This window comes from Tachypleus tridentatus, chromosome 2, assembly GCF_004210375.1.
Source record: "Tachypleus tridentatus isolate NWPU-2018 chromosome 2, ASM421037v1, whole genome shotgun sequence".
In the NCBI taxonomy this organism is placed as follows: domain Eukaryota; kingdom Metazoa; phylum Arthropoda; class Merostomata; order Xiphosura; family Limulidae; genus Tachypleus; species Tachypleus tridentatus.
In genome coordinates this window covers 109,836,456-109,893,894 of record NC_134826.1, presented here as the reverse complement: position 1 = coordinate 109,893,894, position 57,439 = coordinate 109,836,456, and the positions used below count along the sequence as shown (strand labels likewise).

The following is a 57,439-nucleotide window of genomic DNA, read 5'->3' as shown; positions in this document are numbered from 1 at the left end:
TTACATTTATGCAGTTTAAACCTATTTTAACATGTTATAGCATTTTAATACATATTTTTCAATTCATTCTTTTTATATATTGTCTTTTTGTCTATAGACTATAAATAGAATTTCTGATTTCTCTACAATAATTATGCAATTCTTTAATAGTGACTTAATATATCTGTTTTTACTTTCAAACTGTGATATTACTTCATTTAGAATATTATTATAAAATTAAAAATATTTTAAGAATGTTTTAAATTCAGATTTTTCAACTGTTGTTTGATATTTTGATTTTTTTCCCAGTTTTGAATATTTTTATTGAATCTGTTTAATGTTTTTCAAATATGTATTTAACATAGATAATAAATTTTAATTTTGAAAATGTAACTTAGTGTAGTTATACTGTAATAATAATAATATACATCTGATAATATTTTTGTAATCATATTAAACTTTAAAACTGTTGGATAGCTACCTATCCAGTAGGTGACACCATATTGAAGAAACGAATCAATCCTAGCATAATTAATACTTTTATTCTATTCTCAGACGAAAAATAGAAATAGTAAAATCTTAGTTTTGAAATATTTAATTTTCTTCTATTAATTTAATATGTTCTTTCTAATTTAACCTATAATCAATCAGTATCCATACCAGCCGTTTTTAAATATATAATTTTCTATTATGATCGATAAGACTCTAACGTCGCGATTGACTTATAGAAACCTATAATCAGTGGTTGTCAATATTTTATGCATAACAAAAACTGATTTCATTGAAAATTATTCACTTGTATAAAAATACATATGACGTTTTATGAAAAATCTGTACATAGTAAAGAAAAATTAATATCTCTTTCGAATTTAGCATATGGGAATTACTGAAGACTATATAAAAAAATTCCAGACAATAAAACCATCACAGGTTAATGTAATCACTGGAGTTCATATTGAGCCCATTCTAGTGATTTATGTTTTTCTTATGTCATTACATAAGTATGTGTAATAAGTATCTGTATTAATAGTTGGGCTTTCACAATTTTACTGAAGTTTGATGGTAACATTTTCACATAATTATACAAAAAAAAGCAATAGTTAAAATTGCTATTTAGCCTTTTCAGGCACACTTATACTAATCTTTCGTGCGTTAGTCATCCCTAATTTTAAGCCATCTCTTGGATACTCTTATCTGATTGAAAAGTGGGATTTAACCATCACTGTTTATGGTGCACCCACATCTCTATGTCTGCATTAACTGATCGCAAACAGTAAACATTTAAAGCACTTTAACAACAAAAACTATGACTCATCTAACCAAAATGTGTATCCATTTTATAATATTTGCCAACAAGGTTGAAACACACTTTCTTTCTTAATACAAGTATATTTAAATATACAAATAGTAATAAAATTTACAATAATGATTATCACAAATAATAATGTATTGACAAGAGTTTTACAAACTTACAAAAATTATTGAGTCTTCTATCTGGTCTGGAACTTCCTTCACATCATATTGAGGGTTCACGATGAGCGAATTCATTACGAGTCGATGTAGATACAATTAACTTAACACTGAACTAGCTAACTCTGTATTCTTCGTTCTTCGCCGGCCACACGCCGAAGTACCCACTGCTGAATTTATGCAAAGTTTTCTTAAAAATACAAATTTCTAATGTGGATCCACTAAAGTTAAATGATTTCTAATGCTCAAATTTATAAATGTTCTTCGTCAAATATCTAAAGTTTCCGATTAACAAGAGTTATACCAATCATAGTATATATGATATACTATATATAGTATTATACCAATTATAGCTTCTGAGGTTTAAAGTATACCAACTCTAGCAAATCAATAAAATATACTGTCTCTTGGTGCGTTGTGTTGGTTATATTTATAGGCATGACGAGAGCTTATATAAATCTCAGATTGCACAACAATACAGACGATACACTAGTTTTTACGTACACATATACATTGTTGCTTCTTACACTAGAAAATCTTGTACAATTTTAGTGTATAGCAGGAACTTTGCAGTACAGGTTTAAAAGCATAAGTTGCGTACATTTCTAAATTTACCTTAACAAATATCGATATTAAAATAGATATATAATAGTAGATCCGTCACATTCGAAACCGTAGGAAACAGTTCGAATCTAGCCTCTAATTCAGTTGTTTGTAAGTCATATTTCCTCTTTGTTTAGATTTTCAGATAACAAATTAATTAATTAAAATAATCAATGAAATTTAGGTAATAGTGTGTAGATAATGCTAATAATTCACTCTTATGAGAAATAGAATAAGAAACAAAAATGATATAAATGTTATGAATTTTAACTGACATTTCTGGCAGGGACGTAGATCCTGAGGGTAAGGGATACATCGCCCTTCATTTTAGGTGGTCAGTATGGTGCATACAATCATCCCCCCTTACAGTTTGGTCTGTTGAATTGTTTTATTTCATCAAAAACTTACAAACTATGTGTTTGTTCTTGTGATTCTCGTGTTCTTACCAATCGAATCATATAATTAGGCCTAGATGTAGGCTTTCTCAGTAGCCGAACATCTTTAATATAGGCGTGCTTCTAAGCTTTTTGATCTAAGCGACAGTTCGTAAGTATCAGTCAGTAGGCCTAAGTATACATGCAAGGCTTGCAAGCACTATCACAGAATCTGCCTACGTCTTGTACGTAGTGTAAGATTAAGTAAAATTTTCATCACAACAAATTGAACAGAGCATGAAATTCGAAAATATTACTACCAAGCGTAAACTCCTGTGATATAAATCTGGCAAGTCATTTATAGCTTATAGCTGCATCAATCTTATGTGTATATTGTGCGGTTTTCCTACCCCATATGTCTAGCCGGTTTTATTGTCGAACGCCTTACTCTCCTTAGCTGCCGAAGTCGCTGACCATAGTGTACGTTTAGTGTACAGTTAACGACATGTTTGGACCGCTCGGATCCAGACGCGCCCTACATCACCCCCTCCGCTCCCATAGTCTGAGCCTCGATTTTACAACAGGGCTCATTGGACCTGTGTTAGTGGCCCTCATTAATCTATGAAATTTCAGATTATCACCGCCCTCTAATAAAGTGTTGGTGCTTTATGGTAAAAGAACAATATATTCTCCAATCATAAATAGTAAAAATATTGTATTTTCTTGTATAATTAGAACACAAAACGAGCGATTTCAACGACCTGAAGCCTCTACTCGAATTGTATTACTAGTTTTTGTTTAGGTGTTTTTATTTAATAGACGTGCTTATAGACATTATATCACAACGTGTTTGCCTTTTCATGAGGTTTAACAGGAATATATATATTTGTGATTGTTTAAGTATTTTTCGAGAAACTTGCAATTACTTGCGTTGTAACTAGCACACCTTATTGTCCAATATCTATCATAATGTTTACATAATCTAAAACAATGAACCTCTTCAAAAATGGCACCAAATGAGAAAATTCTGCGAGCAATGCTTTGACTTTTGTTCATAAGTCAGATATATGTCAATGGTTTATTTTGAATTTCGTGGAAAGCTACAGGAGAGCTATCTGCGCTAACCCTCCTTAATTTAGCAATGTAAAATTAGAGGGAAGGCAGCTAGTCATCACCACCAACCGCCAGCTTTTGGGCTACTCTTGTACCAAGGATTAGTGGGATTGACCGTCACATTGTAACTTATCCATGGCTGAAAGGGTGAGCAAGTTTGGTGTGAAGGAGATTCGAACCCGCGACCCTCCGATTACGAGTCGACTGCCTTAACCAACCTGGCCGTGCCGGATTTACATGTCAATGACTATTACTTGAAAGGCAATTAGTTGTCCGTCATGTATTGAAAACAAAAACTAATATGTGTCATTTAATATATAACAACACAGAACACTGACTGTGGATCTGGTACAATACAAAGAACAGAGAATGTGTTAAATATTGTTGTATCACACCACTGTATCATTGAAACAATAAGAGCCATGAATATCTCAGAGAACGTTTTCAATACAGTTATATTCTTCTACGTTCTGTGATCTCACAAGAAAAGGTATGGTCCACAAGAAAATTCACATTTGTCTGTTTACATGAAATCATTTCACGCAGAGCATTCATATAAATTCCCATAAAATCCATTCATCAGTATGATTAGATTTATCTGCAGAGACTACTGGTCAAAGATGTACGACCTGTCTAGACCATGCTCATTACAATTAAGTTGGAATTATTCATACCATGTAACGTAATAATATAGTTTTAGCTTTTACATCGTGATCATGAATGAAACTGCAAAAAGGTTTACAAAAGTATGTTTCTTGTAGCAAAATAAATTTGGGAAGTAGGATAGCAACCACACAGTTCTCTTTTAAAATAAATAGTCACAATATATATTAAGTAATAATTGTGTAACACTCAGGTATCGACATAACTTGCATTGTCCATTATATAATAACTATGCAAGTCACAGCCAGCATCCTCATCTATCATGTAACAGTTGTGTAAGATCACATGGTGGCATGCTTTATTCAGCTGAACAACTGTGATAACTATTCACAGCTGAATGAAATCAGTTTTATATGCTTTATGGCAAAGGTTGTGCAAGATATTTCGAATAGATCACACTGAAATATTTTATAAGTGAGTGAAATTTTCAGTTGTAAATCAAATTATGGCAAACAATTTCTTATATATCATAAAAAGAATGTGAACATGATGTATTTAATGTTTTATTTCATTGTAGAAAGTATTTTCATTATGCAAAGTTTGAGTTTTGCTTGTTTGTTGTTAAACTAAGCGCTACATAATGAGCTATTTGTGGTGATGTGACATCTATGTGTATGAAAACTCCCCAATAATTTTAGTTTTATATTTCGTCAGAATTACCATTCAGTCATTGAGATTGAAATAATTTTGAAACCCACACAGTTTTATAAACGTTTTCCTAACATTGATTTTCTGTAAAGTGCAATTAAAATGAAAGAAAATGCAAGCTGTAACCATACTGCTGAATGTGAAAAGTAGCACCTACATGATGAAACTTTGTAAATTACACCTATCTATCACTACACTTGTACGTAGAAGAAAGTCACAAAGGAGAAGCTTTGATGGATTCAAACACTAAAATGTATAGGATGGTATTTATTCACCCAGTTTAGCTCATGTGTGTGAAACCTAATTTTGATCGGTCTCATTCCCTTCCTACTTAACTGGACCTTGTTTAAATGATAACGAAATGATATTGAAAGGAATGTATGTGGGTGAAAGGGAAAGTTTTGTTGGCCATTACCAAGGGAATACCAACAGAAGTAACGCAGCTTCGGGAACTGGCCACACAGATAACGAGTGAAGCTTGTGGATCAAAAAGTTCATAAATGTTAGAGATACGCCTTCTACAGGCATGAATAAAGAATGAAATAGTGATATTCCTTACATCCTAAACATCTGGTTCACAATATGACCAAATATAATTCATACGACCTAATATTTTCATGATTTTGGCTATGTTTTTTTCTTAAACTAGACAACAGACAAAATGGGTGTTAAAAATTTAATTAATATAAAGTACAGAGCAAGATTTAAACGTTCTTAGGTCATTTTCATGTTAGCAAAGAGAGTTTGTAAACTTTCGTTTTTACATTAAGTGGGTTTCTCGTCATTATGGATGAACAACAGTTAAACATTCCACTTGTTTCAGATTTTTTAAAGTATTTGATACTGCAATGGAAATGCATTACGATGAGAGCCAATATACTGATGATGTATCCTTTTGATAAAATCTATCATATATAACTTACTCCAAGACAACCATCTTGAAGATATTGGTATCACAGAAGAGCTAGTGAACACGTTATCACTGCCAGAAACAAATCTGTAAATATATTCGCTGTACTTTCCGTAACTCCAGCGATAAAGGTGTCGAGGTGTTCTTTTAGACGCGAGAGCTGACCCTGAAGCATGGCGTAGATGGGTGCCTAACCACCATGCAAAAGCATCACCAAACGTGCATTCACCTCAGGCAAGACAACAACATCATGAATCCCTGATAAATGTTTCTAGAATTGAAAACTGTTTGTAATCCGATTGGATTCTTGAGGACTATAATTATCGGGAGGATGAGACCAACTTATAGATACCATATTAATCATCACTACTGCAAGAAAGATAGCGATCTGAAACAAAATTACTGGCCAGATACCAGTACCAGCCTCAACACCAATATCACTGTTGATAAAAATAAATTGTAGAAGATGGAGGGGACCTTCACCTCAATAGCAAGTTAATTATAACAAATCAAGTTTTGTTACCAATATAGTAGTCAAGAACTGACTAATAAATGATCCCACTTATCATTATAATGAAAATGTAACTTTGCGGTTGATTATAATGTTGAAACATTATTTTTACAACCATGAATGGGACTGTCTGCAGGTAAAAGTGTCGATAAATTAATCGCCTTGTAAAAAACTGACAACTCGATGTGTTTTCTAGAATATTATGATATTTACATTGTAAATAACGATTTTATAAATAGGAACCCACTTTAGGACTAATAAAGTTTCGGGACAGCTTCAATGGGTGTCAAAGAAAAGTTTATTAGAAGTTTAACACGGTCTTAAGTTGGGGCGTTATTTCATACTTTTCGGCTAAAGAATGTAACAATTAGGTCGTTATCTGCTCAAACCGTCTCCAAACTTTAATTTGTGAGCGTAATTATATTTATTGTAGTTTTTTTTTTTTAATAACAGAAACCTAACCTGTCTTTTTCTAATCTTAAACCTGTGTTCTGTTAAATGGTATATGCAAGTTATTAATGTCTAAAATAAAAATTCATGAACACGCTAATATATTTATCACAATTTATAATGTTAAGACTTTAAATGTTTCTGACAATACCTTTAGTTATTTTAATATTTTAGTAATAAAGTTATCTTTCTTTTTTATACAGCAGAGGACGCAGTCGACAACAATGGCTACGTCCACGGTGTGTATGAAAAGTTTGGGTAGAAGGATTTTTCAATTTTCTCGTGATGTTGCAAATAAGAGTGTTTTATTACGAACTTATAATATATCAACTGCTTCTGCTTACAAACCAGACAGACAAAATCAAGACTCACAAGAGTATGTAGAAGCACCTTCCTATCCTGAAATTATTGATCCGTCGAAAGAAGGGAGAAAAAAACATGCAAGAAAACAGTGGTACAAGTATGTACAGGAACTGCCAACAGTTGAACAGAAACTTCTTGAGATCATCAGCCAACAGAAATACCCAGCTGTCATACTTGGACCAGTCTCACGTTCTTACGATTTACTTCCGTTTCAACAATACTGCACTCGCACGAACGTTATTAAAGGTTTACCAGAAAAATACCAAGAAACTAATGTAGATGATGTGTATGCTAGGTTAAAACAGCAGTTGATTCAAGTAGTGAAAGTTCAGTGTTCTCAGTTTTCTCGTAATTACAAAATTACAAAACAGCAGCCCACAGAAGAAACAGTGAGAAGAGGGCAAGGTTGTGGCGTCTTGGATGAAATCACGTCATTAATTTCAACCACATTAGCAGCCAGTGACAAAGGGCAGCATCTAGCCAATGCTGAGGTATAAAATTAGATTAAAGCAGTCGGATATTTACAGAATTGAAGGTACTTTTGAATTATCTGGCCTTTTGGCTGAAAATGTTCATTTCTTATCAGGCACATTGTGCTTTTATATTAAGAATGAAAAACCAAGTGACTGTTTTTACATAATGAAATGTAACATCAGTATTAGAATTTACATATTTCTACTGACTAGTTTTGGTAACAGTCACCATCACCAGTATTAGTTACTACAGTGCAGTTGACCAATATCAAACTTGAGTGTTATCTTGAGTTTAAATTTTTCTTTTCCCAAAATAATGGTTTATTTTTATTCATATATCTTTAAATTTTTTTATCATGGTATCTACTCAGATTCTGAAAGATTGTATATATAAAATTTTATAGAAGATTAAAGCAGGGTTAAGATTGGTGTGTAGTTTAAACAAATTAGGCCAGCATCATAATATTTTAGGATAAAATTATGTCTAATATTTATTATGTTTACTGGCTAATATTTATTATGTTTACTGGCCTGGCATGTAACTTTTTATGCATGGAAAACTAGATTACGGAGATTAACTCAATTAATTTTTACCTATGAGCATCATTTACATTGAATAATGTCATGGAAAATAAAATATCAATTCAAATAATGATTAACTTGAGAAATGCTATGAAAATAATCAACTAATAAAATTACTATTCTAGTTTACGATATGGTATTTGCCTCATTTCACAAAATTAGTTATTGTTTAGTGCTGCCCTCTGTATGAAAATCTTTCTTTACGCATGCCACTAGCCTTCCTTTTCTGCTCAATTGGAATATTTCAACATATCTTATGCGAATCATCTGCATCACCTCCTCACAAAAAGGAGCATGACATGTTCATGTGACTCCCTCTACACATCTCTACCAAACTATCACTTCTTGTTTAGCAGTGCTTAAGTTCAGACGCGCTTTATTTTCTTGTTTCCGTACAAAGTGGACATTTTTAAAATTAATTTGCTTTCATTTAGCCAACTACCTCGATTGGTATTTATTAGTTTATTGTAGTCACCTTATTTTATGTAACCAAATTTGGTGAACCTTTCTGTGCAATGATTTCTTAAGTTAGCATTCCCATTTTTGGGGTTACACTAGTTACCAGCATTTATTTTTGGCCTAAGGTGTGGGCAAGTTGATGATGGATTTATCTGCTTTTATATGCAAATTGAATGTTACTTGAGATGATTTTTTTCTCCAAACATTGCCCAGGGTCCTCTGGAAACAAGCTGATGAGAACTTCAACTGTCTTTTTCTACCTCCAGATTTTGCTGTTCCTTCCCATTCCAAACCTGAGGAGTCTGTTAGGCCTACTGCAGTCTTTATAGATTTTGTGTCTCAGATTTGTGACCTTTATCACTTTTCCCTATTTCTTATGCATCTTGTCCTTCCTTATTGTATGGATAATCTTCTAAACCCTCTTTGGCTTTCATTCATCTAATATTTGGGTTCATAGTGATCACTTTGTTTTGTAACTATGCAAGAGGATCAACATGCCATGCTCTCCATGAATCTTAGATCATTTTCCTACTATCATGCTGACTATACATGTTTAGACCAGTCGTTGGTAGATATTTTTATTGCCTAATTCCAAAATTATCTGTCACTCTTACCCATGCCCAATATTTTCACTTGTGTCTTACTCTTACCAATCTATTATGGTATCTTTCATTTATACACCTCATATCTGAGGCTGTCTGCTGAAATCTTGGAATTTCCTGGAGATACCCTTACCCTTTTCTCCACTTTAGCCCACATGTCATCTTTAGCTTTGGCATTACACAAGTAGGTTATTTGTTGTTGGGACCTTGTAGGTTGTGATGCTGCACTGGCTTTGGTCCATTTACTTTTGACATATGTTGAAGATTTACATATGGGCCCTATTTCTGAGGCATTACATTTTTAACACACTCCTGGAAACTCTAAAACCTCTGATGGCATTGGTCCAGCAAGAATCTTAACTTATGAATGTCATACCCTTTTTGCCTCAGTTGAAGCCCTTATTCATCTCTTCTACTTGTAATACTTCTCCACAATGCAATTTTTGTTGCTACTGGTGGATTCGGGTGTCATAGGAAATCAACTATTTGAGTTTGTTCCTTGGGATTTTTATTCCTGACATTTCATTGTCCCCAAGAAAATTGGCTGATTGGTGGCTAATAGTCAATTTCTCTCACCTCAACTTCTTCATTTCACTATCCCAGTTCACCATGGAGTCTTTTTCTCACCTGAGATTGGTATTTTCTCTAGCATGAATGTTCAAAAATGAAATATCAAGTACTTACCTACATAACATCTCCATGCTCTGGGACTGAGATTTTATTATTACTTGGAGAACTGGCTTATTCTGGCTCATTTTGAACAAGAATTGGTCGATTATACATGTCAGCTTTTTTCTTTAGTGGCTCGAGTGGGCTTATTGATTAAGTTGGAAAAGTCCTGCCTCAGAGCAACTGAATATCCTGTCCTTTTGGGGGTCTTTTTCAACATTTGTATCAGTTGGGTCCAACCTTCTTCTGTAATACTTAGTTCAATGGAATTGTTTATTTGCTTTCTGCCTGGAAGATTCTATTGCTTTTGAGGAAATGTGGTCGTAAGTGACGCACTGATTCTACTTGTATGTGCTCATATAAAATTCCTTCAATAGGTGCTTTCTGACGAATGGAACCTTTCTCTGGATCCTCTTTTCACTTCCTTTTCCCAATGAGACAGTCTGTTTTTGTGGTTGGACAAAACTCATGTGTTGGAACGCATGTTTCTTTCTCTCATGTGTTTGGATCTACATTTTTTTTTAAGAGATGCCTTCCTTCAAGGATTGGGAAAATGGAATGGATCAACCATCAGGGAACTTTGAACCATTGGTCTGCAGATGAAAGCACTTTGCATATCAGTGTTACCAAACTTCTAACCGTACATCAGGTATTGCATAGCTTCCTTATTGCTTGGTATTGTTTGGTGTTGGTTCATTCAGACAATTCTTTAGTGGTGGCATGTATCAATCACCAATAAGGCATTAGGCCCAAAAATCTCTTTTTTTTGGACATTGGATCTCATATACTGGACTTATGAGCATTGCATTCATCTTATTGCATGTCATATGCCAGATGCTTTAATTTGATTGAGATGTTTTTTGTGCTGTGACAGAACATATGTCATTCTTGATGACAAGAAACCCAGTTGAAATAAAAATGTATCAGAATGGCTGGTATAGGTATTAACACTTTTATTGATAAGGAGAGAACAATGTTTTGACCTTTCTAGGTTGTCCTCAGGTTAAGAAAGAGAGAGTTTGCAAGTGACTGTTGTCAGACACTTAGAAAACACCCATCTGCTAAGTAGGGAAACAAATATAAACAAATGCAAAACCAAAGAAGCCCTACTTATACAGCAACTAAACCCAAAATTAAACCAATATAAAGGAACACCTTTATACCTATACTAATTAATAACCTAACATCCAACTGGAATGCTCCCCACAATCTCGTATCTGTTTATACTTTCATCCCTAAGATGTGTCTGGCAATGCGGTCACTTGCAAACTCTCTTTCTTAATCTGAAGATGACCTAGGAGGGTTGAAATGTTCTCTCTTTATCAGTAAGTGTTAATGCCCATATCAGCTGTTCTGAGGTGCAGGATATATATCACAAAATGGGCATTAGATCCCTTATATTTTCAGGCATCTTCACCATCAGTGGGATTCCCCCATGTATTATGTTTTTTTACAGGCTTCAACAAATAGTTACCACTCCTTTGTCACATGTACCTCATTCCCAGGCTCTGGTATTGAGTGCCTTCAGCCACGATTGGTCACTCAAATATCTTTGTGTACCCACCCATTAAAATACTTCAGGTGATTTATTTCATCTGCTTCACTCTTTGTTGGTTCCTCCTAATTTCTCCTTATTAACCAGCTCAGTCTTGGTTTCCAAGGTCACAGTAAGTTCTGTCCTTTTTCCATATCTTCTTTGTCATCTTTGATCATGTATCCTACATCCTGTGTTTTCATGCCTGGCTTTTGTCTTGTCTTTCATGATAAATGTTTTACATGTTGCTTTCTTTGTAATTGGTTCCATCAGTCTATCTTCCATGTAAGTGTACCAGTGCAAGTGAGAGGTATTCTGTATTTGGTCTATAACAAGGAAGTTTCCTGCTGACCAGCCTACTGTGGCTTATGTGACAGAGTTTCTCACCTGGCTCTTTAATGATAGGTTTTCAATGTTTGATTTCCAGATATCAGTAGCCATATCTCATATTATTCATTTTCCCTATACTGTAGAGTTTTTAACTTCCCCTATCCTTTACCACCCTCATGCATTGCCTCCCAGATTGGAATGTTAATGTGATCCTCCATTGTTTTACTTTTTGAACCACTATCTTTGTGTTCCATGTTTCATCTTTCTCTTAAAACATATTTCCTTCTTGACATCGACAATTAGATTTGTTTGTCATTGACATTTCATGTAGCTTTTATCACCCTACCTGTGTTTTTTTATCCAGATCATTCCTTTCTCCTGAAGACCTCTGCAGCTTAGGAGGGTGGCTCCTCCTTTTATCCTACTTCCCTACCTTTGTTTCCCATCTTTACCCTTAACCAGATCCGGATAGGCTTCTGTGCTTGTTCAAGACTTTTCATTGTTATATTGCCCACACTGTTTTCTTCCAAGGTACACATTCCTGACTCTTTATCCCCTGGCAATTACTTTCTCTTAATTATCTTTCATCTTCTGTTCTTACCAATTGGTTCTATCTTTTAGTTTGATTGGCTTATTCCTCCATACCTTCTTCTACCTGAAATTTGTTCTACATGCCCTCTTCTCAGATCCAAATCAACACTTTTTTACCTTGCTTCTTGTGTTCATCATCCAGTGGAGGAGATCCTGCAATCTGGCATGTGGACCACACCCAGTATATTCATTTCTGATGATTTCCATGATACTAATTTCTGTTTATGATATGTGGCCATTCTTCAGACTTTGATGTGACTCTTAACTCCTCATCCTGTACTGTACTATCCATGGACAGCAGAATAAAATTGCTCCCCATTCCTGTGATGCCTGGAATTGAATAATTTAGTATAGTCTACTTTTCAAAATAAGGTTTTGTGGTCACCCATTGCACTGTCTCAGGTGGTGATGTTCCTCTGGACTCTCCACTGCACTGTCATCCTCCTTCCCTCAAGTGGAGTATAGGAGTCCTTCCACTTTTCTGTTCCAAGCCACTAAGTGGATGACCATGGAGACACCTTGCTGAACAAATTCCACACAATAACTATTCATGTAAAGAGTAAGGCAGTGGTGTTATCAGAGTATAGATGATGTGATATTCTATTTGCAATAAACAATGACAACAAAGTGAGACATCAAAATGCAGTTCATCCTCTTCAGTTGGGATCCATCATCCTACTCTCACATGGATGTTGATACCCCTTGGGCAGGTTTTGGTTTTGAGTGAATCAATCAATGTAACTCCCACACAGGTTTTGGTTGTCTGTCTTCCTCCATCTGTGTTATGGGTCACAGCTGTAGTACATGAAGTCATTCCAGGTCTAGCCTTGGCTCTCTCTCATTCTCTCTTTTTAAAGGAAGGTTATTGTGATTTGGTTGTTCTCATCTTGTTTCATAGTTATACAGAAGTTGAATGCACAAGATGGATATCCTTTTGACACCAGGTGTCAAGTTCCCAAATTGATAGCTTAGAGTTAATCCTCATGTCACACCTAGAAATTGGAGAGGTTTTCAATCTCCTCGTTCTTGCATTTGAGACAAATACAATATGATCCTCATCCTACCCTTAGGTGAATGTTGGCTTCTCATGAACAGGTTTTGGATGTACTCGAAATAGGAAGTATTGTCTGCTTTGCTTACTCACCTTTCTCATGGTGTGATTGATTTACTGTACACTTCCATACTTCCTGCCATATTCTCTCTCACTCAGATATACTTTCATTTTTCACCCTGATATCTTAAACATTCCATACATGGGCAAAGAGTATACCTGGCTAAAAAAGAGGTGTGGTTTCCTTCTACTGAGATATCCTTTGGGCACTTTTGTGAGTTACATCTGTTCTTCCCCTGCATCATTCCTTCCTCCTTATTAATGTGGGATTTTAGCTAATCTTGAATGAGGAAATAACTTTTGATATGTACTTCCCTCTTCTCACTCTGTTTCTATCCTATGTTCCCACATTTCTATGTTGCTGATATCTTTTATCAACCTTTGAAGTGGTAGTTCCATAGAGGAGTGTAGAGGAAGTTACATCATATGAGTATGTCATTTTCCTACTGGTGAGGATGTCATGCATGATGATTTGCATGTGAGATGTGTTGGAATATAGCAATTCCAATAGGAGGGGGTGGAAGGCTTAGAGCATACATTAAAAAAGAGTTTGCATATAGAGGGGAGCATTGAACTGAACAAAAATAGCTAATATTGAGAACATAGGTAAACACCTATAGAAAACTATTTTTCAGTGTAGAAAAATTATAACATTTAATTGTTTTTCAATTAATTCATGGTTATTCAGATTAATTTATTAACATCGTGACTCATAAAGTAATAAGTTAATTAAAATGAATGTTTCCTTTGCTATTTTGTTTTAATCATGCTATCCAGTATTCAGAATATTGCCATCATGATTGTTTGGTTTATTGTTAAGCACAAAGCTTTGTGCTCTGCCTATGGTGGATATTAAAAAAATGTAACTTTTAGTGCTAAAGGGTTCTTGTTAACCATCTCATATGAAAATAATCAATTAGTTTAATGTGATAAATTAATGAACTGTATACTTAGACCTTTATGAAATTCTACTAACTGTCCAACTCTTATTAACATGATTTATATCACAAATTTTAGGCATTTTGGTCTCTAATCCTTCACAAGCTTTTAGAATTTAAACCTCAATCAAGTTGGCATATTTGAATTTCTTAAGTGAGTAGAACAATCAAAAAGAGATAATAAAAGTTCATTGTTTTTCTCAGTCATGACTTTCATCAAAGTTGTGTCTATTGATTATTATAACTATTTTTGAATAGAAAGCATATTTAATAAGTTAGCATTATTACTGTGGAGAAATGGTAATCTTTATTTTTGAAATGGTACCTGCATTTATAAAATTAACATTGATTGAAAGGGAAAATTAAAATAACAATCATAATAATGGCAATTTCAAGTAAAAGTAAGCTATTTGTGCTAAACTAAAATTCAACCTAACAATTAGTGTAACTTATGAAATATACTTTTCTTATACTTCTGAAAGTAGAATGCATTTATTCATCACTTGTGTATCTCTGCTATTAATAATAGTTTTTGCTATAAACCCAATAATTTCTTATTAGGTTTGGGCAGCTTAGATGGGTTAGGTTAGTCTCAAATATGTATTTTAAATTAACTATGCAGAACAATATATTAAAAGTAAATACTAAAGATGAACTAAGAAGTAACTATAATACAACATCCACTATTATAGAAGAAACTGAAATTTTTATAAACTTTTCCCACTTTATGCTCACATTATTTTGTTTAATACATTTCTTCACAAATGCACAATTAATATTGATTTTTGAATTTAATGATAAGCATGTTTAAGTGAAGTCAAACTATCTGTAAAAGTCAAAAGATGAATGAATTTACTACTACTAATAATAATAATAATAAGGCTTAAAAATGAAAATTGCAACAATCTTAAATATGGCAGTGAAAGTAATAAGCAAAAAGTAATGTTACTTATCCAGTAACACAACATTATATCATAAGCCTAACTGTTATAAAGCTAGTATGACCTATTCATAATCAGAGCTTAAATTAACAGGAATGGTGATTAATACACTAAATCTATTTGCTAACCCAAACTTTAAATTTGCTAATTTAAAGAATCAAAGTATGGATGTGGAGTTTTTGAGAGGTTCTGATATTCTATAACATTTCTAATCAATAATTTTTATAAAGAATATTTTTCACAGAATTGAAAGTTTAATTTTTGCAATGAGAAATGTATAATGGAAAATGTGAGTGGGCTTATGAGTTTCATCCAGAAAATTTTGTGAAATTGTATTTAACATGCTGTGATTAGTGAAAATTGTAACAAAATTGGTTTGGATTATCCATCTTTAGAAAAGGGAAGTTTTAACTTCAAAATTTAAAGTACCCATTTCATGTGACTAATGATACTTAAATCTAGATAGGCCACTTTGTTTATAGTTATAGGACTGATTCTAGAATGGGTACTGGCAATTAATTCTTTAGGCTGTGTCCAAAAAATTATTATTATTTGTATTAGAATATTATTTATACATTTTCAAGCACAACTGATGACCAAAGCTTTATTGTAGTTTGTCCTTGTAAGGTTTGTAAAGTATGAAAGTTCTAGTTCAGGTAAATGCAGATATTTTACTTGTGGGATAAAGTTATTTCCTATTGGAATTTTTTGTATCTATTTGAAAACATTAACGAAATTGTACAAATGTGTTAGCAAATAAATTTGCTAGTTATAAGGTTTAACGTGTGACATTCGATAATTTTTATTAGTGACATTGTTATAGAAAGTTATTGACTGAGAAAAGTAATTTAACAAAATCATTAAATAACCTTAACTTTTAATGAATGACATTAAATTTTAACAATGTGAAAACTAGTGTAATGACTACTGAAATTACAAGTTTCTACTATTACAGCTTCAGAGCTTTTAATTCTTTTTACAATATTTTTTTAGAAATTATCTGTGATTATATGCTTTCTGATGTATTTCAGATCATTATGAACAATATTTGCCAGTTTGGTTTACAATGAAATGTTTTGAAAGGAAATTTGGGAAGCAATATTTTACAACATTGTGCCATATTGATTTATATAAAATTATTATAAACACTGGAAGTAGGCTAACTAAAATTAAAAATTGAGAAACAATGTAGTATCAATTCTTTAAAAAATGCCATAAAGTATCTTTGCTTTCTAGCTCAGTAACATAAAGGTTGGCCAGAATTGTAAGAATATAAGTATTTTCATACAGTTGTGTTTGGTTTACATTATGGAATCTAAAGTGCATGTAACCATGTCAGTGTTGTACCTTCTACCAGCAAATTAACCTGGTCTCTAGGTGGTGATAACTCTTTTTTGGTATTGTTGACATTTACTTGTTAAGATTGATCATTATTTGAGGCAATCTCTCTTCCTGATATTTGGTACAATAAGAGATTTTGTAAAATTTTTTAATTCCTGAATTTGCCACATCTTCCTTCCACATGGGGATTTTGTTTCTTATTATTTTCTTTGATGCAGAGTGTCATACCACCAAGAGTATCAGGAACCACCTTGTGGTTTACAGTCCAGTGGGTGTTCATTTGTCCCAGTTTGTTCGTCTATGATAATATTTCACCAGGAATATATGTTCTTCATATTTTATCAAAGGGACTTGTCATCCATTTCTTCTCCTCTTCTCCATTGCCTCAGATATAATATTTCACGAGGAATATATGTCCTTTATATTTTATCAAAGGGACTTGTCATCCATTTCTTCTCCTCTTCTCCATTGCCTCAGATAACCTTTTCCTCACAAATGTCTGTGTGTATGAATCAGTACAAGATATTTCTCTCAGCATGCTACTGAACCTGTGGTTCTCCCCTCACCAGGGTATTACATCAGGTTATTTTTTTATTCCTGAGAACAACCAGAGACTAGTGGCTTGTGATATATCTGTCATGCTTTAGTTGCTTCTTGGGGCTGACTCATTTTACCATGAAATTGTTTATTCTCAAGTGGTTTTTCTTTTCCCCAAGTTTATAGATGACCAAGTTTGGCATCTCAAATGCTATACCCATCATCCCACATTGAGACAATTGAGATGCTCTCTTTTGTTTGTTTATCATGGATTTGTTTATGAATTTCACACTTTTCCTTTCAGGCTTACAACAGCACTGTATGTTTTTTGTTAGGTGGTCAAGGCTTCTGTTGGTTTGTTTTGACATGGAGACCATCCAATACAGTTGGTTATCTCATTTGCAGGATTCGGCCATACATACCAAACCGTCTTCGATGTTTTTAATGTCAGAGATTCGGCCACTCAAAGACATCCTGTCGTGATTCCCTGACGTGTGCTCATTGTGGAGGCAAGGACCACAATGCCTATGACTGTGACATGAACCCACATTGCGTAAACTGCAATGGTTCTCACCCCTCTTACTTTCATTCTTGCCCAAAATGGTTGGAGGAAAAAGAGATGCAGCATTTGAAAACGACACATAACATTAGTTATCCTGAGGCTCGGAAATTGCTGTCCACAACTCAATCTTGGACATATGCTGCTGCACTTCATTCCACAACTACAGTGGGAGTGCAGACAGTTCTCTCTGTGCCTCCAAAAGAATCGTTTTCAAAACAAATGAAAAGCCTTTTAACCTCCGTGGTTAAAAAGGTTGATGAATCGACTACCACACCTATCTCTGTTTCTCCCATATCTTCCAACAAACCTCAAGATCCACATCCTTCAGTTTCAAATACAGGCATTCCTTCTGATACATCTTTTTCTCCCACCACAAGAGACAAAACAATTATTCGTTCGGCGTCCTCAGTCACTGGATTCCCCTTCCAATAACAAAACCTGCCCACCGACACAGAGCAGGATTCATGGAGGTTGATAGACCTCCTCCAACTAAAGACAGTAAAGAAAAAAAGACGTGGTCGTAAACCGAAGAGTTCTCCAGCCACTTCACCTACCCGTTCTTAAAAATGGCCACCTTGATACAATGGAACTGTTGAGGTTTACGTTCTAATCTGGATGATATCAAAACGCTGATTGCTTCCTACCATCCTGTTTGTCTTTCTTCACAAGAAACATTTCTCAAAACTGCTGATACTGTCTCCATTCGGCAGTTTTCTCTGTACAGAAATGACAGGTTGTGTGATGGTCGAGTACATGGAGGGGTGGCACTGTTGGTTGATCAACACGTGCCCACCCTGTCTTTGTCACTCAACACACCCTTGGAGGCTGTAGCCATCCGTGTTTCCTTGGGTCATACCATCACTGTTTGTTCTCTGTACCTGTCCCCTGGAAAGACATATGATCAATCAGATCTTGATGCTCTCGTTGAACAATTGCCATCTCCATTTCTAATCCTAGGGGATTTAATGGACATCATCCCCTCTGGGGAAGTGCTATTATTGATGGGAGGGGCCGATCTGTAGAGCGGATGCTCTCTGATCACAATCTTTCTCTTTTCAATACTGGTTCTTCCACTTACTTTTATGCACCTAGTCAGTCCTTTACCGCTATTGATTTCTCAGTTTGCTCCCCTTCATTATTCTCCCATTTTTCATGGAGGGTTGACAGTAATCCACTAGGCAGTGATCATTTTCTGATCCTTTTGAGAGAGACTGGTCGTGGTCCATGCCACCCTACCCGCGTGCCCCGGTGGAAGCTGGATCAGGCAGACTGGTCCACTTTCACTGCTCTCGCAGAACTTGATCCTGCCATCGTAAATCAGCCATCAATAGACGACTGTGTAGCAGCGGTAACTGACTGTATTACACATGCAGCTGCTCAGTGTATTCCTAAAACCTCGACACGTTTTCTACGATATCCTCGTCCGTGGTGGAATCCTGCTTGCCACTTAGCACGGAAGGCTCAAAAGCGGCCTTGGGATACTTTTCGTAGATATCCCACACTTTCAAACCGAGTTGCTTTCCAACGGGCCCGTGCACATGCTAGGTGGGTAAGACGTCACAGCCAGAAGGAATCTTGGATTAAGTTCACAACCAGTATATCTTCTACCAGTTCCAAGATCATATGGGACAGGATTCGAAAGGTTAATGGATACTACAATTCTATCCCCCTCTCGATCTTACTCTCTGATGGTGAGGAGGTGACTGATGTTGAACATCGCTAACACTCTAGGTGAAAGCTTTTGCGGGTAACTAGCACTTCTGCTTGTTCCTCCACCTTCCTGGCCATCAAGACTCGGGCAGAGCGATCACCTCTTTCCTTTCGAACTGACTGTTTCTTTGACTATAATTGTCTCTTTACCCTGGTGGAACTAAAAATGGCCCTTCATCGGTCTGCCAGTACGTCTGTTGGACCTGATGATATTCATTATGACATGCTGCACCATCTATCTCCTGCTTCTCTTGATGTCCTTCTGATTGTTTTCAACGGATCTGGCAGGAGAATGTTTTTCCTGATGCCTGGCACCAGGCTATTATTTTACCTTTCTTTAAGCCAGGAAAGATCCCAAGATTCCTTCAAACTACCGTCCAATTGCTTTGTGAGCTGTCTCTGTAAGACATTAGAAAGGATGGTTAATGCTCGTCTTGTTTGGTTCCTTGAATCAAACAACCTCCTCTCGCCCACCCAGTGTGGGTTCCGTCGACAGCACTCCACCACAGACCACCTAATTCGTCTTGAAACATCTATCAGAGAAGCCTTTCTCAACCGCCAACATGGAGGTATGGCGTTTTGCGAGACCTCCATACATATGGGTTACGTGGCCATCTACCCATGTTTATTAAAAAATTTTAATGGACAGGAGATTCCAAGTTCGTGTGGGTTCGACACTTTCCCATTCTTTTGTACAGGAACTTGGAGTCCCTCAAGGCTGTGTATTGAGTGTTACACTTTTCAATATAAAGATAAATGCCATCACTGAACAACTCCCTCTCACTGTTGTGAATGGGCTGTATGTCGACGACTTTCACATCTCATGTCAGTCGTCAAACATGAGATATATTGGCGGCAACTACAAACCGCCCTCAATTGTGTAATGCGGAAGTGGACTATGGCGAACGGCTTTAATTTCTCTCTCTCAAAACTGTATGCATGCACTTTTGCCATCGACGGGGTATTCACCCTGATCCTGAACTTCATATCGGTGAAGTTTTGCTGCCAGTGGTCCCGGAGACCAAGTTCTTGGGGCTTATCTTTGATCGTAAACTGACCTTTATACCACACTTAAAGCAGCTTCAGGTCAAATGCACAAGAGCACTGAACATCCTCCGTGTTCTCTCTTCTACCAGTTGGGGGGCAGATCGCTGTTCAATGGTAAAGGTATATTGTGCTCTTATTAGATCGAAACTCGATTATGGATCAATGGTCTATGGCTCTGCCAGACTCCCCTGGCCTTAAGATGCTGGACCCCATTCATCACCAAGGACTTGACTCTGCACTGGGGCTTTCCGTGCCTCTCCAGTTCAAAGTATATACATTGAATCTCATGAACCTTCTCTACACCTTCGCCGTTTGCAACTATCTTTACGATATACTTCAAAACTTCATTCCTTACCAAAGCATCCCACCTGGAAATGTGTTTTCCTTCCTCGGTGGGCAGTACTTTTTCAGAACAGACAATCTGTCATTGCTCCGTTTGGCCTTCGCATCCGGGAGCAATTGGATGAATTGGGTCTGTCCTTGGATAACATTGCATGTTCCACAGGTCGGCCCATCCCACCATGGCTTATTACAGCCCCCAAATGTGACCTTTCTTTCAGTCACCTAAAAAGGCAGATACTCAGATTGGAAGTACCGTCTTTTATTCAATGAATATCTTTCAAACAATCATTCAGTTCCTATTTATACAGATGGTTCCAAATCAGGTAATTCAGTGGGCTCTGCTATGGTTTGCTTTGGGTCAGTAGTTGCGCGCAGAATCCCTTCTACAGCTTCTGTGTTCACTGCTGAACTGTATGCCATATCTCTTGCCCTGGATCATATTGCAGCTGAGCAGTACTCCAACTGCACTATTTATACTGATTCGCTTAGTTCTATACTTGCCTTGGAATCGCTACGTTAGCTCACATCCTATTCTCGCTGATATTCGAAACCGACTGGCCCATTTCTCATTAGCAGCTACTTCAATCCAGTTTTCTGGATACCAGGCCATGTTGGTATTGGGAACGAGCTTGCAGACATGGCAGCTAAATATGTCTGCTTCAGCACCATCACTCCTATGCCTATTCGTTACATGGACTATGGTGTTGTCTTCAAGGCTCGGCTCCGTGCCAGCTGGCAGTCCACTTGGAATGAGCAACGTGACAACAAACTTTTCAAATCAAACCCAAAATTGGACTATGGCCATCTAGCTTCCGTAAAGTTCGGAAGGAGGAAGTTGTTCTCACTAGGCTACGATTGGTCACAGTTTTTAACTCATCATTTTCTTTTATCTGGAACTGATGCACCAATGTGTAGTTTGTGTAACACTCAAATCACTATCAGCCACGTTTTACTTTCTTGCCATCGTTACAATTCTCAATGATGGCAATATTTTAAACATATTTTTTCCCAGGGTCAATCTGTAACATTGGACAGAGTTATTGGTGATGGTGACTCTGTCCACCTTGATAATGTTTTAATTTTTTTAATGGCCATTAACCTTTTAATCTCATTTAAGTGTTGCATATTTATTCATTATACCCTTTTAATTGTGGTTCCTTTTTTACAGTTTTAATCTCTCTCCTTCAATTTGACATTGGACAATGGCCAGAACATTAAATAACCCGGAACCAGGACTGGAAAGACCAACTTCAGGTGACTGACGGTGGTTTTTATACTTACCTGTTAGTCTTCCTGGCGGGTTACGATCATTACCATTCTGCTACAGGTAGTTCTTTACAACTTTGTTGACTGGATGTCAACATTTGTTTTTACGCCATTTTCTGTTTTAATTGCCGTTTTGCTTTTATCTTCAATTACTTTTACAAATTTTACTCCATTTACTTGACTTTTATCTTTTACTGGACATTTGGCTACTCATTATTACGATTTTCTTGAGTGTCTTTTAAAACTTTTATTCTTTTACATTTTGATAATAGCTGCTATGACACATAACCCGGAACCAGGACTGGAAAGGCCAACTTTAGGTGATTGACGGTGGTTCTTGAACTTACTTGTTAATCATCCTGGCGGGTTATGATCATTATCTTTTTGCTAGAGTAAATACCTTACAACTTCTTATACTCTGCCTTCTATCTTAACATTGTAGACTAGGTGTCAACATTGGTTTTATACTTTTTTGTTTTACCTTCATTTCCATTTATGTCTATTACTACATTTATTTATTTATTTTTATTTTACATTTTTAACGAATGTCTGGCGCAGATAGCCTCGCTGCTTTGTGCCATAAAACACTAAATCAATCAATCAACTCTTCTCCAATTCTGTTCAATGGAGATAACACTCATCATTATTGTTACTGTTTCCTTTTTTACTGTTCACAAAGTCCTATCTTTTGGGAATGTGATCCTTTATGGGTTGTGCTGATATGAAATCCATTCAGTGGACTTCATGATCAAAGGGACCTTGTGCAGGAGCCCTTGGATGTTTTTGCTACCAGTTCTCTTTTACTTGTAGACAATCTGCATTGGTGGTGGGTGTACAAAGTTTCATTTCCTCTCCTCCTTTATCTAAATTTAATATTTTTTACTGATGGTTTCCTTCTTGGCTGGGGTGTGTGAATCAACCAAAAAAATGCTTCAAATCAATGGTGTATGATGGAATGGTCTTACCTTACCAACAGCCTGGAGCTGTTTATTGTCCATCAAACTTTGGATCATAAGTGGAGTATCTTTTGCCATTGGTCTTTGGGCTAAGGATTAACCCCTGCTTATCCCATTGTTTCTAGTATTATATTTCTTCACATGGTTATTTGACCAGGTTCTTTGGTCTTTTTAGTTATGGGTTATATAGGTTATAAAGTTTTTGCTCCCCATATTTTATTAGTCCTGTTATGTTGCTTCTAGATTAGTTGCCCTCTACAGCATTCAGCTCTTCAAAGTTGTTATCAGTGGGGTGCTTCACTGCCTTACTCTACCTCCATTTGAATTTTTACCTTGTTTCATATATCATTTAAAGTGTATTTCTTTCTCCTCTTGACCTGTGAATTTATTTGCCATTGGCTTATCACATACTTTGTATCATTTATCTTCTCGTTTAACCAGAGCAATCTTTTCTTCCCAACACTTTGGTGGCTTGCGATAATAGTACCTCCTCCTTATTTCTCTTCCTGGTCTGATTGAGATAGAGTTCTATGTCCTTTTTATACTCTTTGTTGTTAAATTACCTGCATGGCTTCCTTCCATCATAACAATTTTCATGTATTCATCTCTTGGCAACAATCTTCTGTTCATGATCTCTCTCCTTCCTCCCTATCCAATTGAATTTGGCTTTAATTTGATTAGCTTATTCTTCCTTGTCTCATTTTTCCTGTCAATTATTCTGCATATCTTTCTATTGGATTAGACACCCTTTTTTTTTTTACCCTGGTGTCTCATCTGCATTCTCTGTTGGAGGAAATTCCTCAAGTGGACCACTCCACGTGCTTCTTTCACTATCTTTTGTGTTGGTATTTTTTTATCTCATCAAGTTATCATCTTACTCCTGTTGCCATTTGTCGTACTTTTGTAACTGTTTGTTTTTTTTCATTCTTTATTTTGTTCAGGCAAGGGATGATTTATTTTATTATTGTTGTTCCCATGGCCACCAAATGCACACTATTCTGTACTTTTTCTATATACTAGAAATGAATTGTTCAAATATTACTTGTAGCTGCCCATCCCTGTCATTCTTTAGATTGAATAAATCAGGTTTGGTTTGCTGTTCATTATAAGCTTTTGTAACCCAATGCACTGACTCCATTTCTCTTGAATCTTCACCATGTTTCTTCCAGTGGAGGAAGCAAGTTCTTGCAACTTACTGGTTACAAACCACTGGGGTAGTAAGTCATGAAAATATCCTATTCCTTCAAAGTAGGACAGTGGTGTTCTGTTGATGTAGAAATGATTGAGATCCCCAATTCTATCTATGCATAGAAGTAGGTTCTTGGTAGTACAGTTTAGAAGTTTAGAGCTGAACCAATCACTGTATTGTCCACACTCAAGTTATAATGGTTCCTGGCAGTTGTGTTTTGCATTTAGAGCTGAACCAATGAACATGATGTACTCTCACATATAGTGTGCTGGCATATATTCAGTTCACCCATTCATTTGGGATCCTTCATCCTACCTTCACATGAATGTCAACTCTCAGGTGTTTAGTATTGTATTTAGAGCTAAACCAACCAACATAAGTCCTTACACATGTTCAGGGTGCCCTTGTTCCCTCACTTAATTCATCTAAGATGTGCATCCCTGTGTTGAGGGTCACATTGGATACACTTGGATGTTGCTTCACTTCTTCCTCTTGTGCTACCTCTTAGTGTCTTTATGTTAAGGATGTTATTGCATTTGGGGTGGCTCTAGTCTGTTTGATTTGAGGAGAAAATATCTATTTCATTTTTTTCTTTCATGTATCCTCTTCATTGATCAGTAAAGAGAATGATCCTATCTTACTATCATTGGCAGTTGAGGTTTGGATTGTAGTTAACTTACTGTTGGAATGATGATCCTAAGTCTATCCCCACATGGATATTGGTTCCCAGTGGTTGAGTTTTGGATACTGTTGACTTGCTTCATGTTGTCCATTATGCCCTAGCCACTCTACAGCCTTGGATCACTTTTTTTGCTTGCAATGGGATGTGCTCCTCAAATTTATTCATCTGGACATTCTTACAACTTCCATGCATTGACAATTAGCATACCTGGTACAGAAATTATATATTTCTTGTATCATTCTCTTTTTTCTAGGGGGGGTTGGGGGCATCTGGGGTGTGCCCATCAGATACTTTTCTGTTTTCCCTTGTGCTGATCCTTTCTTCTATTCAATCTGGAATTCTAGCTATTCATGTGAGTGAAGTAAGGTACTTTGTCAGATGTTATAATTTTCCTGCACTGAATATATACAGATAGGTACTTACTTTCACTCGCACTTTACATCCTTCCACCCTACTGCCTATCAGTGCTTACTTTCCTGCCTAAACTTGAAGTGATGGTAGGGTAAAATAGAATACAGAGTCGTGTATGTGGGGTTGTGTCTGTGGGTGGAGGTTTGTCTCATGATAATTTGCTGTGAGAATCATTTAAACCATGTGAACTGAGGGGTACATAGGAGTGAAAGGCTTGTGGTATGCAAAATAATGTTGCAAAAAGAGGACAGCACTGGACTGGGATAGCTATGTGTGTCCCTATTGGAAATATGTCTTCAGTGTAGGAAAATAACAACTTTAATGAAATAACTAATACAAAGTAAATGTGATAGTTTTACATTGACACAAATATAATATCAGCTGTATTTTTCATTGAAATAACTTAAAGTACAAAGTAGTTAAACTCCATTTATGGATAAACTGTTGAATTTATTATCACAAGATATTCTGGATTTCCTTTCAAGATGTTATTGACAAATTTTTAGCAAGGGGAAAGATTTCATCAAAGTATCGACAAAGTGGAGAGGGAGGTATCAGGGAAAGTGAAACATGATGGCTGATAGTCCTTGAAAGGAGGTGGTCCAGATGTAATACATAAGAGAAAGACTACAAAACCTAGTTTTGAGACTGAAAGACAAATTCCACACACAAAAAAAAGTCAGGATGAAAGAGGATACATGTTCATTTGATAGCAGTGTTGTACTCTTTTCTTCAGTGTGGTAAACAAAATGATAATTTGATCTAAGTAAAAGATTCTCACAACAGAAAAAAAAAAAATTGAAATTGCATTTCTGAATTATGGAAAATCGTTTATTGAAACCAAAACTTTTATGAAGTTTAACTTTTTGCATGTGTAATTTTTTATAACATTGAGAAAGATTTGCTATCCAGCTTGCTTATTTTTGTGCTGTTTTCAAGTTTAATTGAAACATTTATAATACATTATTATGTTAGTAAATACATAGTATATGAATAAAAGAAGTCATTAATGATAATATATTTCAAATACTGTTGGTGTTGGAATATGAATTTCAGAACAATAACAACCCAAATCCAGTATAGAACAAATTAAATTTCCTAGCATTTACCAATTTTATTATTATTATATTTATTTTAGTTTCCATAAAGTCAAAACCTTTCTATATAAAAATATTTTATTCTTTTTTATTGTCAATAAATTGTAATGTGACCTCAGTATTCACACTTGTTCTCTTATAATAAGTAGACAAACAATGATTTATAAGTATAAGGAAGAGCTTTATTAATGGTGGAAAATACTAAATGTTTGAACAGAACATTGGTTTATCTTTTTCATTTATGATCAGTACCAAGCAAGATAAGTTTTCTATATGTTGCAGAAAGACAAAAGACACAAGGATTAAGTGTGATGGAAGTAGTGTCAGCAGGTGACAAGATATAGGTAAAGATTAAGTGTATGGGTAGTGAAGAGACCTTACAAAGTGCAGCTGGTTCTTCTGGAGCCATTATCTTAGTTAAATGAGAGGTCATTTACTTTGATTTCTGTAATTTCTAAATAGTCTCTCTTCATTTAGCTTTTGGTTTGTGTAGAATAAGAACTCAATCCAAACTATTCTGTTAAAAAAACATTTTCCTATTACCGTTTTTTTTTTTTTAGTTGCTGTATATTTTTCTGTATAACTTTTCAACAAGCTATTTTCAATTAGTTTGTCTTGGACAAACAGAAATGGAATTTTTCAAAATATAAATTGTTTCCAGAAGTTTATTTAACCCTCAACTCTGTTAACTTTGAGTATGCTATAAGATCTTTTGTGTTATGTGGTGTCCATAGTTTTTGTTTTTATTCATTGTGACAGATATTACATTATAGATTTTCCATGTACATATATGTTGCTTTTATAAGTGTATCCAGTGGCACAGAAAGTCATTATGGGATATTTATGAAAGATTAAGACATTCTCATTATCATTTACAATCTCAGAACAGATAGTAATGTATCTAGATAAGGAAGATTGATAGTCCTTATACGACTAAAATATTAATTATAAGAATATTATGTGTGTGTGTTAATAATCTTCTTTGTTACTCATATGCATTTTATTTCAAGATATCTCTGTAAATATTATATATTTTAAGTCGCCATGTGAACTAAATGTTAGCTTATATGTTTTCTCCATATTATTGAAAATGTACATAAAACTTAATAGCCTTAAGTGCATCCCTTTTTCCTGTCTAGCTGAAATGTTGCAATTGGTTTAGTGTAAAGAATAAATGATTTTTGGGAAAATGTTATGGAACTGAGTGTCGTTTTGAAAACTGAAATTGTGGGAGAGTGACATTTAACCCTATTCAAGGGCATATCTATTGCATGAAGGCAGATCCACACTGGAGAGTTCTCCAACAGATCTTCCCCTTATCTGAGATATCAAGATTTAATCTTTTAATATTACTAAAAATTCTTTCTAGTGTTATGATGTAATGTTTTAGTAATAGTTGGTTATATGACATTGTGAGCATTTCACTTAATGACGTGCTACATTAATGGTTTAAAGTTATGAGCTGTAACACATTTTCTGCTGTAATGATTGGTTTAGTTTTTTTTCTATAACAGTGATTAGTTGATTGAATTGTGGTTAGATAGTGTCTTGCTAGAAAGATCTGAGAATATAAATATATAATGAAACAAATAAAGGAGTTACGTGTTTGAGTTTAGTTTAAGTGGCTCTTTGAGACGGTTGTTGTTTTTTATTGACTCAGAAGAGTTTTTCAAATTATGTATTAATTTTAGGTTCTTGTTTGTAAGCTATCAATAGTTTTTTGTTTTGACTGTTATGAATTTATAAATTTTAAGAATTATTAGTCAGCTTTGTTGTTTTTGAGAATTTAAGAACCATTCAAATATTGACAAGTTTGGCTGCAGTTGACATTTGAATAGTGGACTGTTTTAATCCATACATATTGTAAGTATTTGAAACTTTGAATTTACAATCTAAAGCTGGACATTTACATATTACATTTTGGAAGTGGATGTGTCTCAATTGGAGAGTTTGTTCCTGTGAGGGTCTGCAAAGAAGGAATTAATTTTTTTATTTTTTTTTATAAATGTTGTATACAAATTAGTATTTGTTGTTTTTATTTTTATAACATATATTTCTGAAACTACAATACTTCAGAGTTATATTTTAGTTTTGAATATTGTGAAGTAGGGTTATATGGGGTTGTAACACCAAGTGTTAATTGGTCAGGTATTCATGCTATTGTGACATGGGCTGCAAGAAGTACCTCCAGTCATATGAGATCTGGAGGATCGGTTTAATTGTAACTTGAAACAGTATCTGATGATTGTGAAGTTACACTAAGGGAGCATGAGGTAATTTGGAGTTTTTAATAATTAAAAAGTTTTCTTTCCTATCTAACAACAGTTGACCAACCTCTCTTTTGCTCCTCCCCCAAAAAAATATTCTTAAACATGCTTTCTTCTGTATCAGTAAAATTGTTTTGCTAGTTATCATAATTCTTATTTCATCAGTGTAGTTTGGGATTATACCTTTTCTGAAATATATAATACCCTGTGAGCATGTTTAATGTAATTATTATAATTTTAAATTAAAAGCGTGGTAAGAAACATATCCTTTTATTACATTTTGTTGCCTAAGATGCTTATTTTTTTCCTCATGTACTTGTAATGGAGATAGTGAAATATTTCTGAATTAAATGATACTTTATGTCTTTGGTTTTATTTTTCTTGTATTTGTTTATAAACCAGTAAAAGTAATTTTATATGCTTATAATGAAACCTACCTAGTTTTATAGGGAGGTGTACTTTTCTTGTATGGATACCATGATCTATGTGACTAAAGAAATGAAATATCTTGTGTTATTGTTGGGGGTAGCTTTAGCTACGTTTATATAAAATGGATGTTTGTTTGTTTTTTCTGGACAAAATTGTTTTTTTTTATAAAATTAAGTGTTAATATTAAGTAGAGATTTATTACAAGAACTTAATTTGAACTCATACTTAAGTCATCTAGTGGCCATTCATTATCATCATTAACAGATAAGTCACCTTCCTCGATGTGATGCATTTTGGTGGCATGCTGGTTTTGAGAAATCACGAATAACATGGGTAAAAGACATAGATAACATTTGCTTCCAGTATGTGGATCAGCCATGGCTCCAAATCAGGACAAAGAGTCCTTTGCCAGAGGTAAGTATTTACAGTTTTTATTATTGTCATTTTAATTTTCTTACACATTTAAAAATAATGACTTGAAGCTTACAACAGTGACAGAAAAACATACTACACTACAAGTATAAGCTACTTTCATCTTATCTCTACATCTTGAAAATCAAGCACTGACACATTTAAATATAATGTGTTACGTGAAATTATGAATTCTGCAAAAACTTTAAAAAATCCAAATTATCAAAACTGCTTTAGACAGATATTAACTGCTAAATGAGTCCTCCTTTAGAACAAGTTTTAATCTAAATTTCTATATTGTTTTAACAACTGTATTGCATTAGAAAAATGTGTTCATAATAACTTTAGCACCTGAGCTAAATAACCCTTTTTTATAACTATTTAACCTTTACTCATGGTTGAAACCTTTTTAAATATATTATTCCAAAAATTTTCTCTAAATGGAGTAAGGAATTATTCCAAAGTTTTTCTTTTCACTTTTATAAGACATTTAAGTTAAAGCTCTCTGCATGTTAGGCATCATGCCAAGGATTTCACTTTACCAGCAGATAGGTTTTGCTGTAAAATTAATACTTAATCTACTACTTCTCGTACTGAATTAATAATACAAGATATGATTACCTTCTTACTCTTAAACTAAAAAAAAAAAAAAGTATACTTAAATCCTTAAATTCATTCAGCTCTAGTCATTGCGTATAGATGTTCAGTCAATGCTTCATGCTTTTCTTTCAATAGTTAAAGCTGGATTTTCATCAACAAACTGATTATGTGTGTAATATAAAAGCAGAATCATTATTATGAAATTTCTCATTTTAAAACATTTTCTAAATTTATTTCAAACTCGGTATGTAGAGATTCTTGCAAAACAAAATAGTATTATCTTTATGTAATGTACTTGAGTTAAGATAAGTGATTCTGAAATTTATTTAATGATGTGCTATATAATAATAGTTAAGTCTTAGTCTATACTGTATTTTTTTGCTGGAATTTGTTTCAGATTTTTCATCGAGATGATCCAGCTTGTTTGGATAATGATATTCCTCCTGTAAGATACCACCCAAAAGTGTATGGACATTGTATTCAACGCCGTTATGCTACAAGTGTACCTGGTATGTTTTATAAATCTGAAATTATTATTCATAAATCTTTCTTTTTTTTTAAGTTGAAGGTGAAAATTTCCAGTACTATACCTTTTAAAGACATAGAATAGCTTCTTTTTTTCAATGCTTCTCTCTATATGCATATATATTTTGCTTATCTCTAGCCTTGATATCTCCACCTATCAGAAAACAACCCTCCTCCAACAGAAGCATGACATGCTCTCCAGTTGTTGCTGTGGTTCCCTTTTTACTGTAGAATCCAGTCTTCACTACTCAGTTTTGCACAGTAGAGTGCAGATGTTTCAAAATTTTCCTCAAAATTGCTTTGTGTTTTCCATTTATAGTTTCGTTTGTTAAATAACTTTTTTGATTGTTTTTAGTTGTTCTTAATTTCTATTGGCTTCTACTATGAAATTAGATACTCTAGGTTGATGTTTCCTTATTCACTCACAGTTGAATTTTAATTTCCAAATTTCAATTCACAACAACAACCACTGTTGTTAATACTGCCACTACACTTCAATCATCAGTTTCTTAGGCTTTGGACTGTTTTCTGCTGAATAGGTCTAGGTTTTTGGGATGTAGAGTTAGGGTCTGTTATGTAGCCTGCCATGTTTCTTAATCACAGACTAGATTTTCCTCTTTCTGGGGAAGTTCTATAGAATATGCCAGTTTGGATAGCCTGTTTCTTTGTCCTTTCCTTGGCATGCAATCTGAAATATCCTAGTTTGGTATTTTCTAGATATGGTGTCACAGGTATGTTATCTTTTGTCAATATACACTGTGTCAAATGCTTCATTTACTCTCATTCTTAATTTTGCTTCTTTCTTGTATTAATTAGTGTTTAAAACCATTTATTGCACTGTTATGTTCTGTAGATAGTGTACCATCATTTGGATTTTCCTCTTATGGTCTCTCAGGTGTTGGAGTTTTCTAATTCTGCTACAAAGATGTGTCTCTGATATCACTATGAAATATTTCCTGTCTCCTTTTGATCCTAATCAGTTTCCTGCATTGTCTCTTCTATCTATTGCATGTTCATGGATACCACTTCTTCCCTGAGGGGTTGTTGGTAGGTACTTACTTCTCCCTTTCTCTATGTTCTTGGATCCTCTGTTATTAGGATATCATGGGTGGGCATGTATTATTACCTGTTGTGTGCCTACCCACTTATTTCTTGTCCTTCTTCTAGGTCAATTTTTACACCAAGTGGTTTTAGAAGATTGTTTTTGGATCATTGGATTTACAGGGTCAGGGCTACTCATCAACTCTTTTCTCTTTCATTCTTGATCTCTTGTCTTTGGGAGCATTCATATGCTCCCACTTCTGTTTTCCCTCCTTTGCCCTTTTATCTTCTTTTTTTTTCCCCAGATCTTGATGTCTTGTTGTCAAATTGCTTGTTGCTGAGTTCTCTGCTGTCAAACTTTCAATCTGCTTTATCATTCCACCCTTCTCATCCTTATTTCCAATTAGTTTCCTTCTTCCTTAGGATCCAGTTTTCTTGATGGCATCTCTCTGAAAATGTTTTGAACTATTTACTTTCCCGTCTACTTTCTTGGTTTGAGATTAAAATGGTAGGAACCCTCATCCTGTCTTTAGACTGGATGATAAATACCCAATACCATCTAATTTTGGACTGGAGTTGGTCAACTCTAGCTGCTCTACACCAGTTGGCTTTTCCAATCATGGAATAAAATAGTTTGGATTTTATTACCAGAAACTAGTAATCACTATTGAATTTGATTAGCAGCTGTTATTTATTATTTAACATATTTTTACTGTTCATCGTTTTAACACATGATGGCAACTAAATTAAGTGCTTAAAGTCTCAACTCTTTGAAAATACATCTGCCAGTGGAAAAAAAGAAAAGGTAAATAGGATGTTTTTATTCTAATAACCATTTTATTCAACTTCAATCCCAAATATTTAATTCTGCCATAGATGGCATTTCATGAACAAATAATTCCTAATGTATTTGGTAAAACTACAAGGAAATACCAAACACCTCAAGTGTCAAAAAGTAATGCAGCAATCAATTAACCAGAGAAAAAAGTGACTTGAAGATATTGCATCTGAATAAAGTTGCTACAGATCATTTTTAAGATTATAGTTAATTTCTGTTTTGTGATAAGACCTTATCACTTTTTTCACAATGTGGTTTTCTTTTCTCTTTGAAGAAAATTTCTAATGACAGGCATCCTTTACTGTGTATGACAGTGTTTTTAGTGAGTTACATTCAAAATTTAATTAAACTACATTCATTCAGGTTATATCAATTAGTATAACTTAAAATCATAGCTAAAAATCCATAATTTAACAGTATATATATTTTAAGTTTTTACTTGTATTAGGCAATATTAAAAAATAATTCTGAATTCTTCCTGGTGTGAGAAATGTGACATTTTTTTCTATAGGAATCCCCTCTTTTCTAATTCATTTAACACCCCTTCAAAAAAGTATGAAATTTAATGTAAATTCCTCATCACAGTATTTTCATCATTCAGGGAAAGCATAATTGTTTTAGCATTTGATCTTGCTTAGTTACACAGGCATCAAATACAAAGTCAGGTCCCTTTTGCTACATTCACCTGTCACATTTTTTCTTTCAAGAATTAACAACAGTACTTTTACATTTTATTCTATGTTGCTTTTAACCAACTGAAAGCCAGTGTTTCCATTTGTCAAATGATGTATTATATTGTATTGTTTTTTGTATAGAAAAATGTCAATTTCTCTTTGAGTACAAACTTCATTTCCATGGGAAAAACATTGACTAGCTTCGGATGGTCTTGAAATAGCTTTTGTGGAATAGTGTGAAAGAAAGAAAAAAAATATCCTTATGAGATATTATCTGCTTTTTACGTATTTTTTGTGTTCTTTGGTACATTATTTAATGAAATAAAAAAATTATTTCACTATTACCATTAGTATAATAAAAAATTGTGGTTAATTGCTATTAACAAATAGAAAAAAAGCCCAAGTAAGTATTTTATTTATTCTTTTTTTAGTATATTCTTTAATTATTATTATAAAAATAATTGAAACATAGAAACAGGAAATTAGTTAGGTAAGTCAAAGCTAGAGATTAGATGAAATAAATAATAATAATAATAATTTTTTTTAAGGCATGCACTTGAGCAGATCCATAATAATGTAATTTGATAGAATAATGTGAGCTGCACTTTCCATGAGTAATTTACAACTTAGTGGAGCAAATAGCAGTTAGACACAATTCAAAAACATAATTAAAAAAAATAAAATTTAAATATAAATAGTTGTATATTGTTACAAATTTAAAGTTGCTTAGGATAAAAAATTTAGTTTCATGTTACAGTGTGAAGTCATTTTAGAAAGAAAAAAGAGGTAATTTAAATTTATGTTGGTGGTAATGAAGCTGGTGAAATTGACCAACTTTGTTAGCACAGAGGGAATAACAGAAAATATAAGGCTTTACTGACAAACAAAAACATTTAAAGTGTATTTAGCAGGTTTTACAAATCACATAAATGACATTTGAGGTAAAAAATATTTTTGAAATCTTCACATGAAAATTACTTTGCACTTGGACAGGTCAAAATTTTAGAAAAATATTTCATTGCAAAATGGATTTCTTTTTTGGTTTTTGTACAAATGACTTGGGTGTTAAATGTCTGCCAACTTTATTAGCATCTCAATGATTTCTTACAAATTCTTACTCAATGTAGAGTTATCTTTATCTATAAAACACCAGATAAAAATATCTATATACATTTAGATACTAAATTTTGAATCAAAGGATTTCAAATTTTGCTTTACTGTTTCTTTTTTCTTAGCTTTACTCAAAAATTCTTCAAACAATAGTTCTTCTTTTTACTGTATTTTGTTATGCTACTGGTGATAAAGATATTTCCAAGTGTCTAGCCAATAAACATTAAGGCCCTTCTCTATAAATGTAGAATTTCTAATGTCTTGTTGGTGAAAAGTTCCCCTTTTTAAATTAAGAATTTTTACTAATATTGAATGTGTTATTTGTACGTATAAACCTTGTATATAATTTAAAAATTTTTTTTCAAATATCAAAACTCATTGTAATTGCGTGCAAAAGTGATTTTATTTGAACTCTTTCACAAAAGGTAAAAGATGCTTAAATGATGTGGAAACTGATACACCTATACAGCCACAAGCACTTGGATGGGTTAGTTCCATAGTCCTCATTTCTGATAGCCCTTTTATAGCTTTAAAGATGCTGTATTACTAAAACTTGTGTTATATAAATGCTGAGTGCTTGTGAAACATTAGAAGCCAATATGCCTCAAATCTGTATTAATCTTGGATAAATTAAGAAGAATGTTTAAAGAATAAAACTGCACATTGCATGATTTGTATTTCATTATTACTTCCAGTGAGCAACTATTAAGTCTTAGTATTTATAACTACTATTCCAGCAACACTGCACTACAGAAACTAGAAAGTGGGACTCTAAATAGCTGTTTCATATGCTAATTGCCTTGATACACCAGTTGAATTTGTGATTTCTCTTTATCCATCTTTTGGCATTTAGCCTGGGTATATTACTCAACTAACAACTGGTCTGGCAGTATAAAATGGAACAATCTTCTTAATCGCAATTACTAAAAACCTGTACTCTGAACCTTGGAACATAAATGACTAAAGTCCATTGGTTTATTGGCAGTTAAAAGTAAATCTGTAAGTACTCCTTCTGAAGTATGTAAATATGTACCAACAGTTTTGTGCTAAGTTTTTCTAACAAAACTACCACATTAACAAGCAATTCATTAGTTTCCAAATATCAGTTTTGAGCCCTGTATAATAATTTTTCATTTTAAGGAGTTGCATTACATTTCATATTTAACATTAACTGAAATATCTGTCCATTGGATGGAGTAAATAAAAATTCATTTGTAACAAAGGATAAGAAATTGTTCTTAAATTTTTTCTTCATATAATAAGCATTAAAAATGCAATAAAGTGCATGAGTACTAATATGGAAAAGAGAAACTATTTTCAAGAATTCTATTAATATGAAATTTAGAGGTAGAGTCTAACTTTCCTTATATCATCCTGTTTCTTATACATTTCAACATTTCTTTATCAATCAGCACTAAACTTTACACACATTGACATTTATTTATATGGAAGATTGGGGGTTCATCCCCCATTTCTTCATGACCTTTCTCATGCCATCCTATATTACTGAGCCAAGTTTGGTGCTGATTGATCATGAAACTCTTGAAAAATGAAAAGGAGAGCTGTGAAGTGAGAAAATATATGTCCTTTTTTTTTTTTTTATGGGCACACATCTTGCTCCATATCATAGATGAATGACAATGATGCTTTCTATCTTTAAATTGTCTTTTCAAGTATATTTTGTATGTTTCTGTATTATTTGTACAGGTAATATAACAGTATGTACAGATCATTTCTGTGTGAACTGTATACAGTGAATTGAAATGAGTATTTTTGTTCTGAAAATTGCATGTGTCTAAAATATTGCCTATTAAATGATTTTTTGTTTTTGTGCATTAACAAATCTGGTTTACTGTGATGTGGAAATAAAAGATTTCTGAACACTATCATTACATGCTTTTGCACCCATCAGAAATTAATTGTATTTTTTCCTCTGATAGCATTCTTTGATAGAAAGATTTTGAAAAAGAATGAACTGTATTTCTGATGAGATAAAATTAGTTTTTATGAAAAGTAACAGTATTCTACATAAGTTATTGTAGACAATTAAAAGCATTCTCTAAAGATTGCCACTCAGTGTGAATGCCTGTACATAGTGAGAGGTCATTACAGAAAAGGTTCTGTCTTTTCAGTTTACCTCAGTTGAGATCTGAATGTTGGTTTACATGTTTTCGATATGTGGCAACCCATGAAAGAAAAGATTGGATCCTGGTGGTTGAGGGGCCCAACCCCAACACATCACTTTAGCCTTGAATCCGAGTAAATGGCTAGCCTTCAAGTGGACCTTCCCAGGGTCAATCAGCTGGTACCTCTGAGGCTATGGTCACCAGAGTACCAGTATTGGATGTTCGCAACAGTTTTTTGTGAACCTTGTGTCTGATGGTGGTATTTGGGTATAGTGTCCAAGAAACCATAGCATTGCTGCTGAGCCTTTTGCTTTCAACTCTATAGCACATTTACTCACCTGGCACCATGGTGGGTGGGGTCAGTGGACTATGAACTTTTCTCATGGCTTCTCACACCTCTCATTCACCCACTGCTAAGGTTAAACAACCAGTGATTAGTGAGCGATCATGCTTGTATGGCTCTAAATCTCAGTACTAAGCTACAGCTAATGCTGTACCATTATCTCATTTTACACACTATGTGAAAATAGATGATCTGGGTGGTCTCTCCAGTCAAGAAGTTTTAGTCATATGATGTATTTCTTCTTGCAAAGATGGAGTACTTAGGCCTACCTGCTTTTTCATGTTGACGTTCACTTGTTCATGTCCCCATACATCTGTGAAGGCATATAACTTGCATTATAAGATTCAGTCCTATATTCCTAACCATCTCTGGTGTTTCCAGTGCCAGTAGTTTAATAGCTCTAATGTTTTTTGCTGTGGCTCTTTGTGCTTTGCACACTGTGGTGGCAAAGATCACAAGGCAGATTATGTGACCAGGTGCCTCACTGCATCAACTGTAATGGCTTCTATCTTTCTTGTTCATGTTTTTGTCTCAAGTGGATTGAGGAAAACGAGGTACAGTACTTGAGGACTGTTAACAACATGTCCTGTCCTGAGGCACAAAAACTTTTCTCTTCTAATCTCGCAAAGATGTACACTGTCTCCCTCTACTGTAGCACTTTGGTGGGTGTGCAGACTGACCTTTCCCTGCCTCCTGAATAGTCTTTATCCTCTTATCTTAAAAGTTTGTTGCCCTATATGAAATATAAAGTTGTCAAATCCACACCTCAATTCCCATTTCTGTCCCTCCCTCTGTTCCTGGTGACTGCTTGGATCCCTCTCCATTGGCTACTAGATACAAAACCGTTATACGGTTATACCCACAGATGACTTATCATCTTCTGACAGACATCTGCTACTCGACCTTTGATAGAAACCATGAAAATCAACAGACTGCAGTCTTCTAAAGAGAAGTGGCATGGTGACAAACCAAAGGGTGTTCTGCCATCATCCCCAACTAAATAACAATGGCAATACTGATATAGTAGAACTGTTGAGGTTTATGTTCCAACTTAAACAGCGTTAAGGCCCTCATTGCTTCATACCATCCAGTTTGTCTCTCCTTACAAGAAACTTTTCTCCATCCTGGCAATGCTGTCACCTTATCACCAATAATTCATAAGAAATATAGAAACTATCTAATTATACAGCACTTTCTTTTATACATAATAAATTTGTTACTCTTATATCTTCACAACCACTGTAACCTTTTGAATATAATTGTACTGGTAGGGTTTTGGCCAGGAAGTGAGTGTGAATATGGTTTTATGTCACTTCATACCCGTGATGGTTTGGAAAAACGAGCTAAGTTGGTGACTGACCATGATATGGAGGACTGTATAAAAGGTTTTGGAATAATGGCTTCGTTTGGATGGCTAGTGGCCCTCGCTACTTATCAAGGTAAGTTATGTTGATGTGTTTATTGTGATATTAAATGCATCAGGCAGGTGATAGCGCTGCCTATATATGACTCAGATTGTCATCAATATGTCATTATAAATATATTCTGAATAGCTTATCAGAATTTTGCAATACTATACAATGTTACCTTCTATAACAAAATCTTAGTAATGTCCGAGTCACAAGTTCAGGATGTGTCTTTGAATATCACAGTAAAAAAGTTTGAATGCCTTGTACATTTTTTGTTGCTGTTTTTTTATTCTATAACTAAAAATGAAAATAGTTTCAACCAATTTTACTGAGGTGACTATTTTCAAAGAGAGTATCAGCTTTTATAAGCATTACTAACCCATGGTAATTTAAAAAGTAATAATAATAATTCTAGTGTTAATGATGTTATCATTACTTCTTGAAATTTGGTGTTCCTTTAAACACCTTTAAGTACAGTGTAAAATAGGAATTACCAGACAATAATAGATGTGTTAAATTTTACAGTAGGAATCTCGTTGTATTTAGAACTTGGTTATAAATGCAACCTTCCTATATCTATTGAAAGAATGTATTAAAAACATAAGCAAATATTTAATAAACTTCACAAAAAAGGAATTAAATGTAGAGTTGGCTAATGTCAATCTTTTCAAAAGAAGACAAACAAGATAATAGGGACTCCCAGTTTGCCTCTGAAGAAGGAGGGTTCATCTTTCAGAACTTTTCCAATTATAGGATTTTTATTTCATTGCTATCAAGATAATAGGGGTGACACTTGCATCATCCATACATAGCACAAGCACACAGTATAGTAGAATGTAAAAGATAAAGCATGGATAAATCAAACTCATTTGGTTTGTGAATGAATACTTTTATATACATAATGTTGCCATATGTTAATTCTTGCCTATGCTGTTATGTAGAGTTGATGCAAATACCATCTCCACTATCTTGTTTGAATTATCTTTGAAAGACTGATACTAGCTATCCCTACAATTGTTTCCTTGTTTGAAAAAAATATGTTCTTTATAGATATCTACATCATTATGAAATTATGTTTTGGTGAAAATATCAGTATGTGATAACAGTCATTACATGACTGGGCAAAAGAGTCTTTAAACTTTACTTTCTAAGATCTGATTTTTTTTATTTTTTTCCAATGGTAAAATTAAAATCACCTTTATTGTCAGCTCAGTCAGTTATCCAAAATGTAAATGGTTACAAACTCTATCATCACACATGGTTTGTAAACTCTTGATATAAGACATTCATGTTGCTAAGACACAACATGCTTATTTATGTTTTTAAACTTTGACATGAATAACATTAACACAAGTCAAACAGTGTGCTCAATCCAGTCTTCCTTTCCAAGAGTGTTTGTACAAGATGTGCACATTAGTTGTTATTGGAAACTTGTGTGAAAATGGAAGGAGAAAAGTTAATTTTAGATATTATTGATAAAAATAAACATGAAAGGCTGTTAATGATTGGGAAAGTGGTCACTTGTCTTTTTGCTGTTGTTGTTCAGCACAGGGATTCCTGCATCATCAATTATTTTTTTTAAATTCAGGTTGTCAAAACTAAATAAATACTTCTCACATTTTGAAGAATTTTTTTTTAAAAAATACATTCATCATAATTTAATGCTTTAATGTGTGTGTGTGTGTGTATTATTAATTGTCAGAAGAGGCCTTAACAAAAACAACAAAAATGATGCATAAATTATAAAAATATCATCATAGCATGGGCTGTAATGTTGGATATAAGATTTTCCCTGAGTTTTAGAGGTAACTGTTAAAGCAGACCCCACATTGCAGTCAAGATGCATTGACTACCAGTCTTAACTTCCATTTGATAGCTCCACATATTAAAGAAGAATTAAACAAAAGCTAATAAAATAAATAAATAAATAGAGAGACTGAGAGGGAAGTGCTTAAGCCCACAACATATCATGTCTATATCACCCTTCACTACCTGCAGACAGTTATAGGAAAGTAGTATTCTCCAAAGAAATATAAAATGGAAGAAAAGTGAAAATAAGGTGCTACCACTGGAAATAAGCAAGGAAACCTTGCCTCCTTATGTTGGCATTCCAGCTCCCATTATTAGTAGTGAAGGTTGAAATTAGTAAGTTAGTGATGCAGTGGACAAATATTATTATAAAAGTGTAAAAACTCGACAAAGTTATTATACTGTTATACTTCCCAACCTCCACTCATTAATTCCATTCTAACTAGTAATTTTCAGACTTTATCCACCCTTTGTATAACCTTTATATTTGTATGTCATAATGGTATTTGCACACAAGAAAATAGTCAAGTTGTTTAAATAACCTTCTTAAAAACTAAAAATATTTTATTGAAGATTTCAAGCAAAATATCTGTAGTTCTCTTTTCTTTGTATTTATGTGCTACTTTTTTGTATGTACCAAATAATATTTTAATAATTTTATATAGTTTTGTTTAGTTAAATCTATTAAATATTCATGTTTTGTGTCAATATTTCAACATTAATCATGAAATATTAATTCAGTACAAATTTTACATGATCTGAGCAATTATGAAGGTATAATACTTAGAAGAATATGGCATACTACTATTAGGAGAGAATAGGTTGTATATTGAAAATAACTCTTTTTTTTTTTTTTATCAAAAACATCTTTCCATTTACCTGTTATTTTTTGAGAAAACTAATTTAAATTTAAACCAGTAGAATATTAAAATATTTATTTAATCTATAAGGATATGTTTCTAGTTTCAAAATGAAGTTCCTGTGTTGGAGTCTATTAGTTTCTTCATTAACAATTTCTAAGATAGTTATTTAACAGAAGTAAAAAAGATGAGCTCTGAAATGCTTGAATTTTAAAAAAATTTTTGTGCATTACTTTTGATAAATAACATTAATAGCATACAAACATTTAAACATTATAAACCAATCAAAAGGTGCAGTAATAAGTAATTTCAATGAAGCTTATAAAAGAACTTCATTCTGAACCAGATTCTTTTCAGATGTACTTTTTCTAAACTACTAATTAAACTTAGATTTATTTCTAGTTCAGTGCAAATAATTATCAAATAACTGGCCATTTTATTAAATAAATCACTTAATATTTGATTTGATAGAATTGAAAAATATGAGAACAAAAGAAAACCTACTTTTTGTATAATAAAGAAATAATCAATTCATTTTGGGATACTTAAATAATTGTGAACAGGTGAAAACTATTTAAACATTTGGTTTTACCACTATGTGTATGACAATTATATTAAAAGATTTAAATTCAGTTATGAATTTATTAAAAGAATACTATTATCTTTATTTATTATTCAAACAAAGAAATTTTACTTCCAAAAATGTAAAAGATATATTGTTTATTTATTTATTTATATGTTTTTCAATAGTTAGGCATTGTAAGAGGAGTTCCAGTGAGAGTTGTACCTATATAGCATATTTATATCTTTATATTTATGAAAATAAACATTTGAAAATGTTATAAATCTTGAAATTTTTGTCTTAACTATGTGATTTAGTTAGTATCAAGAATTCTGAGATAAATCTTATTAATGGTTATATGTCTAATAGAATTAGAAATTGAGGACACTTCTACTTCTGAAGTAGAGGCAAATTATATAGATGTAGAAATTAAAAAATAATTATGTTATATTCATTTAAATGCTTTTGATAAAAGGCAAAAAAAATCATTTCTCACACATGGCATACCTCCGTTTTAATAATAGTATGCCATATTCTTCTAAGTATTATAATTTTTTGGTTACTTGGGCTCTATAAAATGTATCACATGACAACACTTCATTATTAATGTTGTAATATTCATGCAAAGATTAATATTTAATAGAAAATAACATTGAATAAAAGTAGTAAATCTTTTGTAGGAAATGCAACAAAAATGTATTACCTAGGTATAAAGAAATGAGAATTAAAAATGTTTTATTGGAAAACTCCAATTTATACTTTGTTTTTAATAATATTAGTTAAACAACGTGGCTTTATTTTTTTTTGTGTGTGTGAATACCATTATTGCACATAAATGTAAAAGTTTTCATGAAGGTAGAAGGTCTGAAAATTAGTACACACAATGAAATAAAGAGTAGAAATTGGGACTTGCACCAGTTTAGTTACCTTGTTTGAGTTGTTACACTTTTATCTTATTAATTTTCACTTTTACTACTATTAGAGAAACTGCAACGTTAGAACCTTAGTTTCATTTTATATTTCATTGGAAAGCAGTTACCCTTCCACAGCCAGCTGCAGGCAAGAAAGGTGATATAGATGCAAGATGTTGTGGGATTGAGCAAATACAACTTGTTCTCCATACTTATTTTTTGTTTAATTCTTTTCTCTTTAGTATGTGGGACTATTGAATGAAGGTTAAGACTGGTGGTTGAGGTATCCTGACTGCAATGTGGGTCCTACTTTCATAGTTATATCCAAACTTCAGGATGCAATTTATATCTCGCATTATAGTCTGTTTCCTGGTGATTTTTTTAATTGATGCAGAATTTTTTATTCTTTTGGTAAGATCTGTTTTGATAGTTAATGTTCTGTCATTACAGGTTTGGGCTTGCTGTTTTTAATGTATTGATTTCACTTGATGTTAATCTATGCTTGACAGTGCAATAGCTTTTGCATGTGAGTTTTATACATGTGCACGATGACATTAGTTGGACTGTAAATAAACATTTTTCACATTTACGATGCATTTAATGCAAAAATATGAAGTCTTCTCTGTTTTGAGGTTCTCACTTGACTACTAAATAAGATTTGTGTATAGTGTATATAAAATCTTGTTTTGGGCATAATGGTTTTAGTCTTTTTTAATGAAATGAAAAAAAATTACTTCAGTTTCTTAGTTAGGACAAGTTTTACTTTAGTTTATTGAGACCAGTGTTATTTTTCATTCTAGCATTTCATTTTTAATTTTATCATATTAATTTTTTTTTACCTTGTCACTCTTGTAGTTAAGTTCCTATTTACAAAAACAAGAAAAAAATCAAATATTTAGCACCATTCAGTTTACAGTTTTAACAATGCAAACACATTCCTCCATGTATTTTTAAGTGATGCATTTTAAGTTAACCTCTTGTTTTCTGAAAAGATCATCAGAGAATAATACTAATTATGTAGTTGATGTATCAGAAATTGTTTTTTAATGTTATTATTCCATTGCAGTTTCTAAACATTTTTAAATTTTGGGCAATTTCTTTTTACTTTTTTTAAATAAAAACTAACTAAAACTGAAGTTGCTACCATAAAGATGTTTCAAAAAATGCCTTTTTTGCATATTTTGAGACAAGTTAATGGTATTGGTACTTAGATTGTAAGTGCAAATCAGTGTTTACCATTCTTTTAGTATTTGTTTTAATACTTACTTAGTTTTATAATGTGTGTAATGTTTCTGTCTCAGACTTATGAAGTAAAACTTAATCAGAAAGACAGTTACTTCTAGAGATTGTCTATACTGTATTTTATTGAAATGTGGAATATTAGTTTCACAAGTATTAAAATATAAATTTTTTTTGTATTTGTATTTTTAGGTTTCACACCATTTAATGAGTTGACTTATCCTTTAGTCACTCAAACTGTGGTTACCAACGGTCAAGACTGGGATTTTTTTGTTTACCAACTGAACACTATGTGTTTTCATAGTGATCTAGACCACAATACTCATAAGAATATTTGCTGGACATCTGGAACCATGCATTTGTTTGAAGATATTGTTGATGGAGAAGTAACGGGTCTTAATGATGAAGTTTTTAAACTGTTTTTGAAGTTCTTTTTCCAGGCTCCTAAACAACCAAGTGGATATTCTTTAAAACCTTACACTGGAAAAGACACAAGATCTGAGGAAGACAAACTAGCTGATCGTGAACAATTGAGAAAACTTCTGAGCAATCGACCTGATCCTTTTGAATACAAGCATGAGGTACCTCTGTGGAAGTGGATTTACAAAAGACATAAAGATGCTCCTCCAGCCCCATTCTTAAAATAATTAGCTAAAGAATATGAAGTAGAAAATATCTCAGATACATAATAGTATAGACTAATAAAGTTCAAAAGGTAGTAAAATAAAATCAATTGTTTATTTGATTTTATGGGAAACATAATTTTAAAAGCATTTGCTGAGAAATGTTCTTAATCTTGTGTAAGCACAACTGTGTTATTTCACTTTCTTCTGTTCATAGACTTTTAGAGAATATATAAATTATAAGGTAAATTATCAATGTTTTGATATTTCCAGAGAGCTATCCATTCATATATTGCTAAAAAAAATGGCATCTTTTATTCTGTATTTCATGTTTCCAAGCAAAAATGTATTTGAAAATATTAATCCTAAAATTTCCAGTGGGATGAAATTGCTTGTGAATGTATGAATTTGTTGATTACAGGATTCATAATAACATAAGATAAACAAAAGATACGTTCAGTATCAAACTTCCTCCAGCAAATCTTGTAATGGCCTAAAATGTACTCATTGCTACAGTCAGGTTTCCATTACAACAATAAAAAAAATTATTCAAGAAATAACAATACTTAAAACTAAATTCATTGCCTCTAAACACAATTAATAAACGCATACCAAGCTAGGACTTGACGCTAATGTTAGTAAACAATGTATCATAAATATTTCTAAAATGGAATCAGGAAAAAAAGAACCAGAAAGGACGAGCTAATTATAATGATAATAAAAAAGCAAACAATATTCCAAAGCTAACTTTCACTATTAATAACAATATAAAATTATAAATGGTAAAAATTAAATAACTCTTGTTTACTAACTGTCTCATGACTCCATCTTTTTCCGGGTAGGTCATAGGTGTATACCACATGTAATCGTAAATTTACGTAACCTGCTACATTAATAATAATCACTGCAAGAGAACCTAGTTTCATCGTAGGTATGTACATACTTACTTAAATGCAAATGATTAGCTAGAAGGCGAGTTAGAATTGTAATGAAACTAAAAATTCGTGGATAAACTGAACGATAGAAGAAAAGATATATGAACGATAAACACATCCATAATCATTAAAAAAATCGAAATTTTTATCAGTTATTCACATGTAAATAATCATGCTTCAGGGCATTTTACCAGTGGATAAAAATATTCTTGAATAGTACATGAAAGTAATTTATGCCACTCCTAACACGCCTGTATGTAATTGATCTATTGCTAGATAATGGTGAAAATAAAGAAGTGAACATTGCCACAGGGCTAACATATGTAGGTATGGTCATTTTGTACTTGATCCATTGCAAAAGGGTAGGTAATAAATGTAGTATTAATGAATTATTATGAAATACGAATGCAGAGGTTACAACACTATCAAATATGGCAATGCCCCGCCATTTTGGTCAGTGTGTTGTCATTTGTTTCGGGAACTGATCATATATATGTGGCAACTGTCACTCTAAATTTCATCTGTTTTATGGCCATAAATTCTGGTCAGTACAGTGACTAAAGCATAAAAGTTGTTTAAATCTCTCGTAATGATTTCTTTTGCACCTTATGTCTAGTTTAAGAAAACAGCAGGTATTTCCTCAATGCTATAACAACTAGAAAATGGAAAAAAGGTTGGAATAGCATAACAAGGCTTCTTTGAAACAAATTCTGTGTTGACCATGTTTTTATTACTGACCGTGAGTATTGGATAGGGTAAGGAATCGTAAAAAAATTGATTTATTACGTAAAGTAGATTGAATTGTTTAATTACTTAGGTCTAAAATTTGTGATAAAATAACTGGTATTTCCCATTCAAGGCTTTTCTGTAGAGCATCCAGTTAGGCCTGCTAATTGTGGATTTGAAGAATACCATGCTAAAGAGTATATTAGTCTCTGTCATCTGTAACTGGAATAACATAGAAGAAATGAAATAACTTGATATAAATACATGTACAAAAATAACACAATGTAATAATAAAAAATAAAGAGCAAATGTCCAGTAACACTTGTCAAGCTGATACGATTATTTTGAAAACTTTATCCAAGAAATTACAACTCGTTAATCTTACTAGTTCATTTTGTCAAATTAAAATTTAAAAAATTTAAACAGAAGTTAACATTAATAAAAAATCACATTATAAAGTCAAGCTATTCTTGCTCACCAGCAAGAACTATACTACAGTAAAATAAACAGAGTTCATCTACAGTAAAGTTACTGCTAACTTTCTCTAAGTTCAATGAAATAATAATACAATTTTACAAGTAAATCTTGTGCTAGCCAAGAAAAAAAAACCGGCAGAAAAACTAGTACTTTTTCATTACACAGAAGAAACGGGTCTAAAGTTAACTGGAAGGTCTACATGTTACAACTCTTAAGGAGCAAACATATTTTTGTGTAAAAAAAATGCACATTCACCTGAAACTTGTGTTCACTGTGAACCCAGTTTTATATTATAGCTGTTCCTGACTTTTGTCCCTCTCTGGTACAGCGGTAAGTCTATGGACTTACAACGCTAAAATCGTGGGCTCAATTCTCCTCGGTGGACTCAGCAGATAGCCCGATGTGGCTTTGCTATAAGAAAACACATACACAAGCACACTCCTGACCTTTATCTCATTTGTCAATGCTAAAGAAAGCTTTATATATTTCTGGAGGTCATATGCCATCTTCCACGCGAGAAAGTCAGCTAATTGCCTTTTGGTAAACTCGTATCATGTGTGTTCTCAAAACAAGGAAATTTAGATTATTTGATTTAATAATGCCCCTAGTGGCTCAGCGGTATGTCTGCGGACTTAAAACACTAAAAACCGGGTTTCGATACTCGTGGTGGGCAGAGCACAGATAACTGTGTAACTTTGTGCTTAATTCAAAACAACATTGATTTAATACCTATATCCAAGCTGTCAATTGTGAGAAAAAAAAATCTTTACTCAGTGGTAGTAGGTACACACTACTTCCTGTATTATATCGCTCCGTCTTTAAATTCTTGGTTGATCAGACTGTTCTTAAATATAAGACGGCAAAAGAAGAAATTGGACGTTAAGCACAGGTCTCCAAAAAATGATAGAACTCGCTTTGGGTCAGTAAAAGTACTTACGCGCAACAAGAAAGAAATATAAAGGCAAAACTAAGTTTACAACAATAAGAAAGCACGACTTATCTCTCACTTAACTTTTTCAGATGGGTGAGTTAATATGATATGAAGAAAAAAAGATAACATTTGTCCCTTTAGTAGAAGATAGTTCAACCAACCTAAAATGACCCAAGGAAGCACTACCAGAGGAAATATATTTAACAATGAAGATATTAATACAGAAAATACCCTTGACATAGAAGAAAATATACATCAACACTTAAATAACTGTGCAAAATATAAAAAGAGGACCGGCATGGCCAGGTGGGTTAGGCGTTCGATTTGTAATCTGAGGGTCGCGGGTTCGAATTCCCGTCGCACCAAATATGCTCGCCCTTTCAACCATGGGGGTGTTATAATGTTACAGTCAATCCCACTATTCGTTGGTAAAAGAGTTGGCGATGGGTGGTGATGACTAAGTGCCTCCCTTTAATCTTACACTGCTAAATTAGGGACGACTAGCGCAGATAAACCTCATGTATCTTTGCGCGAAATTAAAAAAACAAACAAATATGAAAAAAATTGGTACTGTTTTAATATAGGTATTACACTTTGAGATAGCGGTATCGACTAAAACTATATTTAAACCATAATTAAGAACTTAATTAAATGACTGTTAAATTTCTATTACCAACATAAAACTTTTATCCTTCAGTTCTACAGATTGAGAATACTTCATTATCAAATGCTGAAGTATATTATTTATATTTAAACAGTAAGATAATTAATAATTATTGTAATTTTAATATTTATGCCAAAAGAAATTATTTTTTACATTTCGAATTTTTTTTATTTCCCTATCCAAACAGTAATGTATCACTAGATGTCATAAAGATACTGATAGCTTCCTGGGTATTGTATAATTTGTAGAAATATAATGTTTTAAATTCCGCTGCACAACTGAGGGGCTTGAACTAGTTATTGGACGAATCTAATATCACCTTATATCTGTGGAAGATAGATTGATATAGTGGTAGTTATATCATTTTCTTGATATAGCACCCACTACTGTGTGGACCCCTTTAGAACTATTAAAAATCCAGATAATAGCATGGAAGGGTGGAGGACGGTAACAATATTTACAATATGGGTTGAGCTTAATGTAGCAATATTTTAGTATTTATGACCAATATTGTGGGTTTGAATAAAAACCTAACATCAAGGACAGTTTTTCTGTCTCCCTCATTTATGTAATGTATTCTATTTTTTTCTTTCTGCCATTTTATTTATACTTTTATAGTGTTCTTTGTCTTGACTTTTTAACTGCAGGATGATGTATATTGGTGACATACATAGTATTGGTAAAAGTCTAAGACCCATGGGGAGCTTTTCCAGGACCTTATCACTCTTTCTGCAGACATTTCAACCCTGTCAGCTGGTCATCTTTATTCTGGTCATATACCCTTTATACCATAGGGAAAGCCATTTCGTCAAAAGATAACAACTAATTAAACTCTATGAGAAATAATGTTGCATTCTAGAATACGGATATTTTTACTCGTGACACCAAATTTTCTTCTATCTTACTACTTTTCAGGGTATTCCTTTACGCCTCCTAACAGTACAGTAACAAAAATAACAAGGGCAAGTGTTAAGTGATGTTTGCCGAGATGATAAATATAATATTGATACTATATTTAAAAGGTTTAATCATCTTAGTGTGTCTCCTATGAAAGATAAATTTAGTAAAGCTTAACATTTGTCATTCGAGCTAGCCCAGCGTCTTGATGTGAACAAGAAAAATGATCCATTCCACTATTTTCGAGGTTTAATTCACTGGACTAGTCACACGACTGGACCTGAAACCATGAAAACCAACATGATGAACCTAACTTGTAAATGTAAAATAAACTGATGGGGCAATGAGGCATGCTTGAAATGTTATAGATATGGTTGTGAATATTAGAGTTTAAGAGTAGTAATCAAGTTAAACTGCGGATCCAGGCCTGATGAAGAAAGAAGTTATTAAAATATATTTCAATCGGTATGAAATACTAGTTGAATTGAAGATTCATCTATAGGTCACTTATTGCATTGACAGCCAAACAAAAAATATGCACACTATTATTATGTTTATAAAGTGGGATTGGAATCATATGTTAGAAATCACTATTTTCATTATTTTGTGAAGCTAATGTCACAATAAAGACAAAAAAAATGCAGTTTGAAGTTGAAGCAGATACTTTAAAAGATAATACACCTAGCTATTTTTAAATTCGATTTGCCATTACTACAATGAAGAGTAAAGGTAAGAAGAATAGTGCAATGCACAGGAGGATGCCACCACAGTATTATCCATACGGGTTTCATTATGTCATATTTTTTATTAATATTTAGTTCACTTTTGTGTTAGAAATTGTGCTGAGCGTCATTCATCGAAATAGCTCTAAACTATCGGTTTATTAAAAATTAACATATTATTGACCATCCTAGGCTTGGTACTAAAAATTGCTGGGCTGAGTAATGTTTATTTTAGAATTTCGCATAAAGCTACACGAGAACTATCTGCGCTAGCCTTCTCTAATTTAGCAGTGTAAGACTAGATGGAAGGCAGCTAGTCATCACCACCCACTACCAACTCTTGGGCTACTCTTTTAATAAAGAATAGTGGGATTTATCGTAACATTATAACGACTAGCAGTTTGTTGTGAGGGGATTCGATCCTCAGATTACGAGTCGAACGCCTTAACCCACCTGGCCATGCCGGGCCAAGGCTGAGTAATGTGGCATGTGTTAAAAAACTGGCTTTGTAAGCACAATCTAATAATGGCAGGACTGCATATGAAGTACACCTCACAGAAATATTTGTTCACTGTAAGTTGAGTTATAGGGCGTGGTTACCCCTGAGGCTCATCTAATTTGCCAACAAGAAATACAAGTTTCTATTTCCACAGGCCACATGCTACCTTCCCGCAAAAAGTTTAATTAACTTTAAGTCAGTGAACACACATCTTGAACAATTTCAAAACCAAAATTAAACTGTTACTTGTTCGAATATGCATCCAAACTGGAAATTCTGAAAACAATAACGTTACAAATGTGCTATACACATAAAATGCAGGCGTTTTGCCCACGCACATTTCTTTTAATAAACATGCATTTCAGATTTAATGTCAGAAGCGTGTAAAAGTAGAATTTAAGATCTATCGCTTGCCTCATGAAGCCCAGTGTTCAATACTCGTAATTTGGATTGGATGATAAGAGATAAAAGTTTCTTTGAAATGGTTTTTATATATGCAGCTTAATACATTAAAAGTTATCGTTTAAATGCTGATAGAAGGCAAAATGCAAGAAGGAGGCAGTTGAGAAGCTAGTCTTACATATTTCTGAAAGTTATTGGTATTATAAATTGAAGTAATTTAGGTTAATTAACGTCATAATCATTAACTACAGTAATTTTGGTAAATAAAACTAACACGGTAAAGATTTTAACTTTAGGGTTTAGTAGCATAAACTTTACGACAACGTTAAAGTAGGCTTGGTACTGTAACAGTACTTTAAACGTAGGTATATTTCAACTTACTGGAGCAGTAGAAACACATTCTCTGGAGTGATGAATCACGTTTCACTATCTGGCAGTCTGACGGAATCATCTAGATTTGGATGCCAGGAGAATGCTACCTGCCTGAATGCATATTGCCAACTGTAAAGTTTTGTGAAGGAGGAATAATGGTCTGAGGCTGTTTTTCATGGTTTGGGTTGGGCTCTATAGTTCCTGTGAAGGGTAGTGTTAATGCTACAGCATACAATGACATACTAGAGAATTGTGTGATTCCAACTTTGTGGCAACAGTTTGGGGAAGATCCTTTCTTGTTTCAGTATGACAACGCCCCCGTGCACAAAGTAAGATCCATAAAGACATGGTTTGCTGAGGATGGTGTGAAAGAACTTGACTGGCCTGCAAAAATCCTTGACCTCAACCCCGTATAACGTCTTTAAGATAAACTGAAACGCCGGCTACGAAGCAGGCCTTCTCGTCCGACTTCACAAATGCTCTTGTGGCTGAATAGAAGCGAATCCCCGGAGCCATGTTCCAAAATTTAGTGAAAAACTTTCCCAGAAGAGTGGAAGTTGTTATAGCAGCAAAGGGGAGACCAACTCCATATTAATGCCCATGGTTTTGGAATGAGATGTTCAACAAGCACATATGAGTGTGATGGTTGGGTGTTCACATACTATGTAATGTACATGCCAGTCTCAAGGTCCCAAATAAAACCAACTCATTGCACCCATTTAAAATAACAAACTGTGAATAATTAACTTCTGCACTAGTCATTAACCATTTTATATATACTTATATCCTGAAAATAAAAAAAACAGCACTTAATATTATTAGCCTATTGTTAACACTAGTACTATTAAGTCTAACATTTAAAGCTAGTGTTGTTTTTTATCACTACTTTGTCGTCACACAGAAGTAAAAAAGTTTATTTTTAATTATATAGAATGAATTTAATGATTTATTAGAAGTAATAATGTGTAGTGTTAATAATTAATAAATTTATTTAGCCTGAATTATAACCTACCTATAACAGTTTGTTTGAATTTCGCACCACGCTACACGAGGGCTATCTGCGCCAGCCGTCCCTCATTTAGCAGTGGAAGGCTAGAGGGAAGGAAGCTCGTCATCACCACCCACCGCCAACTCTTGGGCTACTCTTTTACCAACGAATACTGGGATTGACCGTCGCTATATAACGTTCCTACGGCTGAAATGGCGAGTATGTTTGGTATGACGAGGATTCAAACCCGCGACCTTCGGATCACGAGTTGAGTGCCTTAACCACCTGGCCATGCTGGGCCACCTATAACAGTCCAGTTAAATTTAAGCAAATTGATCTTAGTTAAATTAAACAAGTTAATGCTTCAAATACCAAGATACAATAAACTAGTTTTAGTGTTGCTCCTAGACGTTTCCGCTTCACAATAACAGAATTTACAGTAGACCGGGGAAGGTCTGGCAGGGCAGATATTTGACGAATTGACTTGTTGGAAAGGTGGCATCCTATGACAGTGCCACGTTGAAAGTCACTGAGCTCTTCAGTACGATCCATTCTACTGCCAATGTTTGTCTATGGAGATTGCATGGCTGTATGCTTGATTTTATGCACCTGTTAACAATGGGTGTTGCTAAAATAGCTGAACCTACTAATTAGAAGGGATGTTCATATACTTTTAGCCATGTAGTGTATTTTTAAAGAAGATAGTAATAATATGAAGATATGGAATTTTTATGTAGAGTTTCCTCAAAGTAGAAGCAAAAGAGAAGAGTAGACTGTGGGAATTGGCAGCAAGATTTCAGAAGGAGCTTAAACCTTTATGTACAAGGAATACATCTACTAAAACAATTTTCAGGAATTTAGAAACAATATTATTACAGTAAAAAGTAGTGAATGTAATTATAATGAGGCTATTCTGTTTAACAACGAAGTTCAGCCTTTGGCTTCTGCACATGAGGAACTACTGAGGGGAAGGAAATCAAAAGGGTCAGAAAAGGATATGATTTATAAGGAGGTTGTAGTTATAGGTGATTCATTGGCAAGGTGTGTGGATCGAATAGTCTGTAGGGTAAATTGGGAGAAACTAATTAAATTATGCTACCCAGGGGCACAGTTCGAAGATATAACTGACATAACAGAGATATAACAAGGGGACTAGTTGAGATACAGTTTTTGTGGTGCATGTAGGGGCTAATGATGTAGAAAAAGGTAGGTCAGAGGTACTTATTGATAAATAAAATGGGTTGGTAAAAGCATTTAAAAAAAAAGGTTATAACTTAATTTTGTCAAGAATACTGCCCAGAATTTATTGTGAGGATGAAGTTATAAGTAGATCACTAGGGCTAAATGCTAAATTTAGGCTAGTATGTATGGATGAGCACATAGGTTGGTTGGATTTGTCTAATTAATTCAGTGGAATAAATGAGCCTTTTGCAATGGATGTTTTACATTTAAATGGGATAGGGGATGGATTGTTTGCTCAGGTTATTAACCAAGCAGTAAGGTAAGTTTTAAATTTGGTCTAGACAATGGTGAGGGATAGGAAAAACTAAATGCAAAATGAATCAGAGATAGAGAATAGTTTAGCATAGAAAATGAGTACAAAAGTAGTTAAAAGGATAGTCCTAATTGTTGCTATTGTAGTGCTAGCAGTATAAGAAATAAAACAGATAACATTAGAGCATTGGTATGAATGGAGAATTTTGATGTAATGGGATTAATGCAATAGTTTTGTTAAATCTAATTTCCGTTTATCAATTGTTCAAGATGTGAAATGTTGCTTCTACCTTCGTTAGTAAAAACCGAAAAAAACAAACTAAATTCAATAACCCAACCATCTGATCATCAGATAATAATAAAACATGTTATAAATAAAAAATATGGTAAAACTTCACTCAAATTTGTCATCAAACTTATATTCTATTACCTAATCCCATAAAATATGAATTAGTAGAGCAGATTTTTACAGGTATTATGAGTAGCATTTGTTATTATTATTTTGTGAGAAGACAGGCAATATTGGAACTTGAGATTTTGGTCATTTAGTATTCCTAACCTGAAAACAATATCTTGGTGCATGAATTCATAACTGTGTCAATACTGAACTTGAATGTGAAAGTTAATTGAGTGTTAATATGTATCAAAGTTATGGTATTTGCCAACGAGATTGATGCACACAGTGTTCTTTTTTAACACACTTATTTTAATATACAAACATAAAAATACAATTTATAATAACAGTGATTACTAATAGTTATTACAAATGATGGTTTATATACACGAGTTTTACAAACAATACCGAGTCTTATATCCAGTCTAGAACTGAATATTTTATCGATGATTCAGGTCCACAACGAGCAAATTAATTCCGAGTTGATATTGTCTTACACCTCACTTAAGCTAGCTAGCTCGATCGGCCTTGCACCGGTTACAAGCTAGGCCCGGCAAGGCCAGGTGGTTAAGGCACTCGACTCGTGATCCCCAGGTCGTGGGTTCAAATCTCCAACACACCAAACATGCTGGCTCTTTCAGCCGTGGTGGCATTATAATGTGTCGTTCAACCCCATTATTCGTTGGTAAAAGAGTAGCCCAAGAGTTGACGGTGAGTTGTGATGCCTAGCTGCCTTCTTTCTAGTCTTACACTGCTAAATTAGTGATGGCTAGCGCATATAGCCCTCGTGTAGCTTTGCGCGAAATTCAAATCAAACCAAACCAAATTCTATATAAGGATTTATTAAGCGCATATGCTATACAATGGCTATCTGAGCTATGTTCATTACGAGTATCAAATCCCGCTTGTCTGATTTCACTCTAAATAACTTGTAAGCTATGATATCATTTTAATTCAGAAGAGTGATAACTGTTTCCGTGATTTTTGCTTAGCACCTATAAAATTCATAAATTTATGACAACACTCGAAAAATGAAGTTTAAATGAAAACAAAGAACAAAGTTCAATAACAAGCAAACAAACAAAAATATGTCAACGATTCAATCCAATGACCCCAAATCGTTACCAAGTAACATTTATCTAGTAAAAAAATGCCCTATTTTCCTTTGTCTTGAAACATTTTTCCTGTTCTAATCGTAAGTTGAAATAACTTTTTTTTTTGCTTCTAATTCTCAATTAGGTTAAATACCGGAGCTCGTAAGGTCAACGTACGAAATGCGATTATATCTTTCTTACTGAAAATCCGTGGTAATAAAAGATGTATATAAGTACTGTTATAAAACTGTGATGAAACGCCAATAACTTACTGTACTATATGCAACTCGACTCAGTCACTTATTCCTGAGGAACTTTTCTTTATTATTACTGTAATTTCTACACTGTTGTTTGGTTCTCTAAGTCCGATTTTGCTTATTAAATGATTATCGGAAAGTTTTTTGATAATATATTAGTCGCTTTCGAAGTTGATTTTTTTCAATCTCCAAAAAGATACACTTTGTAATTTTACGTCTTTTATATATATACATATACACACACACACACACATATATATAACCTAGTTTATGGCTGACCTTTTCAAAGTTCGAAACTTACAGTTCTAGCTAACATAATTTAACGCGTTCTGATTCTGATGGTGTATTCGGTTCTTTTGGTAAGTTCTCGCTATTTATGTTCTGTTAATAGTGTGATATAGGAGACAGTGTTTATTGTAATTGTTTATCATACGGTGTTTTCAATAAAAAAAGAAACGCCCCGGAGTAAAACTTAGCCTGATTTGATTAGGGATTGAAAGTTATAAATAAGTGTAATACCAATCTCATATAGAGGCGTATTTTTATTGGGACGATGTTTCGGACAAAATACACTTTCTCAGGTTCATTAAGGCCTCGAAAACCAGAATGGTCTAAAAGTGAAATTATATTTCACTATCAACAATGTCACTGGAAAACTAAAGATTCATGTACGCTCTCAGCCTTTAAAAATAAAATAAATTACATCTACGAGTGTTAAAAGATACGGTGGTTACAAAAAACGAATATCATATTTTCATATTAATTATATACACTGCTGGCCAAAATCTTTAGACCAATGAACATAAAGAAAAAAATATGCATTTTGCGTTGTTAGATTCAACCACTTATTTGAGTAGAGCTTCGAAAAATGAAAATAAAAATAAGGAAAATAAAAAAAATGTTTTTCAGCAAAGTTTAACCGAGCTATTACGTGGTATGGAAGAAGGCGTGGCCTTTGAAGACGTTTACGGTTTTTAAAGCCTTTCTCTCGTAGATGCCGTCTTATTGTTCTTGAGTTGCATTCTGCGTTCGTAAGGGTTTTAATCTAGTTCGACGATCGGCTAGTGTCTTGCCGAACAACCCGTCGAATCCTTCTGCTCAACGCCGGCAAAATATTCTTGGGCCGACCACTTGAAATTCTCGTTCCGTATCCCTCAGAGTCGTTTAAGAAATTTCCAACAGCAGGATTACTACGCCCAATCTCACCAGCGATGGCACTTTGAAAGAGGCCTTGCTTTTGCAGCTCGACAATTCTGCTACGCTAAAACTCTGTCAACTTTTTAGCCTTTGCCATGTTTTTACCCAATGTAACACAGGAGATGTTGGCAACGCTAATGCGTGAACACAAATGACTAAATTTCGTTACATGTTTACCGATTAACGCTTCGTTTCAGTATGGTCTTATACTTTTCACAAGCTAGTTAGTTAGTTAGTTATCACCAGTAGATTCCATCAAGGAACATAGGGCCGCAATCGCTTGCGGATTCTTCAACAGGTATTTCAGTGAGTAGGTTGTTTGACAAGCTAGTATTTAGGCTAATTTTCCCTATTAAATGCTAAAAAAGCACCAAACATTGGACGTAGAAAAGTGGACAAAGTTTTGTTCTCTTATGAGAAAAAATTTAACCTGGATGGTCCAGATGGCTTCTAACGTTACTGGCACGATAAGGATATCCCACCGGAGACATTTTCTACGCGACACAGTGGAGGAGGTTCTATCATGATCTGAGGTGCTTTCTCCTTCCATGGAACAATGGAGGTTCAGGTTACACAGGGGCGTTAACTAGCTGCTGGCTACGTTGGTATGTTGGAGAGAGCATTCTTATTGACTGAAGGCCTTCGCTTGTGTGGAAATGACTGGATCTTTCAGCAGGACAATGCTGCAATCCACAAGGCCCGGAGGCCAAAGGACTTTTTCATGGCGAATAACATGATTCTTTTGGACCATCCAGCGTGTTCACCCGAACTTAACCCCATTGAAAAGGTTTGGGGGTGGATGTCAGGGGAAGTCTATAGAAATAAACGTCAATTCCAAACAGTGCATGATATTCGTGACACCATCTTCACCACTTGGAATAACATTCCAGCCAGCCTTCTGTAAACGCATTTATCGACCATGCCAAAGCAAATGTTTGATGTTATTTGCAATGATGGCCGTGCAACTCACTACAGAGACCTCTTGGTGGGCATTTCCTACCCTGTTTAGAACTTTTTTTTAGTATTGTCTTAACTTTTGGCCAGCTAGTATTTAGGCTAATTTCATAGTTTTCACATTTTCCTTATTAAATACTAAAAAAATTTTATTTTATTTTCCCTTTTCTTATTTTAATCCTTCAAAGCTCTACTCAAATAAGTG

At 33.8% G+C, this 57,439-nt stretch overlaps 1 protein-coding gene across 2 annotated transcripts; it reads left to right on the top strand.

The window, feature by feature from the left end:
• Window positions 1-6,917: 6,917 nt before the first annotated feature.
• Window positions 6,918-44,788, top strand: mRpS30 (mitochondrial ribosomal protein S30). 2 transcript variants are annotated; one of them, XM_076490200.1, is made up of 5 exons: window positions 6,918-7,575; window positions 29,415-29,564; window positions 30,559-30,670; window positions 38,090-38,257; window positions 43,801-44,788. In XM_076490200.1, the coding sequence occupies exons 1-5, from the start codon at window positions 6,946-6,948 to the stop codon at window positions 44,253-44,255; spliced, it is 1,515 nt and encodes a 504-aa protein (XP_076346315.1). In that variant the 5' UTR covers window positions 6,918-6,945; the 3' UTR covers window positions 44,256-44,788. The 2 variants fall into 2 exon arrangements, with proteins under 2 accessions (XP_076346315.1, XP_076346316.1); XM_076490201.1 differs by lacking the exon at window positions 38,090-38,257.
• Window positions 44,789-57,439: the final 12,651 nt, after the last annotated feature.

What these genes read in the sequence shown, in the direction of transcription:
- mRpS30 (XM_076490200.1), top strand. Translation starts at nt 6,946, where the DNA reads ATGGCTACGTCCACGGTGTGTATGAAAAGTTTGGGTAGAAGGATTTTT. An exon ending in AGCATCTAGCCAATGCTGAG is followed by an intron (nt 7,576 to 29,414) that starts GTATAAAATTAG and finishes CATCATTAACAG; the next exon opens with ATAAGTCACCTTCCTCGATG. An exon ending in GGCCCTCGCTACTTATCAAG is followed by an intron (nt 38,258 to 43,800) that starts GTAAGTTATGTT and finishes TTGTATTTTTAG; the next exon opens with GTTTCACACCATTTAATGAG.